We start from the raw sequence: 72,089 nt of genomic DNA, 5'->3' as shown, positions 1-72,089 counted from the left end.
TGTAAGATTGATAATGATAGTTCCACATATCTGTGGCACTGTCGCCTTGGTCACATTGGTTTCAAACACATGAAGAAGCTCCATACAGATGGACTTTTGGAGTCTCTTGATTTCGAATCATTTGACATGTGCGAACCATGCCTCATGGGTAAAATGACTAAGACTCCATTTTCCAGAACAATAGAGCAAGCAACCAACTTATTAGAAATTATACATACTTATGTGTGCGGTCCAATGAGCGTTGAGGCTTGCGGTGGCTAGCGTTATGTTCTCACTCTCACTGATGACTTAAGTGGATATGGGTATCTCTACTTGATGAAACACAAGTCTAAGACCTATGAAAGGCTCAAGGAATTTCAGAATGAGGTAGAGAATCAACGTGACCGAAAAATAAAGTTCTTACGATCAGATTGTGGGGGAGAATATTTAAGTCACGAGTTTGGTACGCACTTAAGGAAATGTGGAATTGTTTCACAACTCACGCCGCCTGGAACACCTCAGCGAAACGGTGTGTCCGAATGTCGTAATCACACTCTATTGGATATGGTGTGGTCTATGATGTCTCTTACCGATTTACCGCTATCATTTTGGGGATACGCTTTAGAGACAGCTACATTCACTTTAAATAGGGCACCGTCTAAATCCGTTGAGACGACACCAAATAAATTATGGTTTGGAAAGAAACCTAAGCTGTCGTTTCTAAAAGTTTGGGGATGGAATGCTTATGTCAAGAAACTTCAACCTCAAAAGCTCGAACCCGAGTCGGAAAAATGCTTCTTCATAGGATACCCTAAGGAAACCATTGGGTATACCTTCTACCTAAGATCCAAAGGCAAGATTTTCATTGCCAAGAATGGGTCCTTTCTGGAGAAAGAGTTTCTCTCGAAAGAAATAAGTGGGAGGAAAGTAGAACTCGATGAAGTACTGCCTCTTGAACCGGAAAGTAGCGCAGCTCAGGAAGATGTTCCTGTGGTGCCTGCACCGACTAGAGAGGAAGTTAATGATGATGATCAAGGTACTTCGGATCAAGTTGCTATTAAACTTCGTAGGTCCACAAGGACACGTTCCACACTAGAATGGTATGGCAACCCTGTCCTGGAAATCATGTTGTTAGACAACAGTTAACCTTCGAACTATGAAGAAGCGATGGCGGGCCCAGATTCCAACAAATGGCTGGAATCCATGCAATCCGATATAGGATCCATGTACGAAAACAAAGTATGGAGTTTGACAGACTTGCCCGATGATCGGCGAGCGATAGAAAATAAATGGATCTTTAAGAAGAAGACGGACGCGGATGGAAATGTTACCATCTATAAAGCTCGACTTGTCGCTAAGGGTTATCGGCAAGTTCAAGGAGTTGACTACGATGAGACTTTCTCTCCCGTAGCAAAGCTGAAGTTCGTCCGAATTATGTTAGCAATTGCCACATACTATGATTATGAGATATGGCAAATGGACGTCAAAACGGCATTCCTTAACGGCTATCTTAAGGAAGAATTGTATATGATGCAGCCGGAAGGTTTTGTCGATCCTAAGAATGCTAACAAGGTATGCAAGCTCCAGCGCTCCATCTATGGGCTGGTGCAAGCATCTCGGAGATGGAACATTCGCGTTGATGAAATGATCAAAGCGTTTGTGTTTATGCAGACTTATGGAGAAGCCTGTGTTTACAAGAAAGTGAGTGGGAGCTCTGTAGCATTTATCATATTGTATGTAGATGACATACTTTTGATGGGAAATGATATAGAACTTTTGGACAACATTAAGGCCTACTTGAATAAGTGTTTTTTAATGAAGGACCTTTGAGAAGTTGCTTACATATTAGGCATCAAGATCTATAGAGATAGATCAAGACGCCTCATAGGTCTTTCACGAAGCACATACCTTGATAAGATATTGGAGAAGTTCAATATGGATCAGTCCAAGAAGGGGTTCTTGCCTGTGTTGCAAGGTGTGAAATTGAGCTCGGCTCAATGCCCGACCACGGCAGAAGATAGAGAAAAGATGAGTGTCATCCCCTATGCCTCGGCTATATAGGGTCTATTATGTATGCCATGCTGTGTACCAGACCTGATGTAAACCTTGCCGTAAGTTTGGTAGGAAGGTACAAAGTAATCCCGACATGGAACACTGGACAGCGGTCAAGAATATCCTGAAGTACCTGAGAAGGACTAAGGATATGTTTCTCATTTATGGAGGTGACGAAGAGCTCGTCGTAAAGGGTTACCTTGACGCTAGCTTCGACACAGATCTGGATGACTCTAAGTCACAGACCGGATACGTGTATATTTTGAATGGTGGGGCAGTAAGCTGGTGCAGTTGCAAGCAAAGCATCGTGGCGGGATCTACATGCGAAGCAGAGTACATGGCAGCCTCGGAGGCAGCGCATGAAGCAATCTGGATGAAGGAGTTCATCACCAACCTAGGAGTCATACCCAATGCGTCGGGGCCGATCACTCTCTCATGTGACAACACTGGAGCTATTGCCCTTGCCAAGGAGCCCATGTTTCACAAGAAGACCAGGCACATAAAGCGTCACTTCAACTCCATTCGTGAAAATGTTCAAGATGGAGACATAGATATTTGCAAAGTGCATACGGATTTGAATGTCGCAAATCCGTTGACTAAATCTCTTCCGCGAGCAAATCATGATCAACACCAGAACTCTATGGGTGTTCGATTCATCACAATGTAACTAGATTATTGACTCTAGTGAAAGTGGGAGACTGTTGGAAATATGCCCTAGAGGCAATAATAAAATGATGATTATTATATTTTCTTGTTCATGATAATTGTCTATTATTCATGCTATAATTGTGTTATCCGAAAATCGTAATACATGTGTGAATACATAGACCACAACATGTCCCTAGTGAGCCTCTAGTTGACTAGCTCGTTGATCAACAGATAGTCATGGTTTCCTGACTATGGACATTGGATGTCATTGATAACGAGATCACATCATTAGGATAATGATGTGATGGACAAGACCCAATCCTAAGCATAGCACAAGATCATGTAGTTCGTTTGCTAGAGCTTTTCCAATGTCAAGTATCATTTCCTTAGACCATGAAATCGTGTAACTCCCGGATACCGCAGGAGTGCTTTGGGTGTACCAAACGTCACAAAGTAACTGGGTGACTATAAAGGTATACTACAGGTATCCCTGAAAGTGTCTGTTGGGTTGACACGGATCGAGACTGGGATTTGTCACTCCGTATGACGGAGAGGTATCTCTGGGCCCACTCGGTAATGCATCATCATAATGAGCTCAATGTGACCAAGTGGTTGGTCACGGGATCATGCATTATCTACGACTAAAGTGACTTGCCGGTAACGAGATTGAACAAGGTATTGGGATACTGACGATCGAATCTCGGGCAAGTAACGTACCGATTGACAAAGGAAATTGTATACGGGATTACTTGAATCCTCGACATCGTGGTTCATTGGATGAGATCATCGTGGAACATGTGGGAGCCTACATGGGTATCCAGATCCCGCTATTGGTTATTGGCCGGAGAGCTGTCTCGGTCATGTCTGCGTGATTCCCGAACCCATAGGGTCTACACACTTAAGGTTCGGTGACGCTAGGGTTGTAGAGATATTAGTATGCGGTAAGCCGAAAGTTGTTCGGAGTCCCGGATGAGATCCCGGATGTCACGAGGAGTTCCGGAATGGTCCGGAGGTGAAGATTTGTATATAGGAAGTCCAGTTTCGGCCATTGGGAAAGTTTCGAGGGTCACCGGTATTGTACCGGGACCACTCGAAGGGTCCCGGGGGTCCACCGGGTGGGGCCACGTATCCCGGAGGGCCCCATGGGCTGAAGTGGGAAGGGAACCAGCCCCTGGTGGGCTGGTGCGCCCCCCTTGGGCCTCCCCCTGCGCCTAGGGTTGGAAACCCTGGGGGTGGGGGGCGCCCCACCTGACTTGGGGGGCAAGTTTCCCCCTTTGGCCGCCCCCCTTGAGATTGGATCTCTAGGGGGCCGGCGCCCCCCCAGGGCACCTATATAAAGAGGGGGGGAGGGCTGCGCACCCCATCCCCTGGCGCCTCCCTCTCCCCCCGTAACACCTCTCCCTCTCGTTGAGCTTGGCGAAGCCCTGCCGAGATCCCCGCTACTTCCACCACCACGCCGTCGTGCTGCTGGATCTCCATCAACGTCTCCTTCCCCCTTGCTGGATCAAGAAGGAGGAGACGTCTCTGCCAACCGTACGTGTGTTGAACACGGAGGTGCCGTCCGTTCGGCGCTAGGATCATCGGTGATTTGGATCATGACGAGTACGACTCCATCAACCCCGTTCTCTTGAACGCTTCCGCTCGCGATCCTCAAGGGTATGTAGATGCACTCCTCTCTCTCGTTGCTAGATGACTCCATAGACTGATCTTGGTGAAGCGTAGAAATTTTTTATTTCCTACTACGTTCCCCAACACAACGGTGGGTGTTCGGGTTGGTTAGAAGGGTCCATTTGGAAGCGTGTTTTTGACATCTGTCAAATGACCCCAAAGTTTTTCCACCATCTTCTATGACCAATTCAAGGCATTATGCTAAGTTATTTGGATTTTTGACAAATTTTGCAACTTCTGAAGTTTTGTCGGTCAAAAGAGGCCAACGAATGGTTGGACGTGTCGCAACGTGCAAATGGTGTCGAAAGTCGTCTAAACCTAGCATGGATGCCTCATAACTGCTGCAATAAGTTAGAGTCATTTATCCATAGTCCAGAAAACCACTAGTTGAGAGGAGTGTGCTAGACTATGTTAGGCGGGTGCGTCCATGAGCATATGTACTTTCTTCTAACTTGAATGACTCTGTTATTTGCAACTTCTCTCATTATTAATCAACATGAATACTTTCTGTTGTCCTAACCATTTCTTTAAATTTGTCAGTAGTTTTAATTTTTTCAATTTGTGTACGAAAACTTTAGAAACTTGGAAACATTTTCCAAAATTGTTATCAAATTCCAAAAAATTGATGTTGAACACAAATTTCAAATCACTTACTTTTTATTGAAACATATACTTTTCGAAACACAAACATTTCTTAAATTCATGAACAAAAAGTTCAAAAGAAAAACAGAATTTTACTTTAAATATTATAAACAATATTAGTAGACAAGAACATGTTTTGGTATTCCAAAGAATATTTCAAAAATTTGAACAGATTTCAAAAAGAATAAAAAAGTTCATAAAGGAGACAAATGAATTAACAAAAAAAGGAAAAAATGAAAATAGAATAGAAAAAATGTTTTGGTCTTGGCTAACTAGGCAACAACATCGATCCCAGCGTGCGCCCGTTGAGCCGACCTAAGCATTGGTGGATTTAGAAAAAGTTCATCTCTTTTATCGTAGAAAATTTTACTTTTTTGCAGATTTTGTAAAAAAATAGTGGCGTTTTTATAGAATTTGTGAATCTTTCTGTAACCAAATTTCTACCTACAAAAATTTCACATATTTTCAGAAAAATTTCACTAAAAAGTTAACTTCTTCGTAAATTTAACACCAAATATGGTGGAAATCCCTATATGTTGCTCCCTACAACAAATTGACGTTCATTCGTCAAGAGGGGAGTGACCTAGCGAACAAGATGGGACGGCCAAATTATGAGATAACACATGTGCCATTGTATCATGTTTTTCTTGTACAGGTTTTCATATCTTTTCGGTTTTTATTCTCTGTATTTTTATCTTTTCCTTTTCTTACTATTTCCTTTTGTATGTTTCATTTATTTAATTTTTCCAATATTACTTTTTTCCTTTTTATTTTTGCATATATCTATTTTTTATATAAATATTCAGGATTCCATGCTTTTAATGCTTGGCACAAAGGAAAACGAAAGGGACATCTATAAGATGGCAAAGATCTGAGAGAGGAAGAGAGGGATATTGGCCAAGTCAAATGCATGAAGGGCGGAGCAGACCAACTCCCGGTGAAGGACGAAGAGATTAAACATAGATGATGGGAGTAGACCAACTCCCGATGAAGGACGAGGAGATTAAACATACACTACAGGAATCAGCTAATTTGTCGTCTGTGGTTGTCTTCGCCGTCAGTTTTTGGTCGGGCCTGACGGCAAAGACCAATTTTGCCGACAACTGCAGACGGCAAACAACTCACTTTTCCGTCTGCTAAAAATTTACTGATGGCAAAATATACTTTGCCGTCTGTAAAAAAATAGAGTCGGCAAATAGCTCACTTTTTCATCTACCAAAAATTTAGTTACGACAAAATAGACTTTGCCGTCTATAAAAAAATATAAATGGCAAAGAGCTCATTTTGCCGTCCGCCAAAAATTATACATAAGGCAATGTTTTGGCAGACGGCAAAGTGAGCCATTTGCCGTCTATATTTTATTTGACAGACGGCAAAGAAAAAACACACCATGCGGATCGATCACGGGGATCGCTGACGTGGCAAGATCTAAAACGCACATCCCACCCACCGCAATCGCCAGACACACGCACGGCCCCACCCACCCACGAACACTCCACGCACGCGCCCCCACGACCGGCCCTCACCCCCACGCGCATGTCTCCTCTCCTTCTCCCCCGAACTCCCTCATCTCTCTCCTTCTCCCGAGGAGAAGCACCCCGGCGGGCAGCACCCTCCTCTCTCCTGCTCCCTCCTTTCTCCTCCCCCGAGCAGCAGAACGCCGCCAGCCAGTGCCCGATCTGCCGTGCTCCGCTCGTCCGCCGGCCCATCCGGCACCCTCGAGCAGCCGCGTGCCGCTGGCCTGCCCTGCCAGTCCGGCGCCCCCGCGCAGCCGCACGCTGCTGGCCAAAGGCCGCCTGCCCGCTCGTCCTTCGCCCCTGAGCGGCCGGACTCAGCGCTCCTCGCCGTTCGTCCGGCGCCGCGCCGGCCCGTCCGCCCGTCCCCGAGCTGCCGGACTTCACCCCTGAGCAGCCGGACTCCGCGCTCCTCGCCGTTCGTCCGGCGCCGCGCCGGCCCGTCTGCCCGTCCCCGAGCTGCCCTTGCCCGCGTGCAGCTCTGCCGTCGTCGGCGCGTGAAGCTCCATCAAGTCGCCGCGCCGCGTGAAGCTACACCCCCACTCTCTTCGGTGGCTCCTCCCTCAGGCACAGCTGCCAAACAAACAGCAGGGAACGGCCGACTGTCGACGATGACTACGCGTGATGCGCCCCTCCGCGCGGGCGGCGAGCAGCTCTGCTCTGACGAGGTTGGCCTCGGTCCAATTTGGTCGACTACAGGTGTTGGGCGAGCTCTACTCGGAGTGGGGCAATTAGTTTTTTTGTTAGCTAATGCGTGCACAGTGTACCGTTCACAGATCTTGCAGTACGTGTTGTATGTTAAGCAATTTTATCCTTTCTTTATATAAAAAAATTCTTTGCCGTCTGTACATATTAGTCCGGTTGACGGCAAAGAGCACATTTTGGCTGACAGGAAAGACACGGTTTTTGCTGTCTATTACTCTTTTGGCTGACGGCAAAGTTGGAGTTTGGCTGACGGCAAAGACTTTTCCGTCTGCCCGATAAAAAGTTGACAGCAAAGTACTCTTTGCCGACTTTGCCTTTGCTGTCACACTTTGTCGTCAGCCAGGTGACGGCAAAATCTTTGCCGTTTGTATTTCAGCCTTTGCCGTCTATACTTGCCTGAAGGCAAACTGTCTGATTCCTGTAGTGATATAGATGACGGGAGTACTCCGACAAGCTGTTCAATGGGGAGAATGAGAGTTCTACCATTGAACTGGATGACTCCTTTGATGAGACCATCATGCATTTTTTGCGGCGAATTCAGGAGTCTGAGGTCAAGGAGGCTTTAAAGAGGATGAAAAGAGGCAAGGCAATGGGCCCTGATTGTACCCCCATTGAGGTGTGGAAAGGCCTCGGGGACATAGCGATAGTATGGCTAACCAAACTTTTCAACCTCATTTTTTGGGCAAACAAGATGGCATAAGAATGGAGATGGAGTGTATTAGTACCAATCTTCAAGAACAAGGGGGATATTCAGAGTTGTACTAATTACCATGGAATTATGCTGATGAGCCATACAATGAGGCTATGAGAGAGAGTCATTGAGCACCGCTTAAAAAGAACGACAAGCGTGACCAAAAATCAGTTTGGCTTCATGCCTGGCACGTCGACCATGGAAGCCATTTTCTTGGTACAACAACTTAAGGAGAGATACATGGAGCAAAAGATGGGCTTGCATATGGTGTTCATTGACTCGGAGAAGGCCTATGATAAGATACCGCGGAGTGGCAGGTGGTGGGCCTTGGAGAAACATAAAGTCCCAGCAAAATACATTACCCTCATCAAGGACATGTACGATAATGTTGTGACAAGTGTTCGAACAAGTGATGTCGACACTGATGACTTCTCGATTAAGATAGGACTGCATCAGGGGTCAGCTTTGAGCCCTTATCTTTTTGCCTTGGTGATGGATGAGGTGACAAGGGATATACAAGGAGATATCCCATGGTGTATGCTCTTTGCGGATGATGTGGTGCTAGTTGACGATAGTCGGACGGGGGTAAATAGGAAGTTAGAGTTATGGAGAAAAACCTTGGAATCGAAAGGGTTTAAGCTTACTAGAACTAAAACCGAGTACATGATGTGCGATTTCAGTACTATTAGGTGTTAGAAGGAGGAGGTTAGCCTTGATGGGCAGGTGGTGCCTCAGAAGGACACATTTCTATATTTGGGATCAATGTTGCAGGAGGATGGGGGTATTGATCAAGATGTGAACCATCAAAACAAAGCCGAATGGATGAAGTGGCGCCAAGCTTCTGGCATTCTTTGTGACAAGAGAGTGCCACAAAAGCTAAAAGGCAAGTTCTACAGGACCGCGGTTCGACCCACAATGTTGTATGGCGCTGACTGTTAGCCGACTAAAAGGCGACATGTTCAACAGTTAGGTATGGCGGAGATGCGTATGTTGAGATGGATGTGTGGTCACACGAGAAAGGATCGAGTCCGGAATGATGATATACGAGATAGAGTTGGGGTAGCACCTATTGAAGAGAAGCTTGTCCAACATCGTCTGAGATGGTTTGGGCATATTCAGCGCAGGCCTCTAGAAACTCCAGTGCATAGGGGTCGGCTAAAGTGTGCACAGAATGTCAAGAGAGGTCGGGGTAGACCGAATTTGACATGGGAGGAGTATGTTAAGAGAGACCTAAAGGATTGGAGTATGACCAAAGAACTAGCTATGGGATAGGGGTGCGTGAAAGCTTGCTATCAATGTGCCAGAGCCATGAGTTGGTTGCGAGATCTTGTGGGTTTCACCTCTAGCCTACCCCAACTTGTTTGGGACTAAAGACTTTGTTGTTGTTGTTGTTGAAAAAAAATGCTTGGAACTCTAAATTTATGTTCTTGTTCCAAAATATATGTTCATGTTTTGAAAATTGTTTGTGAATTTCTAAATTGTTCAGTTTTTCAAACAATGATAAAAAATCTTTAAAATGTTGCTACAGTACCTGGCAAATTTTTCCAATTTTTTCCCGTTTTTGAAAAAAAGTTCAAAGTTAAAAAATTATTCGTGTTTTGTATAAATGTCCGCTACAATACCACCTATTCTTGAAAATTTGTTAATCTTTCAAAAAACGTCCGCGTTTCAAAATGTTAGAAATTCAAAAAGAAATTATGACGAGTCCATTTTTTTCCGATCAGTCCTTCAGTCCAATCCAATTTTTAAACAATTCCTCAAACTACCACGAAAGTCTAAAAGACGACCCTGAACTACGAAACCGTCTATTTTATAACCTTGAACTTTCAAAACTGGACAAGAAACAACCATGGGGTGGTTTTTGACCGGTTTTAACCAGTCAATATGAAAGTCAGTAGCCACTCCACCACACTCCTGAATTTGAATTATGCTTGTATATTTTTAAGACGCCTAATATGTCTCTAACGTTTGGGGTTTGCCCATGGCAAATCAAACTTTTTTGTGGCAATTTATATACGCAAGGATGGAAAGTTTAGTTGGTAAGCTTGATAATTTCACCCTCAGTTTATTTGTTACCAAAAAAATGTCGTGCTTGTTCAACTAAACTTGCCATCCCGCGTCAACTAAAGTTGGAATGTTTGATTTGCCATGGGCAAATCCCGAACTTTCATGATCTATCATTTTCATATTTATCCACTGGGAAAAACTAGCTCAAACTTTCCCACATTGAATACAAAGGTAGTGTGGATGTATGACAATTTTCTTTTTAAAAAAACTTTTGTTTTTGGCAAAATTTGACCCAAATTAGCTCTGAATTTGATTTTTTTTTGGTCTATTTTTTGGTTGGCAAAACTGCTTGAAATTTTCCTATATTTAACATAAGGTTAGTGGCGGCCGCTCAGCGAGTCTCACTAATCCCACCACCAGTGCTCCTACTCTGGCCGTCCGTCTATGGTGTCAGCAGGACCTGTTTTTGCATTTGTTAGAATTTATTTCAGCTTTTGTTCTAGTCTGTATACTGATATCTATGACCCTCTTTGCTGTAACGGTAGTGCGTCTTGGCATGCTGACGAGCACAATTAGCCATTCATAGCAAATAAACTGTGTCACCTATGTAAATTGAATCACTTTCTTCCCCGCCTTCCTTCGACGACAAGCATTTAGTACCATGTTTGAAAGAAAATAATATAAACCAAGTGGACGCTTTGTAATTGAAGTTGCAGATTGTCTCATATGGCTGTTGGTGCCTCGGTGTATAGCAGTTTGATTAATATAAAACATGCATCGTTAATAACGACCATTTGGTTTCTCTGCGCACCGTGTATGGCTTGCTGATCTCGATCATCATGGCAATTGTTAACTGTTTCGACATTTGTTTGATTCGTCAACAGCCTAAAGTTCTACGTGTAATCCTAACAAGAACAGACGAGTCTGTAACTGGCTAAAAATGATTATATATCTGTTTTCCTGCCTACAAGGGGTCGCTTTGTGATTCACACGCACTATGTCTCATATGGCTGTCAGTGCCTCGGTTTAGCCATCTGATTAATCTATAACCTGCATCCTTAAAATTTATGTTAGCTTTTGTCCTAGTAATAGTATGTATGATTCGACATCTATGACCTTCTTGCTGTGATGGTAGTGCTCTTGTCTCACATGGCTGTCATTGCCGCGGTGTAGCCATTTGATTAATCTGAAACATGCCTCATTAATAACACCCACTTGGTTTGTTTGCGCACCGTGTATGGCTGGATGATCTCGGTTTGTTTCTACGTTTGTTTGATGTGTCAATAGATTAAAATTCGACGCATAAACCTTACAGCTTAGGAGTGCGAACTAAAAATAAACTTAGGCGCTTGTAGCTGATTAAACTAATTATATATTCTCCTGCCTGCAAGCGGGTGCTTTGTAATTGAAGTGCACATTGTCTCACAGGGATGCCAGTGCCTCGGTTTACCCATCAGATTCATTTAAATCTTGCATCGTTGATAACACCACTTCGTTTACACGTCTTGCTCGTACCATTCTCTTCTCCGTCCTGCACTACACTCGCTTGTGTTTCGACGTGTTATACGTGTGTTGCGGGGCACTGTGAGCATTCCAATGGTGGAGTTGGTAGCCACCATGGCGATCCGTCCACTGGTGTCCTTGCTGATGAACAAAGCGTCCAACTCCCTACTGGACCAGTACAAGGTGATGGAGGGAATGGAGGAGCAGCATAGGATTCTCAAAAGCAAGCTTCCGGCCATCCTTGACGTCATCACTGATGCTGAGGAGCAGGCAACGACACACAGAGAAGGTGCGAAAGCCTGGCTCCAGGAGCTCAAGACAGTAGCTTATAAGGCAAATGAAGTCTTCGACGAATTCAAGTATGAAGCACTCCGCCGTGAAGCCAAGAAGAATGGTTACTACACCAAGCTTGGCTTTGATGTTATAAAAATCTTCCCTACTAACAATCGTATTGTGTTCCGTTACAAAATGAGTCGCAAACTTTGTAGGATTCTGCAGGCCATTGAGGTACTCATAGTAGAGATGCAAGTCTTTGGGTTCAAGTACCAACAACAGCCACCGGTCTCCAAACAGTGGAGGCAAACGGATTATGTTATCATCGACCCACAAGAAATTGCGAGCATATCTAGAAGCAAAGATATGAAGAATATTGTCGATATACTACTTGGTCAATCTACCAATGCAGATCTCACTATTGTTCCCATTGTTGGAATGGGTGGCCTTGGCAAAACGACATTAGCACAACTCATATACAATGAACCTGAAATTCAGAAGCATTTCCAGTTGCAACTTTGGGTCTGTGTCTCTGATACATTTGACGCGAACTCCCTGGCTAAGAGTATAGTTGAAGCATCTCCCAAGAAAAATGATGATACAGATAAACCACCACTGGATAGACTTCAAAAATTGGTTAGTGGGCAGAGGTTTCTTCTTGTACTGGATGGTGTCTGGAACAGAGAGGTCTATAAGTGGGAAAGGCTGAAGGTATGTCTTCAACATGGTGGCAAGGGTAGTGTAGTGCTAACAACAACTCGTGATAAACCAGTAGCTGAAATTATGGGTGCAGGAAGAGCCTACAATCTCAATATGTTGGAGGATTGCTTCGTAAAGGAAATTATTGAGGCTAGAGCATTCAGTTCAAAGAAAGAAAAGCCTGTCGAGCTAAGCAAGATGGTTGATGAGATTGTAAGCAGATGTTCTGGCTCTCCTTTGGCTGCAACTGCACTAGGCTCTGTACTTCATACTAAGACCAGCGTGGAAGAATGGAAGGCTATATCATCTCGAAGCTGCATTTGCACAGAAGAAACTGGAATTTTGCCAATATTAAAGCTTAGCTACAACGACTTGCCATCACACATAAAGCAATGCTTTGCCTTTTGTGCAATATTTCCCAAGGATTACAAGATTGACGTGGACAAGCTGATCCGACTATGGATTGCAAATGGCTTTATCCCAGAACACAAGCAAGATAGTCTTGAAACCATTGGAAAACATATTTTCAATGAGCTTGCCTCAAGGTCATTCTTTCTGGACATAGAGCACTAGTGCAGAACCGGCCTTTAGTGTCGGTTCGTAACGGCCTTTAGTGCCGCTTCTACAACCGGCACTAAAGAGTAGGGACTAAAGGTCCCTCCTTTAGTACCGGTTCCTCACGAACTGGCGCTAAAGTGCGAACACGTGGCACGAGCCAGGCCCGGGTACGCGTAGGGCTTTAGTACCGGTTGGTAACACCAACCGGTACTAAATGTTTGGGTGTTTTTTTTTCATTACATTTTTTTGTTTGCTGGTATTTCAAGATACTACAAATTGTACACGTTATGCATATATATAAATAGATTTTCTCGCACGTATAGAACCACACATATATATATATATATATATATATATATATATATATATATATATATATATATATATATATATATATATATATATCATTGAATGTCTCACAACCAACACCATTATTCACACATACACATGTATGCATATACAATTTCTCCTACATATGTTGCCTTGGTGCCTCCGGAGCACGATGACAAGTGGTTCATGGGGACGGTAGCGGGTAATAGTATTCTCCTTCGGGATTTATGACCTGGTCGAGCAAAAATCCGGCTATTTCCTCTTGAGTATGCGGTCCGATGGTAGGAGCTTATCCCGCACCTCTCTAAACTGTTAAGAAGGAGATTAATATGCATGTGTGTTAGTTGTGTGACTAGATATCGATAATGGTGTGAATAGTATTCTGACAAATGTACCCAGTCCTGTCTATCAGATCTGCTCCTTTCGGACGTCATCATGCGAATGTTCTCGCAAACATAGAATGCACACAAATTATTCCTTGACGCCTGCTTCAGGGCCTTTACGAGAATGGAATTGAATCAGATAATGATTAATCAAGCATGATAATTAATTAATGATATTGAAACAAGAATTAAATAGATGGTAGCTAGCTAGTACTACTTAATTACTTACCTTTGGTCGATGCCAAAACAACTTTTGTTTCCATTCGCCTGGAGTCACCGCGATGAACTTTGCCCATGCCCTGCCCGCCAGCAAAGAAAATTAATAAAGGGGTTATTAAATGGTTCATATCAGAAAATGAAGAACTAATAATAGGCCGAGATATATATAGTTAATAATGATTGAAATTACCTGTTGACTATCCCCTTCACGATGGTGAAGTCACTTTCTTTTTTAGTTAGCGAGTCCAGTAATTCAACTTTTCCTTCCTCAACTTTAATGTCTATCAAGACCCAGTGCCAATTGCATGCGCACACGTTTGCATGTCTTAAATAAGCGGGCATGTGCATAAAATTAATCAACTACCGTAAACCGTATACACTTACTTATTAACATCTAGCTAGCTAGTAAGCAAAAACAGAATTTGTAGTACAAGACAGTCTGACTCACGGGAAGTTGTAAGGAAGTAGTATATCTTCATTGCTATTGAGGCGCTTCAAGAACTCTACCATGCTTTCCTCTACACCTGCTTGATAAAATGGATACTTCCATATGTCCTCATTAATGGTATTTGGGTCAATGAACCCAATGCCATAGCGTCCGGATTTTTTCATTTCATACATCTTCATCCTGCATATAATACCACAGAAAAGAATATAGTGAGGATAATTACATGTAATGATTGATCAAAATTATAACTACATAATTAGCTTGAGACTTAAATTACAGAAAGAAATCACTTATAGACAATAGCAACTAACGATAGACTTGTCGAGTGCGTCTTGATTGAATAACTGATATAGTTCTGAATACTCAATGGACAGAGCTTTCTCATGGTAATAATGATCCTTCTTGACATTCACCATGAGGGACACTCGATTGGAAATCTTGGTCATGTTCATGTACCATTGATGCAATTCATACATTCTCATTGGGAGGTCCTTGACCTTGTCTGGATGGACCAAAGGTTGGACCCAGGCATATTTCCATTTTATTTCTGATTCTTTAAACGGAGACATGGGCTCGATTTCGAGGAGTTGTCCAACAGAGATCTTGAGCATTTCAGCCTGCATTATATGCTCCTCCGTTATTACCACATCGCCCTGCTGGGGAATGCTAACGGTTTGCCCACAATAATATTTGGCGCGCGTACTCCTCTCATGTGTTGTTGGCACAACAAGCGGGGGGGATCTCTTGCGCCGCCTGTTCTCCCAGCTGGGGAACGATTTTCCCACATTTTTTGCCAGCTGCTTGTTGGCTCGAGCTCGAGCTCGCTTCCTTCCGTAGCCGTGCTCGATGTAGCTTCCTGATTTGACGCTTATAGTCTGAGTCAACAGGCTTGGGAGATGGTGCTCTATCCATATGAATGAAGTGGTCAATCGTTTTCTCAGGCACTTTCTCCTTTGGCGGCGGTGCCGGTTTCGGTCCAAAATGAGCGTCCACTTGGGCCTGCACTATGACTGCGTTTTGCTCCTCGGTCATGTTGTAAGGCCTCTGAGGAAGAGGAGCGAGGCTTGGACCATATTTATATCGCTTGTCTCCGCCTGTACTTCCTGAACTACCTCGACTCATACCGCTACGCACCAAAGCTGCAGCATGTCTCTTCTGCGATTGCTGAGACGGCTGACGTGGAGTTGGACCAGGAGAAGTGGCCTGACGATGTGCCGGACTTGAAGCAGGAGGTGTGGCCTGACACGGTGCCGGACTTGAAACCGGACAAGTGGCATGATGTTGTGCCAGACTTGAAACCGGAGGAGTCAGCTCACGCGTTCGAGGACTTGGAGGAGGTGGCGGACTTCGAGGAGGAGTCGTCTCACGCGTTCGTGGACTTGGAGGAGCGGGAGTCTGCTGACTCGGTGGCGGACTTCGAGGAGTCGGTAGACGACGCGGTGTCGGTGGACTTCGAAAGATGATACAATCCTTGCTTCATAGGATGATACGATGTATGGCCTGTCCCAGTGTGCGCTCGTCTTCACCTCCAGGAATGTTAAGCGTTAGCCCCAAATATGGGTCCACCACTTCATCAACCATGACATGAGCATAGCCCTCTGCAATCGGGATGCAATGGTAGGTTGCTTCGGGGGTCACTGGAAAAGCAACGCCATCCGCCACCTTCATGGATATGTTCTTCATTTTGGAGTGTAGCTCACAGTTAGTGTTCTCTATGATGTCATCCACAGGGTATGTATCTAGCAGTGTGTCGCCCGGGGCAGAACCAACGCTGCTTCTCGGCATGGATGGGACGGTGCTATCCAATGATGGACGATCATCCGCTTGATGTTGTCACTACTGAGACCCCCTTTCCTGGCTAAGTGAGTCGATCTACTGCTGCTGCTGCTAGAATTTGAGTGCCAGGTCCGCGTGCCTTGCTTCTTGGCCTTGAAGACGTTCTGCGTCCTGCTTCCTCTACTCCTCCTCCAGCTTCCTCTTCTTCTCCTCCTCCATCTTCTTTCTTGCACGGGACCTGTAGTCATCATTCCAGTCCGAAAAGCCCTCATACCAGGGAATAACACCCATGCCTCGTGTTCTTCCCGGGTGTTCAGGATTTCCTAGGGCGCGCGTAAGCTCGTCGTTCTCTCTATTGGGTGTGAACACCCCCGCTCGAGCTTCTTCTATTGCGTCAAGTATCTTTTGTTCGGCTCCTTTTAGACTTGCCTTCTTCGAAACCAGGCCTGTCTTCGGGTCCAACGCCCCCCATGCACATAGAACCAAGTTCTGCACCTAGGGGGGCAGCTCCTAGTAATCGGAGTGACCCCTGCACCCTCCATCTCTTGCTCAGACTTATCCCACTTACGCAATCCCACCGCGTAGCCACCTGGACCAAGCCTATGGAACTGCGTCTTTCTTGCGGCATTTGCCTTGTTTTTCATCGACCGTTCCTTAGATAATTCTGAATCCTTGAAGGTCACGAAATTGTCCCAGTGTTCTCTTTTCTTCTCCAGTGTTCCCTTGAAATCTGGAGTCTTCCTTTCATTAGCGAGGTAGTTGGCCCATACAGTTTTCTTGTGGGTGTTGAATGCAATTGCCATCTTCTTAAGAGCAGCGGCCTTGACTTTCTCCACATCTGCTTTAGTGAAATGATCTGGTAGGGTGAAATGTTCCATCAGAGATTTCACCAGGTCTTCTTTGGCTCTGGCATCGACCCAAGTAACACCTGGACGTTTAGGCTTTGGCTCTTTCCATTCTTGAATGGAGATCGGGAGTTTGTCCTTCACAAGAACTCCGCACTAATGAGTCCACTTATCCGCAACGTTCTTAGGCGTGAGGGGTTCGCCACTAAGTTTGGTGGATTCGATGTGGTACTTTACACCATCCTTTAACAATCTGCCCGGGCCTCGCTTTGTCTTGCTGTCTGTAGAAGCAGATTTGCTCGATCCGGAGGGCTGAAAGAAGAAAGATCGATTCGTTAATATATCTTCAATAAAAAAACATGTGATGATCACCAGGATGCATGCTTATATAAATATATACCTCGCCGGAAGTCTTTGTTATTTGAAGATCAGCATTGTCTGTGTCATCACTAACATTGTCTGTGTCATCATAATCATAGTTCATGACTTCATCAGCTCGGTCGTCGAGATGGAATATCTTTTCATCACCCTCTCCGGTATTGTTCAGATATTGGGAGCCGTCGTCATTCAGATCATCTAGCCTATGAGGGCTGCGTATGATGTCGAACAATTCCTCTTCTCTCTCTCTGCCGGTATTGTCCGCCATAGCTTTTACTTTACTAATTAATACAGAAGAAATATAAAACAATTTAGTATTCAAATTACAATGCATGGATGCAATTAATCAAGAAGGAAAAACTGAATCTCGAATACATCGTCTCGAATATATAATCTCGAATACATCATCGTCTTAATATATATAATCTCGAATACATCATCTCGAATATTATATATCGAATACATCACTAGCTAGGTACCTAATAAAGATCGAGTACTACAGAAGAATCTAGGGTGCCACTCGCGGTTCCTGGGGCGCGGGCGGTGCACACCCAAAGAGAAGGAACCATCACAAGATCATATCTCCGGTCATCTGCCCAAAGAACCCGCCAAGTAGTGGAGAACCTGACGTCGTCCATAGCAGCCATGTAGCGATGGACGGGCTCATCTTCCTCCCTGACACGGCGATGCACCACCTCCGGCGGGGCCGGCTGCCTCTGCACCGAATGTGGCCCACGCGAACGCCACCAAAGAAGATCAGGGTCGACGACAGGACCCAAGGTCGGGTTCCTCAGCAAGCGGCGCGCCCCTCCAGGTATCGGACATGGGTCCTCTGAAGCATGACGTCGTCGCGAACGGGTCGACGGCGAGGATGCGGGCCAGGCATATCGCCAGGAACAAATACTATATGCCCGCAAAAAGTAACATTTTTTAAATGATTGGATTGTGATAACTAAAATACTATATATATGCAAATTCTAACAATTTGACATTAATCTAATTCATCTAACTAAAACTAATTCTAAAATTTCCTGATTATATAACTAACATTTCTATAACAATTTTAATATTTATATAACTAAAAAACAGAAAAATTGCTAACATTTCTATAAATATTTCTATAACTAAAAAACAGAAAACATTTATAACATTTATATATAACTAACATTTCTAATAACTATATAACTAAAAAACAGAATAATTTCCTAACATTTCTATAACTAAAATACAGAAAAAAAATTAACAAACAAACTAATAATGTGTGTCTGTGTAGTGTGTGTGTGTAGTGTGTGTGTGTATAGTGTGTGTGTGTGTGTGTGGACATGGCGGCCGGGGCGAGCTCACCGGCGAGGCGACGACGGGGCGACGGGACGGGGCGGCGACGAGACGGGGCGGGGCGGCGACAACGGGGCGGGGCGGGGCGCGGCGACGGGGACGACGGGGACGGGGACGGTCGGGGCAGCGACATCGACGGGGGCGGCGACGAGGGGTGGGGACGGTCGGGGTCGGCGACGAGGGGCGGGGGCGGCGACGTCGACGGGGACGGCGTAGATCGGGGCAGGGCGGCGCGACGGAGGGAGGAAACAGAGGGAAACTGAATTTTTTTAAGTGTTGTATATATAGGATGGACCTTTAGTACCGGTCGGAGCCACCAACCGGTACTAAAGGTCTGTTTTGGCCAGGCCAAGCGGCGGGAAGCGCACCCCCTTTAGTACCAGGTGGTGGCTCCAACCGGTACTAAAGGGGGGTCTTTAGTACCGATTGGACCTACCTGTCCTAAGCAGGCCTACTGGGCCTACCTGTCCTCTTCTGCCCTGTGGGCCTACTGGGCCTTTGCGGGCCTGCATCCTGGCTCAACTAAAGGTTGTGTTCCTAGTCGTATGCAGGCCGCTTTGGCCCAATAGGCGGGCTTTTTTATTTTCTTAATTTTTCCCGCTTTATTTATTTTTGTTTTATTTATTTTTGAGTTTTTTTTGCTGTATTTAGAGTTTCTTTGTAAATGTTTTTGCTTTAGGTATAAAAAATTACAAATTTCTGTTAGTGCCGGTAGTTTTCAATTTTGAATAGTTTAAATTTTGAATTATTTGAAATTTGTGTGAATCACTAGTTTGTGAATAACTTAACTTTGAAAAAAGTTTTTTCAGTGATTCTTTTTTCTTATGTTTAATATTAGTGTGTTTTATCATTATATTCAATTTGGTAATGCTTAGGTTATTTAAAAAATGAAATGCCTTTGTAACATTTTAGTTTTCGTCGGAAACCCTGATACTTCGAAAAAGATTGTCCATTTTGTACACGAAGTGTATCCAGTTTTTGCCGTAACCCTCTCTACTTTTTTGCACATGCTATTTGTATGAAATTATGATACCATGCCAACTTTCAACCTTTTCTGAGTTCATTTCAAATGCTTTTCAATTTCAGGGTCATTTAGCTGGAAAAAAATCAGTAAATGCATGAAAAGAATTTGTTTGCACATAAAATTTCTTCGCGTTTCAAATGCCAAAACACATAATTAACTACCCTAACTATTACAGACATTCCCTCCTGGGTGTGAAACACAGAAGAAAATGATGATAGTGAAGCAGATCACATCCCAGATCTTTGGGTGTAAAACTTTTTCTTCTCGTGTGTCTCTTTGCGCCGTAGCCATGGAAAATCTTCATCATTTAATTGGATGCTCGAGTCAATATTCACTGTGAATAGAGCAATTTCATCAAACTTTTCATAATCTTCTGACATGTCTGTCTTATAATCCACTCCCACGATGTTTCTTTTTTCTGAAAGAACTATGTGGCGCTTTGGCTTGTCGTATGATCCATTCGCTTCCTTATCTTTTCTTTTTCTCGGCCTGGTAGACATGTCTTTTACATAAAAAAACCTGTGCCACATCATTGGCTAGGACGAATGGTTCGTCTGCATACGCAAGATTGTTGAGATCCACTGTTGTAATTCCATACTGCGGGTCTTCCGTTACCCCGCCTCGTGTCATATTAACCCATTTGCACCAAAACAAAGGGACCTTCAAATCACCTGATCCATAGTTAAGTTCCCATATGTCCTCTATGTAACCATAATATGTTTTCTTTCCCGTGTTGGTTGTTGCATCAAAGCGGACACCATTGTTTTGGTTGGTGCTCTTCTTATCTTGGGCGATTGTATAAAATGTATTCCCATTTATCTGGTACCCTTTGAAAGTCATTATATTCGAAGATGGTAACTGGGACAGCGAGTACATGTCATTTTGAATATCGCCATCATTCAGGGCACGTTTCTGCAACCAACCGATGAAAGTCCTCGTTTATTCGCGTGTAATCCAGTCGTCAGACTTCTCAGGGTGTTTGGACTGTAGAAAATTCTTGTGTTCCTCCATATACGGAGCCACCAAGGCGGAATTCTGTAGAACTGTGTAGTGTGCTTCAGTGAGAGAATGCCCGTCCATACATATTATTTGATGCCCTCCTAGCGTGCCTTTTCCTTCCAGTCTGCCCTTATGCCGCGATTCAGGAACACCAATCGGCTTAAGGTCAGGAATAAAGTCAATACAAAACTCAATGACCTCCTCATTTTCATGGCCCTTCGAGATGCTTCCTTCTGGCCTAGCACGGTTATGAACATATTTCTTCAAGACTCCCATGAACCTTTCAAAGAGGAACATATTGTGTAGAAATACAGGACCCAAAACGTTAATCTCTTCGCAAAGGTGAACTAGGACGTGCGTCATGATGTTGAAGAAGGATGGTGGGAATACCAACTCGGAACTGACAAGACATTGCACCAAACCATTCTGTAACCTTGGTATGATTTCTGGATCGATTACCTTCTGAGAGATTGCATTGAAGAATGCACATAGCTTCACAATGGCTAATCGAACGTTTTCCGATAGAACCCCCTCAATGCAACCGGAAGGAGTTGCGTCATAATCACGTGGCAGTCATGAGACTTTAGGTTCTGGAACTTTTTCTCTGCCATATTTATTATTCCCTTTATATTCGACGAGATGCCAGACGGTACCTTCATGCTGAGCAGGCATTGGAAGAAGATTTCCTTCTCTTCTTTGGTAAGAGCGTAGCTGGCCTGACCCTGATGTATGTCGTCTTTTCCGTGCATACGTTGCTGGTCTTCCCGTGCCTCTGGTGTATCTTTTGTCTTCCCATACACGCCCAAAAAGCCAAGCAGGGTCACGCAAAGATTCTTCGTCACGTGCATCACGTCGATTGCGGAGCGGACCTCTAGGTCTTTCCAATATGGCAGGTCCCAAAATATAGATTTCTTCTTCCACACGGGTGCGCGTCCGTCAGCGTCCTTCGGAACAGGTTGTCCATCAGGACCCTTTCCAAAGATTACCTTCAAATCCTTGACCATATCATGTACATCAGCACCAGTACGGTGGCGAGGCTTCGTCCGGTGATCCGCCTCACCTTTGAAATGCTTGCCTTTCTTTCTTACGGGATGCCTGCTCGGAAGAAATCGACGATGTCCTAGGTACACATTCTTCTTACAACTATTCAAATATATACTGTCGGTATCATCCAAATAGTGCATGCATCCGCGGTATCCCTTGTTTGTCTGTCCTGAAAGGTTACTGAGAGCAGGCCAATCATTGATGGTCACGAACAGCAACGCCTTTAGGTCAAATTCTTCCCCCATGTGCTCATCCCACGCACGTACACCTGTTCCATTCCACAGTTGTAAGAGTTCTTCATCTAATGGCCTTAGGTACACATCAATGTCGTTGCCGGGTTGCTTAGGGCCTTGGATGAGCACTGGCATCATAATGAACTCCCGCTTCATGCACAGCCAAGGAGGAAGGTGATACAAACATAGAGTCACAGGCCACGTGCTATGGTTGCTGCTCTGCTCCCCAAAAAGATTAATGCCATCTGCGCTTAGACCAAACCATACGTTCCTTGGGTCACCTGCAAACTCCTCCCAGTACTTTCTCTCGGATTTTCTCCATTGCGAACCGTCAGCGGGTACTCTCAACTTTCCGTCTTTCTTACGGTCTTCTGCGTGCCACCGCATCGCCTTCGCATGCTCTTTGTTTTGGAACAAACGTTTCAATCGTGGTATTATAGGAGCACACCACATCACCTTGGCAGGAATCTTCTTCCTGGGGCGCTCACCCTCGACATCACCAGGGTCATCGCGACTGATCTTATAACGCAATGCACCGCATACCGGGCAAGCATTCAAATCCTCGTACTCACCGCGGTAGAGGATGTAGTCATTAGGGCATGCATGTATCTTTTGCACCTCTAACCCTAGAGGGCAGACAGCCTTCTTTGCTTCATACGTACTCTCGGGCAATTCGTTGTCCTTTGGAAGCATATTCTTTATCATTACTAGCAACTTTTCAAATCCCTTGTCAGATACACCATTCTCTGCCTTCCATTGCAGCAATTCAAGTGCGGTGCCCAACTTTTTTTGTCAGCTTCGTCGGGTACAACAATTTCTTGTGATCCTCTAACATGCGCTGCAACTTCGTCCTCTCCAGATCACTTGCGCAGTTTCTCTTTGCATCGGCAATGGCCCGACCTAGATCATCAGCGGGCTCATCTGATGCCTCTTCTTCAGCTTCTTTCTGCATTGCCGGCTCAGCTTCTTCTCCCATTGTTGTATCATCGTATTCAGGGAACCCATGGCCAGGATAGCCGTCGTCGTCCTCTTCTTCTTCATTGTCTTCCATTATAACTCCTATTTCTCCATGCTTGGTCCAAACATTATAGTAGGTCATGAAACCGGACTCAAATAGGTGGACGTGAATGGTTCTTGACGTAGAGTAACTATGACCATTCTTACAGCCAGCACATGGACAAGGCATAAAACCATCCGCCCACTTGTTTGCCTCAGCAGCAAGCAGAAAAGTATGCACGCCATTAATGAACTCGGGAGAGCATCTGTCATCATACATCCATTGACGGCTCATCTTCATTACACAACACCGAATAGACCAAATTAATACAAGTTCATACATAAAGTTCATACATAAAGTTCATATACAATACTTAATTAAATGCAACATACAAATAACTCTCTAGCTAAAGAATTTAAATGCAACAACAAATGCGATGAAGATCGCAACCAAGGTAACAATTGATCCAACAGCATAATGATACCAAGCCACACTATCAATGGCATATTTTCTAATCTTTCTAATCTTCAACCTCATTTTCTCCATCTTGATCTTGTGATCATCGACGACATCGGCAACATGAAACTCCAATTCCATCTTCTCCCCCTCAATTCTTTTCAATTTTTCTTTCAAATACTCGTTTTCTCTTTCAACTAAATTTAACCTCTCGACAATAGGGTCGGTTGGAATTTCCGGTTCACATACCTCCTAGATAAAAATATCTATGTCAACTTGATGGGCATAATTTGTCATAAACACGAAATGCAACAACTAGTTTTAAGTGAGAATATACCACATCCGAATCATAACAAGAACGAGGGCCGACGGGGACGGATATCAAAACCATGGCACTATGTATAACAAACAACGTATGGATAAGATAATTATACGAGTAACTATATATCCAAATCACACAAACATCAATTTGGTAATGTAAAACATTCATGAACAAGAGGCTCACCACAAGGTGGTGCCGGCGACGGGACAGTGCGGGCGATCGACGGTGGTTACGACGGAGATTTAGAAGGCACTAAGTAAACCACACCTACATATGCAAACTAAGTGTTATTTTTGACCTCAAATTGCATATAAATCAAATACTAGCAAATATAATTCCTCCCAAATTAATCACTATACAAAGCATTGCAAGAGCTAATCTAGCAATGAGAGTTGAAAGGAAAAGTTGCTAACCTTTGTGATCATTTGAATGGATGGGGGCCTTCAAATCTTGACAAATTTTGGGCAAAATTTGTGAGGAGCTCGAGGAAGAGAGGGGAAGAACAGAGGAAGTGAGGGGAAAGGGGAAGAACAGAGTGGCTCGGGTGGACGAAGGGTTTATGTAGGTCGACCTTTAGTACCGGTTCGTGCCACAAACCGGTACTAAAGGTGCTGTAGGGGCCCCAGACTGACAACACCCTGCCACCACTCTCTTTAGTACCGGTTTGTGGCACGAACCGGTACTAAAGGTTCGCCACGAACCGGTACTAATGAGAACGGCCGGCTAGCCGTTGGAACCAGCACTATTGGACACATTAGTGCCGGCTCAAAATCAAACCGGCACTAATGTGTCTCATATTAGGTTCTTTTTCTACTAGTGGAGGCATGTAAAACATACTGTTATTCCATAACTACATGCAAAATCCATGATCTTATGCATGACATTGCAATGTCTGTTATGGAAACGGAATGTGTTATTGCAACTATGGAAAAAAGTCAAACTGAGTGGCTTCCGGATACTGCTCGGCATTTATTTTGTCATGTGGAGAAGGAGAAGTTATTTTAAATGATTCTGTGGAAAAAAGGTCCCCTGCTATCCAAACTATTGTATGCGATTATTTGGTGCAAATCTCAATGCAGCATCTATCAAAATACAACTCTTTGCATGCCTTGAAACTCTGTATATATACAGAAACATATATACTGAAACAAAAGTATCTACATCACCTGAGGTACCTTGATCTCTCAGAAAGTTATATCGAAGCACTTCCTGAAGATATAACTATTCTATATAACCTGCAAGTGTTGGACCTTTCCAACTTTAGATATCTTGATCAACTTCCAAGGAAAATGAAGTATATGACTTCCCTCCGTCACCTCTACACTCATGGATGTCCAGAGTTGAAGAGCATGCCTCCAGAACTAGGAAAACTCACTAAGCTGCAAACACTCATATGTTTTGTGGCAGCAGTTACTGGCCCTGATTGTAGTGATGTTGCAGAGCTGCGACATTTAAACCTCGGTGGTCAGCTAGAGCTACATTGGGTAGAGAATGTTGAAAAGGCAGAAGCAGAAGTGGCAAACCTCGGAAACAAGAAGGACCTAAGAGAACTGACGTTAAGATGGACTTGTGTTGGTGACAGCAAGGTGCTCGAAAATTTTGAACCTCATGATGCGCTGCAGGTTCTGAAGATATATTCGTATGGAGGGAAGTGCATTGGTATGTTACAAAACATGGTTGGGATACATCTTTTTCATTGCGAAAGATTGCAATTTTTGTTCAGATGCGGTACATCCTTCACTTTTCCAAAACTGAAGGAGCTTACGCTAGAAAATCTTTTGGATTTTGAGAGATGGTGGGAAATAAATGAAATGCAAGAAGAACAGATAATATTTCCAGTGCTTGAGAAGTTATTCATTATGAATTGTGGAAAGTTGGTAGCAATGCCGAAAGCACAACAATTGTTTATTTGGAAAGGTGGAAAGCTGATAGCATTACCTGAAGCACCATTGCTTCAAGAACCATGTAGTGGAGACTATAGATTGGTGCGCTCATCCTTTCCTGCCCTAAAGGTACTACTATTGAATAACTTGGAGAGCTTCCAGAGATGGGAAGAAGCCGAAGAGACTCATGGAGAACACATATTGTTCCCTCGGCTTCAGAGACTATCAGTTCAGAAATGCCCCAAACTAGTAGCATTGCCTGGAGCACCATTGCTTCAAGAAGCATGTAGTGGAGGTTATAGATCGGTACACTCAGCATTTCCTACCCTAACGGTACTCGAAATCAAATACTTGGAGAATTTTCAGAGATGGAATGCAGCTACCGAAGGAGAACGGATATTGTTTCCTCAACTTGAAGAATTATCAGTTTATGTATGCCCAAAGGTGATAGATCTACCCGAAGCACCAAAACTCAGTATGTTAGAAGTTGCAAATGGCAAGAAAGAGATATTGCATTCGGTTGACCGATGTATGTCTTCATTGACCAATCTAATACTGAACCTAGAGTACCCAGAGACATCATATGCTGGGCGCATTTCCATTGTACCGGTGGACATCAAGGAGAAAAGGAACCAGAAGTCCCCTCTTAGAGTCATGAAGCTAAGAATGCTGCAACTTATTCTTTGGGTCAGGTGCACTAGAGCCGTGGGACTATTTTGTACACCTTCAAGATTTGGAAATTTGATAGATGCGCTATGTTCGTCCACTGGCCGGAGGAAGTGTTCCAAAGCTTGGCATCCTTGCGGAGATTAGTGATTACACGCTGTTCACGTTTGACTGGATATGCACGAGCTCCTTCTAGGAGTCAACACCTTCCAGGTCTGGAGTCCCTTGAGTTAAAAGACTGCGAACGTTTGGTAGAGATGTTCAACGTCCCGACATCTCTCAAGTACATGACTATTGAACGCTGCTATTGGATTGACTCCATATTCGGCAAGCAGCACGACATGTCGGAGTTGTCATCCTCACCCATGCATCACTTTTATTCATGCCTAGAATATCTACGGTTAGTTGGATGTATTAGGTTAGCAGCTGTTCTAAATCTTCCACCGTCCTTAAAGACCATATCTATTGGTTACTGCAAAAGTATTCAAGTCCTATCATGTTAGCTGGATGAGCTCCAGAAACCAGAGGCCACTATTTCCATAAATGTACCAGAGGCATTAAGAGCAGCAGCAAGAGAGCACTCACTTCCTCCTTGTCTAGAAAGTCTACTAATTACTGAATGTGCTGACATCGGAGGGGTTCTCCATCTGCCCACGTCCCTCAAGACACTGGCCCTACGACGCAACAGTAGGTTGACATTACTGGAGTCTCTGTTGAGAGAGCACCCCCCATCGCTGGAAAGCCTTGTGCTTGATGATTGCAGTGCCCTAGCATCCCTGCCAAATCATCCGCAAGCATATGAATCTCTCAGACGGCTTCAAATTAATGGATGTTCAGCTATAATGAAGCTACCTAGATGCTTGCAGCAACAACTGGGCAGCATCGACTGCAAAGATTTAGATGCCCATTATGAAGGTATGCACTGACTTTTCACCTTTCACACGTTTAATCAACAGATGCAGGCATCCGTCCCATCACATGTACCACGTCAACACGTTTGTTAACCATTGTTTTGATGTCATATGGTATAAATTTCCATGTTACATTAGTTTGTATGAGTTTGTTCTGACAACATTTGTGTTATGTACAGAATTTAAACCATTTAAACTGAAGACATGGAAGGAAATATCAAGATCAGTCTGTAAGCAATGGCTGGCCGACAGTGACAGTGACAGCAGCAGCGATTGGTCAGAACAAACTCACGCTCGGTTTGGCCGTTGCTTGCCGAGTCGATTAACGAGACTGCTTTGAGCCTTCCAGCAAATTACTGCGCATCACCTGCGAGCTGGTGACGCAACACGGCATGCAACATCAGCGCCCGTAGCCATCCCACCGCAATCTACTGCTGCTGGGATCTTTGGAAAGAAGGAAATAAGCTAGTTTTGAAACAAAAATCTTTGCCAGAGGCTGAGTTATTTTCTCTGATCTAGCAGGATAGCATCTTCGCCACTTATTCTGCCTCCTGGTTGAACAACAGCGAGAATGAACCCCCGCCACAGCCTGATTTGTTTGTTTTTTTTTTACTTTATTTCCTTTGGTTTCTCAGGCACCCGAAGCCTGCTCTATGTAAACAACTTGTTAACTCTTCTCTGAAATGCGAAGGCAGTACAACTGCTGCTTCCTGAAAAAAAAACGGTAGGAAACAATTTCTTCGATATGTTTCAAGATGCAAATTCCGTGAAGGTTATAGTGTTGAGAAGTTTTCCCGAAAAGAAGTCATTGCCTGAGTAAGCAATGTACTCCCTCCGTTCCATAATATTATCGTGGTTTTAGTTCAACGGAGGGAGAGCAATTACTCATGTATACTTACAGTTGTACCAAGAATCTGTGACACTGTGGTTATGTCATGGTTGTAATAAATCGGCTTTGTTTTACTTTGACCATTATCTTCTTCGGATTCAGATACTTGTAATGTGAATTAAATTATTTATCTCCTTCAACATTCCCAAGATTTGGTACAAGTTGGTATATATGTTAGAATAAACCTTGCAAGTTTAGTTAGTGATAGCTGCACTTTCCTTCAGTTTCGTCAATCTTTAGATAGCGAGATTAGCTCGAGGTTTAAGCTACTTTGGCCGAGTCCTGCGGCCTACTGATTCGTTCATGGGATGGAACGAGCATTGTGGATCGTAGTGACGCATAGTCAGGAGGCCACGAGCCCTGTTTCCTTCATTGTAAGCCAATAAATGCAATGAGAAAGAAAGCAGAAAACTGCGGCAAGTTGCGCAGGCAAAACCTCGTCTTCCACCTTGGTTCTCTGTGAGTTCATCGTCTTTGATTCCGACAATATATACTCAAGTTGTTGATACATTTGTATTGTGAATTTATTATCTCCTTCAAAATTCCCCAGATTTATTAGAAGTTGTGATATTTGTAATGGATGTTTAGTACTCCCTCCGTCTTTTAATACAATGTTACTTTTTTTGTCAAACTTTAACTTATAATTTTGAACAACAAAATATGAGTTATATATCCCAGAATTATACCATTGTAAAGTTCTTTGAAATGTTCATCGAACGGCATACTTTATGTGGCATATAACTCCCATTTTGTTGGTAAAATTAATGGTCAAAGTTAGACCTAAAAATTTGAAATGACCTTGTATTTAATGATGGAGGGAAGTGGCCTTGTATTTCTCAGTAAACTTTATTCGGCCACTCGTACTCTTGCTGAATTTTTTTTCTTTCTGTAATTCTTCATTAAGGCGAGTTGTACCGCAGATTATTATATTCCCATACATTTCCAGGTATTCTGAGTTACTACTGTACTGTGATCGCCGTTGTAGATAGTACTCTCAAATATTATACCACACACACATGGTCATTCTCTGCTGTTTTCTTCTGTATAAGCTGAGAAAGCCCGTGGCTGAGATGTATGTACGGTGAGTAATGATTCGAAACTCGAACAGTTTGCTTATCTCATATTTGCATGTGACATGAGAGAGGTTACAGTGACGCGATACGTAGACTGCACGGGTTCTCCTTGTTTGCGCCTTTGTTTGTGACGCCGATGCTTGCCAATATTAAGGCTCTGTAATCAGTCGGCTTTAATTTGCTGAACTTTGACCTGTATGTTTTTAGATACTTGTAATGTGAATGACTTCATCTCCCTGAACATTTCCTCTGGAAGATGTTGGGATACTCTCGTTTGTGAAACAGAACAGTTATGGGGTCATATGATGTATGTGCCTTGATTGATTTCATGGGCAGGTGGTCACGAGCGCAGCAAGTGTTAATTTGTTTGTTCCTGCGGTTTGGCTCCTCCCCTGTCACAGTGGCTGGTTAACTTGTTCTCCTTCCTCTGCTGCTGTCATGTGGCTGTGGGCTTCCTCAGCTTATGCAAAAACCGTTCTTACCTCGGCTTATGTGACTTAGCTTTGGACCTCTTCATAAAATGTAAGCACTCATATGCACAAATAATGTTATCCGTTATTAACCTTTCAGGAAGAAAAGCAGATTGCTCATCGGAGATGATGTCAGGAAGAATTTGTTTCAGTCTATTTGCAACTACTTTGGAGGCAAGCTTGTAGGGTACGTTGCATAAACCGATGGGTCTAAACTCTAAAGTGAGCAAGGAGAACAGCATTGAGCACCTTCGGGATCAAGACTAGGACGGTATCATTAATGCTTTCCGCGCTCTCCTCCCCTCTGACATCCGGAGTACAGCTGTGGTAATCTCTTCTCGACACAAATCCCAGTAACACTGATAGAAATGGGCAGGAAATCTGTCTGGGGGCGGAGCCTTACGTACGTGGCTGGTGAAACGTTAGATCATGTACTATCGCCCCCCTGTTAGGCTGCTGTATGCTAAAAGGCCCATTAGCTATTAGTCCACTATTAGTCCAAATTAATTATAATCTAATAATCTAAATAGATAAAGCAGCCAGCCTAGGGCCTATCCAAATCGCGCAAGCAGAAACCGCTGCCCCCCCCCCCCCCCCCCCCCACACACACACACACACCGAACACTAACAGCGACCGCACCCGCCACCATGACCGCGATGACCACCTGCCCGTTTCTCTTTCCAGTCACTTTGGTTGTGAAAACAGAATGAGCTGCAGTTCAGCACTATCTTCCAGTTTATATGCTTTTCCATTTCATTAGTTTGGTACTTCGGCGTCGACCTGAATGTGTTCTTTTCCATGTCAGTCAGACAACATCTGAATATTTTGGGGATAAGAGGTTTCTCTTTAGACTTTGAGGTGGACTACGGCGAGCAACCACAATTAAACACAAAAGGATCTACTTAAACTATAGTTGAAGCACTGGTACATAATTAAGTTACTCGTACAGAATAGATATATTGAAACGAGTAATATAACTTCTGACTTTGGAAAAGCACAAAACCACTGTGGTCCACTTCAATTATACAAGTACTGGTGCATAATTTAGTGCAGACTAGACAAATAGAAAGGAGTACACTCGATCAGAGTTGAATCATTACATAATCATATGAAATATATAAAATACTACTGGATATTACTTCTTTAATTGGTAGGAGATTTGTCTTCCACAGGTTTAAGCGCAGGTACCTCCATACTTGGAGGACCAAGATTTCCCTTATAAATCCTCTCCTGTCCATGTTATTCAGATTGCCCAATATTACGGAGACGACTTTCTACTTGCGTCATATCTAGGCGTTCCTCAGGATTAAGTTTAAGACACTCCAGAGCGACTTTGCTAACCATTTCCAGGATCTCCATATCATTTTCGCTTGTAATATCATTATCAACAAAGTTCCTTACTCTTTGATCTTGACAAGCTAGAACAAAGTTTTTTGCATAACTCATATTGTCATCATATATTGCAACCCTCCTTGTGATAATCTCTATGAGAACAATTCCAAAGTTGTATACATCACTCTTCTGTGTAACTATCCCATGGACCATGTATGTTGGATCTATGTAAGCCTTGTCTCCAGTGACCCATTCAGTCTGCATGGAATTTCCTCTTGCAAGCAGCTTTGAGGTCCCAAAGTCTGAAATTTTTGGGGTGAAGCTTGCATCAAGAAGTATATTAGCAGATTTAACATCACCGTGACGAATGGTACTCTCCACTGCTGAATGCATGTATGCCAAGCCTTCGGCGGAACCAATGGCAATCCTGAGGCGTGTATCCACTAGAATGTTGTCTTTGCTTTTGAACAGAACATCATACAGACTCCCTTTCACTACATACTCATACATCAGCATTGGAACATCCATCTCTAAGCAACAACCTAAGAGCCTGGCAATGTTCTTGTGCCTCATTCCAGATTGGATTATAATCTCAGCAATGAAGTCCTTTTTGCTAGCTTCATTAACTTTGATGGTCTTCTTTATAGCCACATGTTGTGTGTCTTTTAGAGTCCCCATATAAACCTTACCAAAATGGCCCTCTCCAATAACAACCTTGTAGTTATTTGTCATCTTCTTAAGTTGTTTGCTTGTATAGATCCTTATATTCTTGACACCTTCTAGTATTGGACCACCATTTTGTTTATAGAATTTTCTGAGTTTGAGGAGTTGATGTGCCAGAACCATGAGGACAATTACAACAACTAAGGCAGCAAGGCCTACAAAATTCCAAAGTAAAGAAATAGTTTTATATAACTAGCTAACATAGCATCTTACTTACATAACTGAAGGATTAAATTCACATGCCATATCTTCGTTATCACTTAAACACCAAAATGGGTATGCAATCACTAAAATACCATAATTGAAGTGGTGTATATGTACCTACTGCAAAATTTCAATTGCATATTTGGAGTAGGGAAATTTTTGAGTGGCATATGGGCATGATTTGATTGATATATACGGAATAATGATGAAAATCCAAACCACATTAAACGTTAGAAATGCAGTATGTCTCTTAGACTCAAGTACATAATGAACTATCCATGTTTAGAAAAGGCTAGTGTAAAGGGCTAAATCCCACGGTGACGGGAAGCGGGGCAAACATCCCAAAATACTCTAGACGACGAGGACCAACGATGGTGAGAGGCCGAATAGGAAATCTCGTCTGGATCTGAACGACACCAATAGGTGGAACCGCCCCACTGGGAAACCCAATACTCACTTGTCACAACACAAGCAAGAGGGAACCAAGACCAGATAGAGTCTACGGCGTCCGAAAGTCGCATAGGCATCCGAAAGCTTGCTAGGGAGTAGCTAGGGAATCAATTGTTGCTTTCAGCAGGCAAGAGGTTTCGCAAAGGACGGATCGTAGCCAAAAAATAATATGCCCAGGGAAGAAAAGAAAAGGCAAATCTTCCTGGAGAAAGAAAAGAGTAAACCAGAAGAACCAATACTAAAAAATAAAACAACATAACTCGCCACACACATTCACCAATCACCAACATCACGGCTAACATGGCTGGCACATCGGAACCGGAAAGCAACCCCCCCCCCCTCCCCGGAGGTACCCGACATAACCTAACACAACATATGCCGATGGCGGAACAACACACATCGTAGCTATAAAGTAACGACCATCGCCATGCCCGGCAACACCTTGCGGGAGGTAGTCGGCATAACTTGACACATAGTACACCTAGAATGGACCTAGACAAAGTGGACCCAAAAAGTAGGAATTCTCCATCAATTGGGCAACACCTCGCCAGAGGTACTCGGAGTACGAAATGAATGACCACCGTCAAGGAAAATACAAACGTAGTATGAACGTACTCATTTGAAGAAAATTGAGAAAAATATGACAAATAATTCACTTAACTTTTGGGCTATAGTTTTAAATAGTTCACTAAACTTCTGGTCTATAGTAGGCTTATGCGCCAATAACGCAATTGGTCATCTAGTTTATATAAAGATAACGAGTAGACGTTATTGTTACATGATGTATAAATGACCATGAGCATGAACAAATCTTATGGAAGTGTCACCACAGTCCTTATGGCGGATATCATGTTGTAGAAAGAACTGCGCACAAGGTTTCACAATCAGGTTTCTATTGGCGTACTCTCTTTAAATAAGCTTCTAAGTTTATCCTATCTTGTGATGAATGTTAAAGAGTTGGTGATATTGGTTGATGTTAGGAAATTTCTATGGACTATTCATTTGTTATTGAACTTTTGATGTCTAGAGTTTTAATTATATAAGATTTTTCCTTCCTAAACAATAACACTTATCTTAGTTGTTACTCATTATTTCACGAAATGGGTAGAAACAATTCCAAATAAAAGTGTTGATCATAAGACTTATATTGAGATACTTAAACATGTTATCTTTACGAGGTTTGGAATTCCCTGATATCTTATGAATGATGGTGCTTTCAGAAAAGTTTTGGCTAAATATAATATAAACCACAGAGTAGCACCACCCATCCTCAGTCCAGCAGACAAGTAGAATTAAGTAGCAGAAATCAAATTAATCTTGCAAAAGACTATTAATAAATCCAGAAAAAATTGGTCTAAGAAATTGAAAGATGCACTGATATGAAAGTAAAAAGACCCCTTCGTCTCGCCCGCTCCCGCGAGCGGGGAGGCGAACCTAGCGCTGCCAACCCCTACTCCCCCCCCTTCCCTCCTCCCTCACCGCCGCCGGCACGCGCCGCCGGGCAAAGCCCGGCCGGCGTCGGTGGCGGCGAGGCCTCCTTCCCCTTCCTCGCGATGGGCTGGCGCGGGATAGCTGCATCGAGCGGAGGTGCGCGGCTCTGCAGGGCGGCAGGGCGCATCGGCGGCGGGGCGGCCGGTCGGGGGCGTCCTGGTGCGGCGGCGTGGGCGGCTGCACGGCCGGGTGTGGCAGGGCGCGCCCGTGCGGGCTGGCGGCAGTTGTCCCAGACCCAGATCTGGCTCGGGGTGACCTCCCTGGCCGGCGGCCAGTGGGCGGCGCTGGCTGAGGGCCTGGCTTGGCTTTGCTGGGCGTCGGGCGGCGGTGATGGCAGCGAGGTGACCGGCGCTTCCGCGGCTTGGTGGCGGTGGTGGCGGTGCATGCTGGCTTGATCTCGCGTTTTTTGGCGGGTTTGTCTTGGATATTGCGCTGGGATCCGGATAGGCGGCGTGGGTGGGGCAGCGGCCTGGCATGGCTGTTGCTTCGGCCGTGGGCAGCGGCGTGCGGAGGTCCGACTCGGTGGCCTCCCAAGGGCGCGGCGGCTACATGGTGGCTCGACGGCTCTGCCTGTGGCGACGGTCGGCTTTACTCTGGCGTCGGCTCGTCTGCGGTCGGACCGTGTCGACCTTCGCTCCATCTCCTCATCATCCCTGCAATTCTTCAGTCCAAGGGTTGGCCCTCTCCTAGCTGCGGTCCATCATTTGTCTCGCGCCCGATGCTGCAGGACCGAGCTCATCCCGCGCCCGGTGGCAGGACCGAGCTCGTCTCGCGCTCAGGACTGCAGGACGGGATGATGGAGGCCAGTTTTGGCCGGCCTATTGGGTCTCGACGTTGGGGGTCGTCCAGGGGTGCGAAAGGCGGGTCCTTTCCGCTCGTCTCTTGGGTTGGGGTAGTGGCGGGTCTCGGATCAGGTGGTGCCTAGGTCTTGGATACCGGGGCGGCGGCCCTGGTGGTGGTAGCGCGGTGCATTTGGGCAGAGCCCGTGGCTTGGTGCTGCCCGGTGGCCATGGCCGTGTGGGCGGCGTGGCAGCTGGGGTGTGGCGTTCGTTGGCGGTGAGTGTTGGTCGAGGTGAAAACATGTTCTTTTTTTGGACGGACCGGCGACGGCGAAGCTCGTTCCCTTCTTGAAGGCGTCGTCGCGGCTCTCATCGCCCATCGTGTTGCTCCAGGGGAAACTCTGATCCTCGGATCGGGCGGTGGCGGCACTCCGGTGTCGTTTCCTTCCTGAAGGCGCCACCTTGGAGTCCACGGATCGTCGTATGCAGCTTCATCTCTTCGTATAGGGGTGTTGTTGTTGCGCTCAGCGCCTGTGTATCATGCCTTGGGTGTGTGTGTGTTTGTTGTGGTGGCGTGCGTTTGTATCGGAATGTTTGATGATCATTGCTTTATATATAAAGCGGGGCGAAAGACTTTTTCGGTAAAGATGCACTTTGGGCATAAAGGACTACTTGTAGAAGTACCATCAGGACTACCTTTTGAGTTGGAGCATAAAGCTTGTTGGGTCATTAAAGAGCTTATCTTTTATTTTGAGCTTGGCGGAGAACAGAAGGTAGATATGAGTTTTTTAGATGAATGAAGAAGTGAAGCTTATGAGAATGCTATGTTCTTTAAAGGAAAAAGTTAAAATATGGTATGATAAATGAATTGAAAATCGAGAATTGAACATTGGCGATAAAGTACTTTTTACAAGTCCCGTTTCAGACATTTTGTATGCAAATTTCTCTCTAAGTGGGAACGACCGTATATCGTAGAAGATGTTTACCGATCCAGAGTTATGGATACAGACATTATAGAAGTAATTACACCAGAGGAGTACACCGAAAATGCAATGAGCAAGACTCCACAACCTTGGAAAAGAGTATCTCTGTTCTGGCGACAAGACGGCGGTTGGTGGATCCGTGTGCAGATTGGATCGGCCAAAGGCGGAGCCCCGGCGGCGGCCGTCGGATCCGTGGATGGCGTCGCGTGCAGCGGCGGGAGCGGAGCCTCGGCAGCGGCTGTTGGATCTGCGGATGACAGCGGTTGCGGCATGCTCTTGCTCGGTCAAAAGACCCGGTGACAACAGCCATAGCAGACGGATCCAACCTGGGCAGTTTGCATGTCCAAAACGTGCTCAGATGGATGGATCCAAGCCCGTGATGTTTGCATGTCCAAAACGTGCTCAGATGGATGCAATCCAGGTTACTGGTCACCGCTTCCTTGTGCTGTACGTGGACGTGATCCAGCAGCCTGCTCTCGGCTATTACATCTGCCGTCGCCTCGCACAAGGACGCACTGAGCCGCAGAGTCGAGCACCAGGACGCGCCAGCCCTTCGCTTGGATCCGGCCTGACCGTGTCGGCGTCGGCCGATCCGTCGTCGAACTGTGGATTTTGGTGACCATCATAGGTTCTTCGCAGGCCTGCGACGGTGATATGCCTTTCATGCTTCAGTTCAGGCCATGACACCCTGACGGGCATGGGCAGGGCTCTCTTCGGCTAGGTGGGACGGTGGTGGTGTCGATCATTGTGGTGACCACCCCGACATGCGGCGGCAGACTTGTTGTGAAGCGTGGTGATCACCGAAAGGTCTTTCTGAGGGTGGTCTCTCAAGATCCGGTGGTTTACTTCGGCGGGGAGATAAAAACTATGGACGGCGCCTTGACGCAAAGGGATGGTTGTGCAGCACCTGAGCACATCGCATGCAGCTGCTGGGATCGTGGAAAAGTGGTGGTGACAACACATATGATGTCGATGGTGGTGCTGCTTGAGCACCTGGTCTCGAGCTTCGGGGTGAAAGCCTAGGTCTGACCCGAGTTGGTTATACCTGGCAATGGCGATGCTTTTACATTGTTACCTTCTTGAAGGCATTGCTCGGATATGCTCGTTCAGGTTCTTCAGGGTGAAAACCTAGATTCTAACCTTGGATGGTTGGATCCGGTGATGGCGGCGCTTGAGCGCCAATCCCTTCCTGAAGGCGTTGCTGTTGAAGAATCTCGTCGGTCGTGTGATGTCATGGGATGGTTAGTGTGGATACGGTCATCGATTTAGTTTGTTGATCACCGATCTGATTGTTTTTGTGTTTTCTTATCGTCTGTGTATAGCTTTGGTCTTATTTGACTTTGCTATTTATCGGCGTGTTTTTGTGTGTGTGTGCGTTGATGTTGGCTGTGTGCATCTTAGTTATGTAGAGGCCGGATGTGTGCTCATTATGTTTGTATTCTCTTGATGCTTTATTCTGAGCTAATAAAATTCATCCTTTGTCGAAAATGTAATATGGTAAGGGAATCGACTGTAAAAAAATCCTATGGTGGGCCTGTCTGGTGGGCTCGAGCACTTTCCCAACTCCATCTTTTCACCCGGCGACTCCTTCCGCACGGCAGAGATTCATATAAAACCTAGGTAACACTCTTGACTGTCTTGGTGGCAAGATCAAAGGCTAGTGGTCCATGAAAAGGCTAATTGCAAGGATAAAGAAACAGAGTTAAATATGTAGATAATGTTAACTACATGCACTAGAGCTTAAGTTTTTTATTTTGCATTTTCACTTGGCTTTCTGGGGCTGAACATCATAAATTTTTCACTTCTCCTCTACTTGTTTCTGTACTACAAATACTTCTAGGTTTACGGATGAAGTACGAATGAAATGTTTACGACCAGCAATGATGAACTTATCTCCGGTCAACGGCTCCGAGGTTTTCTTTCTTTGTCCCACCCTATCGGAATGGGTAATGTTCTCCTAATTGACTCGATTCCATGCCTAGCTAATTTAATTACCATGCTGACTGCACGAAGATTCGCAAGGTTGAATAGGTTCCAGGCCGAAGTTATTTACCCCGTTATTTTATTGTTTTACTAAAAAAAAGGGCAAATTGCATATAGTGGATCCTAGTTTTTCTTACGCTTTGGCTAGCTAAGAGCAAAAATACTTATCACATGGCATATGAGGTAAGCTAAAAAAACACATGATCAATAATCAAAACAACAAAAATAATCAATTTTTAAAAAAAAAACTAACAGTGCTCTACAGTAGAGTAGTTACCTACGGTCGCCTTTGCTGCTGGACTGAATATATGTGTGCAGGTTCCTGCTTTGCCATCTCCTTTCAATCCGAATTTGCATGGACAGTCGTAGCCTCCCAGCCTGTTTCTACAGACTGCGCCACTTGAGCAGGGATACACTTGGGGTCGCTTGCATTCATCAATGTCTGAAGAATCAAAAGTTTCAGGAGTTAACGAGCAGGTAAGGACAATCTGTCGTGTGTAGGTAATCATATGAGCGTACCTTGGCAGCCGTCAGGGACGTAAGGGTTGCCAGCGTAATGGTCCCAGCACTTGCAGATATATCCAGGAGTAAAGGTTGCGTTGGCACAAGAACTGTTGCCGCTGACGCAGGCATAGTCCGGAGGCGGCGGCTGTCCTTTTGCCGGACACGCAGCCTCACCGGCGGCGAAATCAAGCGCGAGTGGGACGCCCATGGTGGTTCTGTTGAGTAGAGTGTAGTTGTACATGTCCGCCGTATAGTACTTGTACCATGACTTCTCCACCAACATGCCGTAGGCGCACGGGAGGATTGGCCACATCGCGTTAGCGGCATAACCAAAATCGACATCCAATTGCAATACCCTGGCGACCCGCGCAGGGGCGAACTCGCAGCAGCCCTCCGTGCAGGTCCCGTTCCCCCTATCTCCACTGAACACGATATTATACGCAAGGCAAGAGAATTGGAGCTCCGAAGGGTCAAAATAATAAAGTCTAGGCACGGCGCTCCAGCCGACGGCGATGAGAACGTTACGCGCCGACAAGGCGAACGGCGTGCCTCCTACCACAATAGAAACGTCCATGGAGGAGGACGCAGTATCATTTGTGCTGCAGCGGTGCGACACCGGGGCTAACGCTCGTGCCTTGCCTGTCTCCACTGATATACTCAGCAGCTCGAGCGGCGACGAATCATCATTGCCCTTGCGTATTATGTTGTTGGAAAAGAAGAGGCGGGGGGTACCGGAGGAGTGGTTGCACAAGACCTCAAAGCCATCCCGGAAGCAGCCGGTGCCGATGCCAAACGGGAAGTGGATGCTGATGTCGCCGCACTTGTCCGGGCAACCTGGACGCCGCCCTTCAGCCATGGCCGCAAGGATGACTAGTAGGATTAGCGGCAGCAGCAGCTGGAAATGTAATTGTGAGCTGGGCGTGGTGGTCATGGTGCACGTACGACTACCTCGATCCGGTATTGAATGGAATCATAGATAGAGATGAATGAATCCAAAAGATACCACATACTTGGGCTCCAGACCCTCCATTGTTATATACACGGGCATGGCCGGCCACATGCTCCTCGCCAATAGAATACTCTAAAGAGGAATGGGCAAAAATTCAAGGATGTAGACGCTTATGTAGTTTGTGTACTATAAATTTTTTAGGTTTAGTAAAGAAAAAATTGCATTCTATTTCGTGACATAAATCAGTAATGCATGTAGTAGTACCTACTGTTTGTGCAACAAGCCAACAAGCCAACTTAGAGCATCTCCAGCCGTTGGCCCCCCAAGGGGCACCTAAAATCGCCGCCTGGGGTGACCCGGCGCAAGAAATGAGCCTGAGGGCGAGTTGGCCCCCAGCCGCCGCCCCCAGGGCCGGCCCCAGACGCGAAAAAAAAACGTGCAGCAAATTTAGGCTAAGTTCGGCTAAAACACTCCAAATTTCGGTAAACTTGGGCTTATATTCGCCGATTTAAGTCGAGTAGTCGCCATTACATGTAAAAACTAATAAAAAAAACTTGCTGAAGGCCGAGAAGTCGCCGTCGTCGCCGCCATCGTCGGCCTTCTCCTCCTTGACTCAGGCGCCCCTGCTGGACCCCTCCCCGGCTGGTGGCGGCGGCGGCAGCGCGTCGTCGTCGTCGTCGCTGTCGTCGATGATGACGACTCCTCCTTCGTCGCGGCCTCGGCGGCGCTGCGCGAAGCGCCGCAGGGTGGCGCACTAGCGCTCCCTCGCCATCTTCAGGGAGTCCTGGCGTGCCCATTCGAGGGCCACGTCGTCGTCGAGCTCGACCTTGCCGTGCTCCACCTTCACCGGCGCCAGCCCCGGCTACGTCTTCACCGGCGCGAGACCGGGCTCCGTCTTCACCGGCGCGAGATCCGGCTCCATCTTCGGCTTGACGAAGCGCGGGGGAGGAGCCGACAAGGAGGCGCGCCGGCCGCCTTCGCTGATGACGATGCCGACACTGCGAGAGCGGCGCCCGAGCGGCGTCTCCGCCACGGGCTCGGCCTTGACGCCGACAACGTCGGAGTGCCGGAGGATTGAGACGAAGAGCGTGACAAGAAGAGGAGGAGGAACCGAACCTCCTTGGTGCCCATTGCCCGTCCCGTCGGCGGTGCGCCGGGGAGGCCGCCCTCGCCGGGGGGTACGCCAATGGAGGGTTGTTGCCGCCCTCGAGGTGCGTCAGCACGCCCTCAAGTGTGCGGCCGGGGACACCCCACCACAGGTGGCGCCCCTCGCTGTTCTTGGTACCGCCGACCACTGGCGCCCCGTTGGTGGACTCCAGCCGCTGCTGCTGGCGGCGCTCGGAGTACACCGCCCAAGCCGCGTGGTTGTCATCGGCGTACTGGGGCAGGGAGAGCTCGGCGTCGGTGAGGGAGGCGCGCGCGATCTTGACCTCGTCGGCGAAGTAGGACGGCTTGGCGACAGCGTCGGGCAACGGGGGAATGGACATTCCCCCATTGCTGAGCCTCCAGCCCGTCGGCCCGGCGCACTTGTCCGGCGGCGCCGGGATGTTCGCCTGGAACAGGAGCCAGGATTCCTGTTCGCGGAGCGAACGGCAGCCGAAGCCGTTGGCCGCCGCCTCGTCTCCGGGGAAACGCTCGGCCATCGGGGAGATGGGGTGGCTGGGGAGAAGAGATCGGCGGGAGAGAAGAGCTCGGCGGCGGCGCTCGGGGAGAGGTGGAGAGGTGGCACTCATCGCAGGCGAGCGAGGCCATATATAGCCGCGCCGCGCCCGTGTGTACGCGTCCGAGGGAGGGGAGGCGTCGGCGCCGCCCCGTGACGCGCCGCCCGTGAGGAATCAATGGCAAAGCTGACCGGCGGCAGCCTTGCCATTGATTCCCCGCGGGAAACCGAGGCGTCGGGAGAAGACGAGGCGGGCGGTGTCGCAGACGCGGCTGGCCCACGCCGCTTTCGCGCCAAAAACGATTCGCCCGGCGCCCCCGAGCGCCCCCCAGCGTGCCGGGTTCGGGTTGGGTCCATCGACGCCAATTTCGGCCCGAACCGACGAAAAATGGGCCCCTGAGGACGCGACTGGGCCAATTTTTTGGCGCCGGCGGCCGAAAAGTCGTCTGGGGGCCCTTGTTGGGGACGCGGCTGGAGATGCTCTTAGCAGACTCCTCATCGGTTGATCTATCATTGTTCAGTCACTTTCACAACCTACTCTTGCACAAGAGGGTTCTGCACCATTATTCCGGCCAAATTGCTCCCAGTGCTTCGCATTTTTGTCTCGGCCTCTTCATTTCCTATGTCTTCGTAATCTGTCTCTTCTTATTTCGATCGCCTCTCTATTTTATGATCCTTGGTCCGCAACAATCTCATCTCATCACCGTGACTTGTCCACCATGTATAATTAACCTTCCATCAAACCCCGTCACAGTAGGTGCCTGTGCATATAGTCCCATATATATTTCCTTTCAGTTTTATTCGTAAGCTATTATGTATTAATACTTTGTTTTGTCAAAAGGCCCAAGTTAGTTGCGCTTAATTGGGTCTATTAGTTGCATACTTGCACAGAAAACCTTTTTTTTTTGCGGAAAGCACAGAAAACCTTTTTGTATCTGTATAGAAAACCTTTTTGTATCTGGTCGCTGTCCTCGGACGAGCTAGTAGAGACGATGTGCGACAATCTGAACTTAAGCGCTAAAAGCTGGATATTCATGATGCATGAAACACTACCCCACGATGAGTTTAGGCGTATGGTGGTGACGCTATGGGCGATTTGGAGATCAAGAAGGAGAGCTGTTCATGAGGATATCTTTGATAGCCCGCTGCAGACCCATAACTTCATAACTGCCTATATGCGGGACATCCAGATCCTAGCAAAACCGAACGAAGTGACCAGCAGGAGTTCTATGGCCAGGCCTTCACATTGGTTACACCCGCCGTCGGACCATGTGAAAATTAATGCCGATGCAGCGGTTTTGAATGGGAGTATGGGTGCTGTTGCAGTGGTCTGTCGGGATTTTAATGGAGTTTTTCTAGGTGCTTCATCAATCACTTTTAACCACATACACAATTCTGTTACTCTGGAGGCTCTAGCGGTAAGAGAAGCAATGGCAATTTCGGAGGATTTATACCTTCAAAAAATTCAAATAGCATCGGACTGTAAAAGGGTGGTGGATGATATCAATCTGGGATCGGCGGCAGAGCACGCGTCTATTGTACATGAAATCATAGCCTGATCTGATGCTTTTTCTTCTTGTAACATTATCCACGAATTTAGGAGCTTGAATTTCGAGGCTCACAATCTCGTTAGGCATGCTCTTACACTTGGGTTCGGCCGCCGTGTCTGGTTAGCCCAACCTGGGGATCTCAATTTCATTTCTGTAAACATTGTTATATTTGAATAAAGCTTGGCGAGAATGTCTCAAAAAAAAAGGAGTAAAGAAAAGTGAGAATGCACTGTATTCGCAGATGGCAACATCCCACGAAATCAGGATCGTACTTTTTTATTTATACATAGTCCGTGATTCCCGAAATCTAGCCAATTGTTCAATTAAACAAATGCAGCTAATTACACTTGTGGGTTCTACATTATTTGCATCATTTCTTTTTGACCCAGAGCAATGGGCATGTTTCCTTGTGTTGGCCATTTCAGCTGCTTTGTAGTGTACTCAAATGAATCAAAATAATAAACTAATAATATTCTAGGAATAAAAGTTTCTAAACTTATTGCAATTTTATCACGGTAGCCCCAGATTTCTTTGATTGGCCTTCATGAAAGTTTCAAATAGCGCTGAGCCTAGCGGCGGACCTCTCTAAATGCTATAGTGGTATTATAGCATGCTATTTAAAGTTTCTTTGGGCTATATGGAACTGCAGGAACGATATGATTTTTAACAGACAACATATTTTAAACTTCTTGTTGGTCATCTTTAGAGCTACGTTATGGATCTGTACGTGGTTCTTACTCACCCCTACGAACTCCAGGGAGCCTTTGGTTACTGGGTGCACCCAGTGGGAGATGATAGCACGGGCTAGGAGTCCGAGCCAGTGGGACACGGTCCCTAGACTCCTATCAAGTTTGTTTGGGAGATGGTAGCCTTTGGATGGCGGTCTCATAACAGGATAGGATCTAGGGATCGTGTCCATTTATGCATACCATTGTGGTATTGAGTTTTTTATGTGTTGTTTGCTCTGCTTGCGAGCTGTAATGATTTTTGACTTTGTGCTACTTCGAGACTTTTAATAATATGGCTACATGCATCGCTTAGATGCAGAGGCCGGAGGCAAGCCTCCTTTTTCAAAAAAAAATTGTGTTTGGACAAAGACCATTAGCGCCGGGCCTATTCTAAACGCTATAGCGTGCTATAACGAGCGCGCTATTTAAAACCATGGCTAGTATTCGATGAAAACACTGTATATACAATGCCCTCCTTCTCAAGACGCAATTAATGGTAGCTCCCCATGGCATTGACTTAATGGAAGCTCCATAGCTCATCCATGCGTAGTTAAAACACAAGTAGCAGTATAGTATATATAAAACCTGGAGTGCATCACTTGATGCCAAGGCCGAGAGCGTTCCTCTCTTTTCTGAATAAAAGAGAGGCTTCTTGTGCAGCGACTCCTTCAGAGAATGTGATTGCTGCAGGCGGCCTAGTTTCATTAACAAAATAACAGAGAAGCGTGTCAAAAAAAAAAAACCCCGGAGAAGCGGCGTGTGCCTGGGAGCCATAGCTGTGGACCTCTCCCTAAGAAAACGAAACCACCTTTACCTACAGTCTCTCTCTCTCTTTGCGGCAGTTGGGTGTTGATCATTTCGATTGAAAAAGTGGAGGTTTAGAAAGAAGAGAATGGTGGGAGGTACCTCGAAATGGTGGATGACATAAACTTTAAAAAAAATTGGTGGGATATCTCAAGTGCTATCCCTATTTTATGCGTCAGACATGTTAGCGAACAGGGACAGTAAAAATTGGCGGGTATAAAATGTTTTGTTGTTCAAGTGGACAAGTAGCAACTAATATATACTCTATGTGGGAAGACTTTATTGGAATCTAAAGTCTTCCTTCACGGTTGAGTAAGTCGACGAAAAAATGCATACATTATTCTGGGAAAAAAAGGATATTGGTGAATGGTGGCGTCTTCGAACTTGCTTCGGTTATTGTTGCAATAATTTTATAGATCGTGCTGAGCAGTAGCGGTACGTGTAGACCTTGTCAAGTCTTCAAACTGTAAGAAATTAAAGAGATTGGCTGTCAAGATCTGTTACATTCCATAAACTAAGTACCTAAAATCTTTTTCCCACTATGTACTTTGGTCAACTATATTTCAGAAAGAGTTAAATACACTACAGGTGCCCTTACTTGCCCGGCGCGGTCAGTTTGGTGCCTAAACTTGAAAAATACACAAAAGTGGTGGCATAACTTGTCTAGGCGTTCAAATATGGTGCATCTCGACGTATGCCGCCGTATTAAGTGCCCGTGTGGCATGTCAGTGTGTCGCTAGGCCACATGTCAGTGGCCGCGGGCGCGTTGTGAGCTGTGCGTGTATTTTTTTTTTACAAAAATGCCCATGGACTTTACTTAAATATCGAAAAACATCGTTACTCATGCTAGACGCAAGCTGTTTCTTTACGGAAACACGTTTGTACTTTAAATATAAACACAAGCTGGCATGAAGGGAATTCAAACCACTGACATCCTAGTTGCCTAACAAACAAGTGGACCATGAGGCTACACTTTGGTTTACATTTAACTGCTAGCTAGCAACTTATGTGGACGATTCCGTGTATCGCTCTGCACATATTTTTCGTGTGAAGTTTCTGTTTAATTTTCATGATACATAAATTTTCCGATATGAAAAAATAAAATAATTATCAATACACAATTATTGTTTATTTTATATCTTTACTCTATTTTCATTATTGTGTACATTGAAGAGATAAACATTAATTTTTTCTAAAATTTATGTGGACATAAAAACTGAACGTATATTAAAAATTATTGTGTAAATATATGCACCTTCATTGAGGACCATAAGGACTTTAAAACATGTACAAAAACATTGAGGACTTTAAAACTTGTGCAAAAACATCGCAAATACGCAGCAAAAAAAAACATATGAGAAAATATAGTAGTAGCGCTCTTTAGTGCTGGATAGGAAAATGCTACTGCTAAAGCACTTAGCAGTAGCGCTGGTAAGGAAAGCGCTACTGGTAAGTAGGTATAGCAGTAGCGCATGTCAAGCCGCGCTACTGCTAAACATTAGATGTAGCATCGTATCAGTAGCATGGTTCCCCGCGCTACTGATAGCCATTAGACCTGCGCTACTGCTAGGCTTTTCCCTAGTAGTGTAGGTTTTTTCGCTATGATACGCTAATCAATAAAGGGACCCGAAAATTTAAATCGTATCAGTTTCCATTTCACACAATTCTTACATGATGCAATGGTTTTCGAGAACTATGTTTTTATTTGGCTGCCAAGTGATAGTAAGTATAACTGAAACTAGCGTAACATGCATAATAAGTTCATTGACTACATGAAGGTTGGTTACTTCGGATCACTCGGGTTAGCATGTTTGAAAAGGCTATTGTCGCTCCACCACTCACTCAATTATGGACATCTCTCATTCACTTGACGCGACTTCCCTCCAACCACACACGATATTTCCCTTCACTTCGTTTCCGGCAAGATATGGGAAACTAAACATGCAAGTAGAATGGTATGGTCGCACCATTCTGCAGTCCACTCACATGCTAAAAATGTCATGATGAACGGTTCTTGAATGATAAATCGCATGCTCATGGTATATCTGCTTCATAAGAAGTGCTGAATAGATTAGAGATGCATAAAAGTCCTATATATATACTACCCCAGGATGTTAAAGTGAGTGTGGTATGTGTTCAGATTTGTTTACGTCTTTAACTTCAGTCCATATTAAATATTGGAGGAAAACAAAAACGTAAGAGTCAAAGGGGTGGATGGAAAATGAGCTGCAAGTCACTGGCAATGTCGTGTCTTGCTTTGTCCACTTGAAGTTGGATTGCTATTCCACGGAGACTACAGTGATGGTACTCGAGTTCAGAGCTGCAGTGATCTTTGTAGCTCTTGGGATAACATCCCTACAAGGCGGCTGCTTAGTTACAATGAATTTTATGGTCATGTGCCAAGTCTGAATGAAGGTGGCAGTGACAACACTAGTCCTCGGCATCATCGACTCAACCGCGTTCTCCTCCACATGAATTTACATCCAAGTCCCTCATATAAGCTTTTCTCGTCACAGCTGGCTTCATAGTTTCCTGGTGTAGGGAGTAGTCGGTAGAGAGTGATACATGGAGAGAGAAACATTCCTTTTGCTCGAGGTTGAAAGCAGTTTTGTTTAAACCTTTGGTTTTCACTTTGTGGGCAGTCTGATGTTTGGTGCTTGTAGTTATGGTAGAATAGATATGCTTCAGTTGCTAAGAAAATAAAATAAAATCGTCATTCGTACTCATTTATTTGCAGGTAATGAAAAATGTCTCCACCTAATTATAAAATTATTAATCGCTCTTAGTATCCCGGAGTCCCTAGTACTGTGAAGATGATATTAAGACTAATGGTTGGACATGGATTTGTTCTCATCACACAAAGATAGCTCAAACACCCGCTCGCTTACTTGCTTGCATATTAAAAGATTGATAACCGCATCTGACCATTTTTCTCCCACTTCTCCACCTTGTTGGCGATATCCAGCTTCCGTACTTATAATAATTTTCACTCCAGCACTTTCGACTTCTTTTTGAAATGAAGGCTGCTTTTCCTGCTCATGCAGCTGTTGGCATAGGCCCGATCAGACGTTGCACGTCGGCTCCTTAACGAGTACTTTCCGTCGACCGAAAACGTATGTACGAAACACGCTTGATTGATTTTTCCTGAGGCAATGTGCACGTACAAAACTAGCTGATGGATGTTGAAGCTAGCTAGTTTAGTACGTAGCAACGGCTGGATACTTAATCGATCTTGACTAGCACAACTCGGCGAAACACAAGAGATTTGATGGCTAATAGGTGCGTGTCGCACCTATGTCTATTATTGCTTTTAATCTGATGATTACAGGGGGAACCACGTACAGGTATATATAGTACTACCTATCTACCTATACACAGCCGACTCGGCCTGGGCTAGGAGTCCGTGCCGGACTCAGGTGCCTAATTGTGATTATCTTTAACAATGACCCCCCTAAGCACGATGTCCTCACTTCACAGCTTGGACGCCGATCCTTCCCCGCATCTCCGTGAACTTCTACCGCTCCAAAGACTTGGTCAGGATATCTGCAAGCTGGTCGTCGGTGCAAACGTAGTTGACTTCAATCTTGCTTTCTTCCACGCACTCCCGTATGTAGTGATACCTTATGTCGATGTGCTTCGTCATGTCATGATGCACTGGATTCTTACATAGGGCAATCGCAGACTTGTTATCAACATTGAGCACCACTTTCTCTGGTTCCTTGTCTGTGAGGTCACCGAGTAGCCTTCCTAGCCACACACCTTGACCCGCCGCGGTCGCAGCTGCAATATACTCTGCTTCGCAGGATGATAATGCGACCACCTTTTGCTTTTGTGATAGCCAAGTCACTATGCTCCCGCCCAAGAAATATGCCACTCCCGAGGTACTTTTACGATCGTCCACATCTCCTGCCAGGTCGCTATCACTATAGCCAAGTAGCTCCACTATCTCCTTCTTCTTTCTCAAATAGACACAACCGAAGTTTGTTGTCCCTTTGATGTACCTGAGTATATGTTTGACAGCTGCCCAATGTTCAATCGTGGGTGCTTCCATGAAGTGACTCACTATGCCAACGGACTAGGCCAAGTCCGGTCGTGTATTCACAAGATACCTTAGGCTTCCGACCACACTTCTATAGTCCGTTGCATCAACCACAGGGGCTCCACTCCTTTTGCTAAGTTTCAGTCGAGGCTGTGTATAGGTAGATAGGTAGTACTATATATACCTGTATGTGGCTCCCCCTGTAATCATCAGATTGAAAGCAATAATAGACATAGGTGCGACACGCACCTATTAGCCATCAAATCTCTTGTGTTTCGCCGAGTTGTGCTAGTCAAGATCGATTAAGTATCCAGCCGTTGCTACGTACTAAACTAGCTAGCTTCAACATCCATCAGCTAGTTTTGTACGTGCACATTGCCTCAGGAAAAATCGATCAAGCGTGTTTCATACGTACGTGTTCGGTCGACGGAAAGTACTCGTCAAGGAGCCGACGTGCAACGTCTGATCGGGCCTGTGCCAACAGCAGCAACATATGGCTTCCTTCATTCTTTGTGGTCAATCAGTATTCTGTGTATTTTTCCAAAAAAGGGCAGTGGGAGGTATTCTGGTGATCTAATTGATGTTGTGTAGTGACGAGGATGAAACAGTGTAATTCTTTATGTACAAAATCATGGTTTCATGTGAAATGCAGCAAACATATTGTGAAATTTATGTGGTCCAAATGGGTCCTAAGTTTGCAAATGAGGAGCAGAAGGTGGTGTTCTTTCACAGTAAAGTGATACCGGGTCGTGCAATTTACGTGAATTGTAGATTCTTGTACAGAAGAGTTATACCGGGTCATGCAATTAATTTTGACATCGGCGATTAACTTGGTACCCCATCTGGTCCTTTTTACTCCGCGTATTAGATTGTGTCAAGTCGAACTTTGTAAAGTTTCACCAAATTTATATTAAACAATAACAACATCTATAATACCAAGTATATATACTATGAAACTACATTTCATAATGAATGTAACACTATGATATGGCATTGTGAATGTTAATGCATTTTTCTATAGTTTGGTCAAAGTAGAGATACTTTGATTTCAGACAAAACTTATATGTAGACTGAATAGGACTAGGCAGTATGAAATTAAAGGAAGGCGGGTTCTTGAAAAAAGATATTGTTACTGCGGTAGGATGAAAGTTACTGATATTTTAGTTGCGAGGACATGAGGTGGATACAATATGTTTGCAGAGCCAATACACCTTGAGGAATAAGGAGACACGATGAACTAGGAGGAGAAGATCGGTAAGAAGAAAGAAGGACAAACCCATTTTAGTTGACCCACGACCCAATTCCAAAGACCGATATTGATGCACTAGAAACATGAGGTGGATACAATATGTGGGAACGCCTAATCAGAACAAAATTGGAGCCCAGAGACCATCATGACTCCACGCACCATCGCCTTCACTGTCGAGCCATTGCTAATAAGAACACATAAAACTAAGAGAGAGAAGCTATTCTACAGCTATGCAAACTATGCAACGGTCCCGGGGTTCCTCGATCTCTTGGGGGCGAGAAGGGGAGATGCCGTTTCTCTTTGAGGGAAATGATAGATTTTTTTTTTGAGAGAGAGAACGAGGGGAATGATTTTTTTTTTGAGGCTATGAGGGGAACGATAGATATTTTTCTTTTGAGGCTATAAGGGGAACGACAGATGGCGCTGGTACTGGGGCCCACAGTTTTTTTAGGTGAGTGAGGCCCACAGCCTTTGTTTTAGGTGAGTGAGGCCCACAGCCTGGAGTGAGTGATTAGGCCCAGCATAACCGCAGTTTTTCTTTTCTTTTCTGAGACCACCAAATCCACAAGCCCAACCCACATTTCGCGGATCTTGCGTCGTCCTCTCCCTTGTTCGTCCTCCTCGCCGGCCAGACCGCCTCGGGCCGCGGCCGCTCGCCGACTCAGGCTCGCCTCCGTCCGGGCTTCCGCGCCCTCCAAGACCCCCTCCACCGCCGCCTCCGCTCAAGGCACTCACTCGTTCCCCTCCCCCCTCCTTCCCACCCCCAACCTCTAATGTTTCCTCTTCTGACCTCCCGTTTTACATCCCTCGCAGTCGCAGATGGTCTCCACGAGAAGGTCTCCGAGCTCCTCGTCTCGTCGGGTGCAATTCGATTCACGTGAATTTAAGGGGCGCGCCCATCTGCACCCAGCTCCTTGAAGCAGAATTCACTTGTCTAGCCTGACAGACCCTAATGTATAGGTTTGTGCTTTGCTAGCTGAATTACTCCGTGCTTTCTGTGGATGTTACTTCAAAGACTCATCAAATTTCCGCCTACGCCGCTCTATGTCTGAGAAGTTGAAGCAATTTTGCGTGGAAGTTTCGTTTCCCTTCGATGTCCGAGAAGAGAGCTCCTAGGAAGTTCGTCCGCTCGGTGGACTGGAGCAATATCCAGATCCAGTCACTGTCTCCGATCATCCTTATATCTCACTGCCTCTTCTGTTTTGTAGCAGTCACATCAGTTCATATGTGCATATCAGAGGAAATATGCTTTCACCAGGCGTGTTGGACCCAGCATACCAAGTTCCCAGGTTGCAAATATGATCCTAGCTAGCCATTAATATGATGGTTCCACATTTTCTTAGCATGAGGACTCTGCTAATCAGTGTAACAAATATGTTGTTGCGCTGCCTAATTTGTGCTAATTCTGAAAATATGTGCCCCTAATCTCTGATAATAGTATGCGCAGACCCAAAATGTCGGAGTTCTTAAGGACATGCAAGTACTTATTCTGTGCTTTTCCTGCTGAAATGCACTTTAGTATATCAAAATGACACTTCATGAGGTGTTCGAATTTTCTACTCACATTCAGATCGAGGGGTAGCGCACCAACCAACTGGTGCAAGCTGTACACTGATGGCATCCAGTCTGCCCTTCCAGTCAATTTATAAGTTACCAATCCTGTTCGTCTGTCTTTTCTGTGATCTGATTCACGACTTATGAGGCACACCCATCTATGTGCCAGATGTCTGAATCAGGAGGGTCAGGAAGCAGAATTCAGCTGTGTAACCTGACAATGATGTATGTCTGTGCTTTTCTAGCTGAATAACTCTGCTGTATGTGCACGTTACCTCAATTTTTAACTCCTACACATGCTATACAGTTGCAGGAGAAGCGATTGGTGTGGGCTTTCTGTTTCTAAGTTTGTCCGCTCGGTGGACTGGAGCGATATCCAAGTTAGTTGCAGCGTCCAATCATCCATATATGTCATCGTTCCGTCTGTTTTGTACCGTCATATTTCATATGTGCATTGGATAAAATGTGCTTTCTGTACGCATGTTTAGAGTGGACCGAGTCACAGATCTCATTTATATGGCCATAGGTAGTGATCAATAAAAGGGCACTGGAATTTATCTTCTAACGTCACTACTGTTTTAGTCTCTCTGCCTTTATTTTTGTTGCTTCCGTTGTATGGTTTAAAAGTTAGGCTTCATCTGATTTTAGTTGGTGATGCTGATATAGAGAATTCCATATGGCCATTTTTTCCGGTTTCATTGTCTCACAATAACGGAGCTTATTAAGCCCGCGAAACTGGATCGCTTGCTCATACATATCTTTCCCCGTGGAATAGCAGATTGTCAAGCTGTGTCTTATCATATCAGTATATTAAGTATATATCATTTGTCCATATGAGCAAGAGATAATTATCTAGCAGCTTATTATGCTCATCTCTGAGATCGATCATGCCCCTTCAATGTTAGTTAGAGGTATCATTAGAAAAGGGTCTTCTCTCTTCAGCAGGAAGCATGTGATGCATTCAAGATTCAATGAATTCACGAAAACCATATTGTGGTCCTCCCTGTGCGGCAGGTACTCGAGATGAATAGTTTTTTGTAAGTGCACTGTATGGCTGCTGTCACCCGGCAGGGGAGGTAATTGTTCAATTTGCATTCCTGCAACTTCTTATATCTGGAAAGAAAATTCTTACTATTTTGCTGAGTTCACAGCCAATGCATCTTCTGAAAAACTGCATTGGATGTACTGACATAAATATATAGTATAATGATGATCTAATAGCAAATTATATGGCGATAGGCAGTGATGATCAATAAATGGGCACTGGAAATTATCTTCTAACGTCTACATCACTATCGTTTTAGCTCCTCTACCTCTATTTTTGTTGCTTCCGCTGTATGGTTATGCAGTTAGACTTCATCTGTTTTTTGTTAGTTAAGCCGATCTCGTTAAGCTGATAAAAAGTTTTGCATACGGCCCTTTACTCCTGTTTTCACATACTGTATCTTTCATCGTCGAATAACTGGAGATTGTCAAGTTGTGTCTTATCATATCAGTATATTAAGTATGCCATTTGTCGATATGAAGAGATAATCATCTACCAGATGATTATGCTCATTTTTGAGATCCGATCCTGTACTTATTGTTAACTAGAGGTGTCACTAAAAAAGGACAAGAAAATAACCACTTGCCTCCGGTTCTTCTCTCTTCAGCATGAAGCATGTGATGCATTCAAGTTTCAGTGAATTTACAAAAACCAATATTGGTGGTCATCGAGATGAATTGTTTTTTTGTAGGTGCACTGTATGTGTGCTGTCACCTGTCAGTGGAGGCAATTGTTTAATTTGCACTCCTGTGACTTCTTGTATTTGGAAAGAAAATTCTTACTATTTTGCTGAGCTCACAGCCAATGCATTGTCACTTTTGAAAAACTGCTTTCGATGTACTGACATAAATACATAATATGATGATCTACTTGCAATATTAAGAACGAGAAATCTTCGTTCTGACTTCGAATAAAGGGGGTTCTCTAGCTGTGCCCTATTAGGAAATGAAGATACCCTCAGCTGTTAATGTGGTATGCTAGTTGTCGTTATTATATAAAGGACAAACCCAGTGCATAGAAGCTCCCACACAAGGTGGGGTCTGGGGAGGGATTATAGGAACCTAGTCTTACCCCTGCAAAGTGCAATGCAGAGAGGCTGGTTCGAACCCAGGACCTCTTGGCACAAGTGGGGAGGACTTCACCACTGCGCCAGGCCTGCCCTCAAGTTGTCCTTATTATATGTCGGCTCAAAAAGAATACCCAGTGCTGAGCTGTTGCAACATTGGATAGTTGCGATTGGTTACCGAAAATCAAACTCATCCACTTGGTTCACAGAAAGTCGACACTCCTGCTGGCTTCCATTTTCCCTACAAGCAAGCAAGTCTCTTCTCTATTCAGCACTGCACTTGTGCTCAGAACATCTCTTCTCCATTCAGCACTGCACTTGTGCTCAGAACATCTCTTCTCCATTCTGTACTGCCCTTGTGCTCCACTGTGTTGTGCCATGTGTGTTGCCAGAGTTTCGTCTGAGTGTTGCAATGGCAGAGCTGGTGGTCTCCATGGCGATCGGGCCACTGGTGTCCATACTGAAGGACAAGGCATCCAGCTACCTCCTGGACCAGTACAAGGTAATGGAGGGAATGGAGGAGCAGCACAAGATTCTCAAACGCCAGCTTCCAGCCATCCTCGACGTCATCACCGATGCTGAGGAGCAGGCGACGGCCCACAGAGAAGGGGCGAAAGCCTTGCTACAGGAGCTCAAGACATTCGCCTATGAAGGCAAATGAAGTCTTCGATGAATTCAAGTACGAAGCACTTCGCTGTGAAGCCAAGAAGAATGGGCATTATACCAAGCTTGGCTTTGATGTAATCAAACTTTTCCCTACCCACAACTGTGTTGTGTTCCATCAAAGAATGGGTAGCGGGCTTTGCCAACCTGTGCAGGCCATTGATGTCCTCATTGCGGAGATGCGGGTCTTTGGGTTCAAGTACCAACCACAGCCACCAGTCTCCAAGCAGTGGAGGCAGACAGATTATGTTATCATGGACCCACAAGAAATTGCTAGCAGATCCAGAGACAAAGATAAGAAGAAGATTGTTGATGTATTACTTGGTCAAGCTACCAATGCAGATCTTGCAGTTGTTCCCATCGTTGGAATGGGGGGTCTTGGCAAGACCACATTGGCACAACTCATCTACAATGAACCTAGAATTCAGAGGCATTTCGAGTTGCTGGTCTGGGTCTGTGTATCTGATACCTTTGATGTGAACTCCCTAGCTAAGAGTATAGTTGAAGCATCTCCCAATAAGAATCATGATACAGATAAACCAGCACTAGATAGACTTCAACGGTTGGTCAACGGGCAGAGGTATCTGCTTGTATTGGATGATATCTGGAATAACAAAGAGTTTCATAGGTGGGAAATGCTGAAGGTCTGTCTTCGGCATGGTGGCATGGGTAGTGCAGTGTTGACAACAACTCGTGATAAACGAGTTGCTGAAATTATGGGTGCAACAGACTACAATCTCAATGTTTTGGAGGATTGCTTCATAAAGAAAATTATTGAAGCTAGAGCATTCAGTTCGGACAAAGGAAAGCCTGCTGAACTCGTCGAGATGGTTGATGAGATTGTGAAGAGATGTTTTGGCTGTCCATTAGCTGCAACAGCACTTGGCTCTGTACTTGGTACCAAGACCAACGTGAATGAATGGAGAGTTGTATCAACTAGAAGCAGCATTTGTGCCGAGGAAACATGAATTTTGCCAATACTAAAGCTCAGCTACAATGACTTGCCACCACATATGAAGCAGTGCTTTGCTTTTTGTGCCATATTTCCCAAGGATTACAAGATTGATGTGGAGAAGCTGGTTCGACTATGGATTGCAAATGGCTTTATCCCAGAACACAAGGAATATAGTCTTGAAACCACTGGAAAACATATTTTCAGTGGGCTGGCCTCAAGGTCATTCTTTCTGGACATAGAGGAAAGTAAGCAATCAAGGGGGTATTATTCAACTACATGCAAAATCTATGATCTTATGCATGATATTGCGATGTCTGTTATGGAAAAGGAATGTGTTGTTGCAACTATGGAACCAACTCAAACCGATTGGCTTCCTGATTCTGCTCGACATTTGTTTTTGTCATATCAAGGAACAGAAGTTATTTTGAATGGTTCTGTGGAGAAAAGATCCCCTGCTATCCAAACCTTGCTATGCGATAGTTCTGTGCGAAGCTCATTGCAACATCTATCAAAATACAAATCTTTGCATGCATTGAAGCTATGTATTGGGACATAATCATTTCTACTGAAACCAAAGTATCTGCATCACCTGAGGTACATTGATCTCTCCAACAGTTATATCGAAGCACTTTCTGAAGATATCAGTATTCTATATAACCTGCAAACATTGGACCTTTCCAACTGTCGCTATCTTGATCGACTTCCAAGGCAAATGAAATATATGACATCTCTCTGTCACCTCTATACTCACGGATGTCCGAAGTTGAAGAGCATGCCTCCAGAGCTAGGAGAACTCACTGGCCTGCAGACACTTACATGTTTCGTAGCAGCAGTTACGAACACCAATTGCAGCGATGTTGCAGAACTTCAGGGTTTAAACCTTGGTGGTTAGCTAGAGCTACGTCAGGTAGAGAATGTTGAAAAAGCAGAAGCAAAAGTGGCAAATCTCGGGAAAAAGAAGGATCTTAGAGAACTGACATTAAGATGGACTTCTGTTTCTGATAGCAAGGTGCTTGACAATTTTGAGCCTCATGATGGGCTTCAGATTATGAAGATATATTTCTATGGAGGGAAGTGCCTGGGTATGTTACAAAACATGGTTGAGATCCATCTTTCTCATTGTGAAAGATTGCAATTTTTTGTTCAGATGTGGTACATCCTTCACTTTTACTAAACTGAAGGTGCTTACACTAGAGCATCTGTTGGATTTTGAGAGATGGTGGGAAATAAATGAGAGGCAAGAAGAACAGATAATATTTCCTCTGCTTGAGAAGTTGTTTATTCGGCATTGTGGAAAGTTGGTAGCATTACCTGAAGCACCATTGCTTGAAGAACCATGTCGTGGAGGTAATAGATTGGTATGTACACCATTTTCTCTGCTTGAAAACTTGTTTATTTGGTATTGTGGAAACCTGGTAGCACTGCGTGAATCACAGTTTGTTCAAGAACCATCTAGTGGAAGTTATAGATCAGTACACTCTGCTTTTCCTGCTCTAAAGGTACTTCATTTGAAAGACATGGAGAGTTTTCAGAGATGGGGTGTTGCTGTCGAAGGGGAATCAATATTGTTTCCTCAGCTCGAGAAACTATCAGTTCAGAAATGTAAAAAGCTAGTAGATTTACGTGAAGCACCAAAAGTCAGTGTATTAGAAATTAATGATGGCAAGCAAGAGATATTCCATTGGGTAGACAGATATTTGTCTTCATTGACCAATCTGTTATTGAAGTTAGAATACACAGAAGTAACATCATAGACTGAGTGCACTTCAATTGTACCAGTGGGCACAAAGGAGAAAAGGAACTAGAAATCTCCTATTACAGTTATGGAGTTAGGATGTTGCAACTTGTTCTTTGGATCAGGTTCACTAGAGCCATGGGACTATTTTTTCCACCTTCAAAAGTTGGAAATTGATAGATGCGATATGCTCGTCCACTGGCCAGAGAAAGTGTTCCAAAGCTTGGTATCCTTGAGAAGATTAGTGATTAAAAACTGCAAAAATTTGACTGGATACACACAAGCTCCTCTTGAGCCATCAGAAACCGAAAGGATTCAACACCTGCCAGGTCTGGAGTCTCTTCTGTTAGAAGATTGTGCAAGTTTGGTAGAGATGTTCAATGTCCCGGCATCTCTCAAGGAAATGAATATTTATTTGTGTCGTAAGCTTGAGTCCTTGTTCGGCAAGCAGCAGGGACTATCGGAGTTAGTTGAAGGGTCTTCTTGCAGTGAGGCAATTGTGCCCACAGCTATATCAGGGTTGCCATCCTCGCCAATGAATCACTTCTATCCATGCCTTGAATCTCTGTGGATACTTTATTGTGAAAGTTTATCAGCAGTTCTACGTCTTCCTCCATCCTTAAAAACCATATATATGGCTCACAGTAGTATTCTAGTCCTATCATGTCAGCTGGATGGGTTCCAGAAACAACAAGAAGCTACTTCGATAAATGTACCAGAGTCATCATCATCATCATCATCATCATCAGAGCATTCACTTACTCCTTGTCTCGAGTCTCTAGTAATATTGTCCTGTGCTGGCATGTTGGCGGGCATTCTCCGTCTACCCATGTCCCTCAAGAGACTGGACATTCGGAGGACCAATGGGTTGATGTCGCTGGAGTCTCTGCACCCCGCATCGCTGGAAGACCTTCAGCTTGTTAGCTGCAGTACCCTGGCATCCCTACCGAATGAACTACAAGCATACAAATTTCTCCAAGAGCTTGCAATTAAAGGCTGTCCTGCTGTAAAGAAGCTCCCCAGATGCCTTGAGCGGCAACTGGGCAGCATCAAACGCAAACGACTAGATGCCCATTATGAAGGTATACATGTCTTTCTTTGTTTGCCACATTTAACCAACAAATGCAGTTATCCATCCCATCTCATGTACCACGTCAACACTGTATGTACAAAGTTTGTTCTCCATCATTTTAATGTCATATGGAATTAAATTTCATGTTAAACTAGTTTGTACAAGTTTGCTCTGACATCATTTCTGATATGTGTAGTAATGGCATTTAAACGGAAGACATGGAAGGAAATACCAAGAATAGTCAGTGAGTGGAGGATGGCCGCTCTAGAAACGAAGGAAAGCCAGCCATTCATGTTGATGTAAACAGGTCAGAAACCATGCAGGACGGGCTTGGATTTTGTTTGCTTCAAATAATTTTATGTCGTGATTGTAATCAATCAGTTTGGTTCAACTTGTACCCTTGTCTTCTCCTGATATTTGTAACGTGAACTAATTTATCTCCTTCAACATCTCCCAGATTTTATATAAGTTGGCCTACGTGTCTAGTATTGGTTTTTGTATTAGCATTGGTTATTTGGTTATTCAGATGGTTCCTTTAGTGGACCGATTGCTCAATCTGGAAAGTATTGATTCTCACCTTACTCCATATTGAGCTCTTGTAACTGGACAAGATGAAGGGATGCTTGAACATATTCCTTCTAGTTTGTTTGCTCTTGTAATGGGCATAAAAAATTAAAAAAAATCAAAAAATTGGAAAACCGTTGCATTGAATCATTATATGTGGCCCAGTTTCTAGGAAAAACAATAAACTTGTAATACAGAAATTATTTTAAAAAAGTGTTCTCAGAAACGAGCTATCATGCGTGAAGATTCATGGCTTTCAAGCCAAATGATCAATCTTATGACCACATTCATGGCATAGTTTGTTCAAATGATCTCATACTGTGCACAAGGGTGCACCTTGGAATTCCAAACAATGTTGCCTAAGGGAGTTTTCATTTTATTTTCACGGAAAATACATTTTCCATTTTTCGAGTGCCCGAAATGAGTTTTTTTTGTGAAGGACCTACTATATATTTGTTGCAAAATTAGATCAAATCAATTTTCTAAAATACTAGGACATATTTAATGCACAATTGACCAAATGGTTGGGTGTAAAAAGTTTTGATCCACCTCTCGCGAAAAAGACAAGTTCCCGCTGATTCAATTGGAAGCGGGTCAAATTTGAACTGCAGCTGCCTCGTAGTTTGCTCTTTATTTTTTTCAAAAATCATTTCTAGGTACATAAGTATCTATTTAATCAGAAATACATGGTTTAATGGCGAGACATCGAGGTTTGGACGGTGGCCGAGGGCCCCAACTCTAGAGCGCATAAGCTCGCATGCCCGCCGCATGGTCACCGTGTGATCGTGGCGTTGCTGTGCGTTCTGGGCGGCCTAGGCATGTCTAGTGGGTTGGGCACTCCCCAGGTAGGTGCTAGGAAGAAAATTATAACATAAGATTCTCATGAGGAGAGCGAACTATGCTCAAATATGAATTAGCAGCCAAGTGTTTGATTAGCGGTACGGGAAATGCACATGGCCAATGGACGTGAGTTTTGGCTGATTCTTACTATTTTGCTGAGTTCACAGCCAATGCATCTTCTGAAAAACTGCATTGGATGTACTGACATAAATATATAGTATAATGATGATCTAATAGCAAATTATATGGCGATAGGCAGTGATGATCAATAAATGGGCACTGGAAATTATCTTCTAACGTCTACATCACTATCGTTTTAGCTCCTCTACCTCTATTTTTGTTGCTTCCGCTGTATGGTTATGCAGTTAGACTTCATCTGTTTTTTGTTAGTTAAGCCGATCTCGTTAAGCTGATAAAAAGTTTTGCATACGGCCCTTTACTCCTGTTTTCACATACTGTATCTTTCATCGTCGAATAACTGGAGATTGTCAAGTTGTGTCTTATCATATCAGTATATTAAGTATGCCATTTGTCGATATGAAGAGATAATCATCTACCAGATGATTATGCTCATTTTTGAGATCCGATCCTGTACTTATTGTTAACTAGAGGTGTCACTAAAAAAGGACAAGAAAATAACCACTTGCCTCCGGTTCTTCTCTCTTCAGCATGAAGCATGTGATGCATTCAAGTTTCAGTGAATTTACAAAAACCAATATTGGTGGTCATCGAGATGAATTGTTTTTTTGTAGGTGCACTGTATGTGTGCTGTCACCTGTCAGTGGAGGCAATTGTTTAATTTGCACTCCTGTGACTTCTTGTATTTGGAAAGAAAATTCTTACTATTTTGCTGAGCTCACAGCCAATGCATTGTCACTTTTGAAAAACTGCTTTCGATGTACTGACATAAATACATAATATGATGATCTACTTGCAATATTAAGAACGAGAAATCTTCGTTCTGACTTCGAATAAAGGGGGTTCTCTAGCTGTGCCCTATTAGGAAATGAAGATACCCTCAGCTGTTAATGTGGTATGCTAGTTGTCGTTATTATATAAAGGACAAACCCAGTGCATAGAAGCTCCCACACAAGGTGGGGTCTGGGGAGGGATTATAGGAACCTAGTCTTACCCCTGCAAAGTGCAATGCAGAGAGGCTGGTTCGAACCCAGGACCTCTTGGCACAAGTGGGGAGGACTTCACCACTGCGCCAGGCCTGCCCTCAAGTTGTCCTTATTATATGTCGGCTCAAAAAGAATACCCAGTGCTGAGCTGTTGCAACATTGGATAGTTGCGATTGGTTACCGAAAATCAAGCTCATCCACTTGGTTCACAGAAAGTCGACACTCCTGCTGGCTTCCATTTTCCCTACAAGCAAGCAAGTCTCTTCTCTATTCAGCACTGCACTTGTGCTCAGAACATCTCTTCTCCATTCAGCACTGCACTTGTGCTCAGAACATCTCTTCTCCATTCTGTACTGCCCTTGTGCTCCACTGTGTTGTGCCATGTGTGTTGCCAGAGTTTCGTCTGAGTGTTGCAATGGCAGAGCTGGTGGTCTCCATGGCGATCGGGCCACTGGTGTCCATACTGAAGGACAAGGCATCCAGCTACCTCCTGGACCAGTACAAGGTAATGGAGGGAATGGAGGAGCAGCACAAGATTCTCAAACGCCAGCTTCCAGCCATCCTCGACGTCATCACCGATGCTGAGGAGCAGGCGACGGCCCACAGAGAAGGGGCGAAAGCCTTGCTACAGGAGCTCAAGACATTCGCCTATGAAGGCAAATGAAGTCTTCGATGAATTCAAGTACGAAGCACTTCGCTGTGAAGCCAAGAAGAATGGGCATTATACCAAGCTTGGCTTTGATGTAATCAAACTTTTCCCTACCCACAACTGTGTTGTGTTCCATCAAAGAATGGGTAGCGGGCTTTGCCAACCTGTGCAGGCCATTGATGTCCTCATTGCGGAGATGCGGGTCTTTGGGTTCAAGTACCAACCACAGCCACCAGTCTCCAAGCAGTGGAGGCAGACAGATTATGTTATCATGGACCCACAAGAAATTGCTAGCAGATCCAGAGACAAAGATAAGAAGAAGATTGTTGATGTATTACTTGGTCAAGCTACCAATGCAGATCTTGCAGTTGTTCCCATCGTTGGAATGGGGGGTCTTGGCAAGACCACATTGGCACAACTCATCTACAATGAACCTAGAATTCAGAGGCATTTCGAGTTGCTGGTCTGGGTCTGTGTATCTGATACCTTTGATGTGAACTCCCTAGCTAAGAGTATAGTTGAAGCATCTCCCAATAAGAATCATGATACAGATAAACCAGCACTAGATAGACTTCAACGGTTGGTCAACGGGCAGAGGTATCTGCTTGTATTGGATGATATCTGGAATAACAAAGAGTTTCATAGGTGGGAAATGCTGAAGGTCTGTCTTCGGCATGGTGGCATGGGTAGTGCAGTGTTGACAACAACTCGTGATAAACGAGTTGCTGAAATTATGGGTGCAACAGACTACAATCTCAATGTTTTGGAGGATTGCTTCATAAAGAAAATTATTGAAGCTAGAGCATTCAGTTCGGACAAAGGAAAGCCTGCTGAACTCGTCGAGATGGTTGATGAGATTGTGAAGAGATGTTTTGGCTGTCCATTAGCTGCAACAGCACTTGGCTCTGTACTTGGTACCAAGACCAACGTGAATGAATGGAGAGTTGTATCAACTAGAAGCAGCATTTGTGCCGAGGAAACATGAATTTTGCCAATACTAAAGCTCAGCTACAATGACTTGCCACCACATATGAAGCAGTGCTTTGCTTTTTGTGCCATATTTCCCAAGGATTACAAGATTGATGTGGAGAAGCTGGTTCGACTATGGATTGCAAATGGCTTTATCCCAGAACACAAGGAATATAGTCTTGAAACCACTGGAAAACATATTTTCAGTGGGCTGGCCTCAAGGTCATTCTTTCTGGACATAGAGGAAAGTAAGCAATCAAGGGGGTATTATTCAACTACATGCAAAATCTATGATCTTATGCATGATATTGCGATGTCTGTTATGGAAAAGGAATGTGTTGTTGCAACTATGGAACCAACTCAAACCGATTGGCTTCCTGATTCTGCTCGACATTTGTTTTTGTCATATCAAGGAACAGAAGTTATTTTGAATGGTTCTGTGGAGAAAAGATCCCCTGCTATCCAAACCTTGCTATGCGATAGTTCTGTGCGAAGCTCATTGCAACATCTATCAAAATACAAATCTTTGCATGCATTGAAGCTATGTATTGGGACATAATCATTTCTACTGAAACCAAAGTATCTGCATCACCTGAGGTACATTGATCTCTCCAACAGTTATATCGAAGCACTTTCTGAAGATATCAGTATTCTATATAACCTGCAAACATTGGACCTTTCCAACTGTCGCTATCTTGATCGACTTCCAAGGCAAATGAAATATATGACATCTCTCTGTCACCTCTATACTCACGGATGTCCGAAGTTGAAGAGCATGCCTCCAGAGCTAGGAGAACTCACTGGCCTGCAGACACTTACATGTTTCGTAGCAGCAGTTACGAACACCAATTGCAGCGATGTTGCAGAACTTCAGGGTTTAAACCTTGGTGGTTAGCTAGAGCTACGTCAGGTAGAGAATGTTGAAAAAGCAGAAGCAAAAGTGGCAAATCTCGGGAAAAAGAAGGATCTTAGAGAACTGACATTAAGATGGACTTCTGTTTCTGATAGCAAGGTGCTTGACAATTTTGAGCCTCATGATGGGCTTCAGATTATGAAGATATATTTCTATGGAGGGAAGTGCCTGGGTATGTTACAAAACATGGTTGAGATCCATCTTTCTCATTGTGAAAGATTGCAATTTTTTGTTCAGATGTGGTACATCCTTCACTTTTACTAAACTGAAGGTGCTTACACTAGAGCATCTGTTGGATTTTGAGAGATGGTGGGAAATAAATGAGAGGCAAGAAGAACAGATAATATTTCCTCTGCTTGAGAAGTTGTTTATTCGGCATTGTGGAAAGTTGGTAGCATTACCTGAAGCACCATTGCTTGAAGAACCATGTCGTGGAGGTAATAGATTGGTATGTACACCATTTTCTCTGCTTGAAAACTTGTTTATTTGGTATTGTGGAAACCTGGTAGCACTGCGTGAATCACAGTTTGTTCAAGAACCATCTAGTGGAAGTTATAGATCAGTACACTCTGCTTTTCCTGCTCTAAAGGTACTTCATTTGAAAGACATGGAGAGTTTTCAGAGATGGGGTGTTGCTGTCGAAGGGGAATCAATATTGTTTCCTCAGCTCGAGAAACTATCAGTTCAAAAATGTAAAAAGCTAGTAGATTTACGTGAAGCACCAAAAGTCAGTGTATTAGAAATTAATGATGGCAAGCAAGAGATATTCCATTGGGTAGACAGATATTTGTCTTCATTGACCAATCTGTTATTGAAGTTAGAATACACAGAAGTAACATCATAGACTGAGTGCACTTCAATTGTACCAGTGGGCACAAAGGAGAAAAGGAACTAGAAATCTCCTATTACAGTTATGGAGTTAGGATGTTGCAACTTGTTCTTTGGATCAGGTTCACTAGAGCCATGGGACTATTTTTTCCACCTTCAAAAGTTGGAAATTGATAGATGCGATATGCTCGTCCACTGGCCAGAGAAAGTGTTCCAAAGCTTGGTATCCTTGAGAAGATTAGTGATTAAAAACTGCAAAAATTTGACTGGATACACACAAGCTCCTCTTGAGCCATCAGAAACCGAAAGGATTCAACACCTGCCAGGTCTGGAGTCTCTTCTGTTAGAAGATTGTGCAAGTTTGGTAGAGATGTTCAATGTCCCGGCATCTCTCAAGGAAATGAATATTTATTTGTGTCGTAAGCTTGAGTCCTTGTTCGGCAAGCAGCAGGGACTATCGGAGTTAGTTGAAGGGTCTTCTTGCAGTGAGGCAATTGTGCCCACAGCTATATCAGGGTTGCCATCCTCGCCAATGAATCACTTCTATCCATGCCTTGAATCTCTGTGGATACTTTATTGTGAAAGTTTATCAGCAGTTCTACGTCTTCCTCCATCCTTAAAAACCATATATATGGCTCACAGTAGTATTCTAGTCCTATCATGTCAGCTGGATGGGTTCCAGAAACAACAAGAAGCTACTTCGATAAATGTACCAGAGTCATCATCATCATCATCATCATCATCAGAGCATTCACTTACTCCTTGTCTCGAGTCTCTAGTAATATTGTCCTGTGCTGGCATGTTGGCGGGCATTCTCCGTCTACCCATGTCCCTCAAGAGACTGGACATTCGGAGGACCAATGGGTTGATGTCGCTGGAGTCTCTGCACCCCGCATCGCTGGAAGACCTTCAGCTTGTTAGCTGCAGTACCCTGGCATCCCTACCGAATGAACTACAAGCATACAAATTTCTCCAAGAGCTTGCAATTAAAGGCTGTCCTGCTGTAAAGAAGCTCCCCAGATGCCTTGAGCGGCAACTGGGCAGCATCAAACGCAAACGACTAGATGCCCATTATGAAGGTATACATGTCTTTCTTTGTTTGCCACATTTAACCAACAAATGCAGTTATCCATCCCATCTCATGTACCACGTCAACACTGTATGTACAAAGTTTGTTCTCCATCATTTTAATGTCATATGGAATTAAATTTCATGTTAAACTAGTTTGTACAAGTTTGCTCTGACATCATTTCTGATATGTGTAGTAATGGCATTTAAACGGAAGACATGGAAGGAAATACCAAGAATAGTCAGTGAGTGGAGGATGGCCGCTCTAGAAACGAAGGAAAGCCAGCCATTCATGTTGATGTAAACAGGTCAGAAACCATGCAGGACGGGCTTGGATTTTGTTTGCTTCAAATAATTTTATGTCGTGATTGTAATCAATCAGTTTGGTTCAACTTGTACCCTTGTCTTCTCCTGATATTTGTAACGTGAACTAATTTATCTCCTTCAACATCTCCCAGATTTTATATAAGTTGGCCTACGTGTCTAGTATTGGTTTTTGTATTAGCATTGGTTATTTGGTTATTCAGATGGTTCCTTTAGTGGACCGATTGCTCAATCTGGAAAGTATTGATTCTCACCTTACTCCATATTGAGCTCTTGTAACTGGACAAGATGAAGGGATGCTTGAACATATTCCTTCTAGTTTGTTTGCTCTTGTAATGGGCATAAAAAATTAAAAAAAAATCAAAAAATTGGAAAATCGTTGCATTGAATCATTATATGTGGCCCAGTTTCTAGGAAAAACAATAAACTTGTAATACAGAAATTATTTTAAAAAAGTGTTCTCAGAAACGAGCTATCATGCGTGAAGATTCATGGCTTTCAAGCCAAATGATCAATCTTATGACCACATTCATGGCATAGTTTGTTCAAATGATCTCATACTGTGCACAAGGGTGCACCTTGGAATTCCAAACAATGTTGCCTAAGGGAGTTTTCATTTTATTTTCACGGAAAATACATTTTCCATTTTTCGAGTGCCCGAAATGAGTTTTTTTTGTGAAGGACCTACTATATATTTGTTGCAAAATTAGATCAAATCAATTTTCTAAAATACTAGGACATATTTAATGCACAATTGACCAAATGGTTGGGTGTAAAAAGTTTTGATCCACCTCTCGCGAAAAAGACAAGTTCCCGCTGATTCAATTGGAAGCGGGTCAAATTTGAACTGCAGCTGCCTCGTAGTTTGCTCTTTATTTTTTTCAAAAATCATTTCTAGGTACATAAGTATCTATTTAATCAGAAATACATGGTTTAATGGCGAGACATCGAGGTTTGGACGGTGGCCGAGGGCCCCAACTCTAGAGCGCATAAGCTCGCATGCCCGCCGCATGGTCACCGTGTGACCGTGGCGTTGCTGTGCGTTCTGGGCGGCCTAGGCATGTCTAGTGGGTTGGGCACTCCCCAGGTAGGTGCTAGGAAGAAAATTATAACATAAGATTCTCATGAGGAGAGCGAACTATGCTCAAATATGAATTAGCAGCCAAGTGTTTGATTAGCGGTACGGGAAATGCACATGGCCAATGGACGTGAGTTTTGGCTGAGGATGATCATATACTAAGAAGAATGTCTTCACAAATTTTTAGGGAAATCAAGAATATATAAATAACACTTCCTTCACAAAGTGTTGCTTTGAACAGAATAGGAAAATGAATATTATTGAGTTATTTTTGAGCTACGCAAGGAAGGTTTTTGACATATTTGATGAAGATATGATCCAAACAATTTATGAGAATTTTTTGGGAATTTTTGAAATAGCAGAAATATAGGTTGCTTCACAACCGCTTCACAACCTAGGGCAAAAATTGACACATGGACATGACACATAGGCAAAACTGATGAGATGACGCCTAGTCATCACAACCCACCAGAATCTACAAGGCTATGACCATCTATATTGGTCGTTAACAACTAGAAATAAGGCAGCGGACCAGCACTGTTTGCTTTATGACCATTTCGTGTAAGGAAATTACGATCTTTCTGACCAAAATGGTCGCAATGGTTTAGGGTTTGGAGCCCCCGAACAGCTTTTGACCGATTGGTCTCAAATGGTCATAGATCTATGACCAATTCTTTCAGGGTCACTGACAGAAGGTCACTAGTTGACATATTTCTTGTAGTGGATCATGGACGCATGTAGCTAGTGCTGGCTTTCCAAAGGACTCCTTCCCGTTTGTTTCTGACCAATATTCTTATTTGTTAACACCTTCTCTATGATGTTGTTTGTAAGCATGTTAGGGCTCTTGTTATGAGAAAATCATCTCTTCATCTTTGCATCATAGTGCAAATATGGTTGTTGGTTGCCATCTAGCAGGCATTCTATATCATTTGAAAGTTGTATTGAGCATGTTGTTAACAAATACACCACCGTAATTAATATCTTCTGGGTGGAAGCTTGCCATTTTATGTTCAATCCTCCGTTTAGTTGACCCAGTTTTGTTCATTGTGCAACTAACTAATGCTTTCATACATATGAACTGCTATTTGTGTGTGCGCAAAAGCTGGTCTTGATGAATCTTTTGAATCCAATGCATTTTCTCTCATAACATTTATCTTCTGGCTGCTTCTGAATGTGTTGGTAGGTGGAGACATCTGCTGGCCTTTTTCACCTGGCAGATGAACACCATGAAGTCCATTAAATTACATGTGCTTTCTGTTTAGCTAACTAGCATGACATGAGTTGATTGGTTCGATCGTGGTTATCTGTTCCTAGTAAACAGTAGCTAGTTGCATGCTACTCTAGTTAGTTCTTTAATCGTGTTGCTAAATGCTAGTGTATCTTTGAAATGCCTCAGTAGGTGGGTACTATGCATGTGCTAGGACTTACGGGAGGCTAGTCCCAATCCTATGTTAGAAGCTAGGACTTGTCTCTGTACATTGCATGCTTGTGTGGAATTGATATTTATTCATTTCTGAAGTACAAGTTTGGTTATTATCCATTCTTCTTTTATCCAGAATAATTTAGGTCTTGCTATATGTTGTGCCATGTACGCCTAGTACTACTATTTCAGCATGCTCATATGCTTGTGCATTACCTCGCTTAGTCAAGGATTTTCTAGTGTTTATTATCTCTGCAGCCTCCTGTAGCCGGTCATGTGCTCTGCTTCTGTAGTACTGTTTGTAATGCTCCAAAAATTCCCTGTCGCCGTCGCCATGGGTAGCTGCCGGCGGTGACCATGGCCACCTCAAAGCCCTGTTTCTCTGTCGTGACTAAACATGCATGTAGAAAGGTCACATCATTCTGCAGTTTACTCACACGCTAAACATGTCATGGTAAACAATTCCTGAATGGCCCTGTCAACACATTTCACATGATTACAGCAGGTTTGTTTCATAAGAACAGTTAACAAAGACTAGAGATGTATAGACGTCTTATACCCATACCTCAGGATCAGTGTCAAAGTGATCGAGATATGAATCCAGATTTTCTTCTGTGTTTATCTTTAGTCCATCTGAAATATTAGAGGAAAACAAAAAGGGAAACGTTTAAAGCCGGCGCACCGGCTAAAAATTCAGCCGGTCTCCCGTCACACTCGCTCTCTCGCATACAGCAGCCACGTGTAAAGCTGGGGCCACCAAGAGTCCACGTCTTCTTTTTATCCTTATCTCTTCACAGCTTCATACAACCACTCATTTGCATCTCGTCTTCCACCGCACACAACGAGCGAGATCTCATCTATTCTTCCCTTTTCTGCTCGCCGGCTACGGAAGCCATGCCACTACTGTGCCACCGTGTCTTGTTCAACGCCGGCGAGGTAGTCATCGTCACGCTCCTATCCAGCCGCACCGCGGACCACTCGGAGCAGCCGGAGGTGCTGGGGACCCCGTGCGCCGTGCTGCGACGAGCAGCGGGAGGTGTTGGACCTCGAGCGGACGAGCTGCGACGGGCTTCTCCGGCGTTGTTTGGCAGCTTCGACCCAAGCAGCAACCTTCTGCATCCGGTGCTGGAACCAGCGAGTCCCGGTGCTACCACCGGCTGCAGCGATGCTGGAACCAGCTCGAGGGCAAGCTGCAACCCGGCTGCGTCGAGTGCTGGAACCAGCGATCTCCGATGCTACTACCGGCTATGTCGGGTGCTGGAACCAGCTTTATTTTTTGCTGGAACTTGCTAATTTTTTTGCTACATGTCTTCTTTTTTGATTTTTGCTTCCTGTGATTTTTGCTGGAACTGGACGTGCCTCAACGTCGTTTTTTTGCTGGAACCAGCTTTTTGTTTTGCTGGAACTTGCTACATTTTTTGCTACATCGACTTCTTCATTTTGGTGGTGATGGGTGGTGTTTTTGCTACAAACCGCGACTACAAAAGTTACAACCGGTGAGCTTTTGTGCTACGATGGTGACCGGGTGGCGGCACCGGCGAGCTATTTTTGCTGGAACCACACACTCTTTTTGCTACGACCGGCTATTTATTTTGCTGCTGCTGCGAGTTAGTACTTTTTTCTGTGAGCTCGTTGCCGGCGTGTTACGACCGGCGACCATGACCGGCGACCGACGCCACCGGAGCTGCGTCCGTCTCCATGGGGACCTGCAATAGTTGGCGCACGCTGCTGCATGGACGAGGCGAGAAACGCAGGAGGCGGCAGCAGCGACGCCGACCTGCTAGGACGACGACGACCGGCGGCGAGGGCAGCGACCGGCGGCGGGGGAGGCGACAGGTGAGACGCGCCGGGTGGTGCTTCGAGGCCCCGGGCGCGTCGCTAGTCCATGGCGGCGCGGTGGAAGCTTTTTTTTTTCTGAAAAGGAGATGACATCCGAATGGAGGGAGGGGAGAGAATCGTGTGGCTACATGACGTTTGATCGGACGATGCTGGTGCGACCGGCCCAAATTTCGGCCGGCGCACCGGCGCCTATCACTCGCCAAACAAAAATGTGAGAGCCAAGGAGGTGAAGTTAAAAGGAGTGAAAAAACACTGGCAATGTAGTGTCTTGCTTAGTGCACTGAAGGTCATTACCGCTTTACAGGATATGCGTATGCTGCAAAAGTTGAGAGCCATGGTGACCTTTGTCATTCTCTAGAGAATACTCATACAATGCAATCAACATTAGACGGCGCTAGGAACATCTTAAACTGATCGGCAGCTGTGAACAGGGTATTGTCTAGATGATGCTTATAAAATTATTGTAGTCTGATTTGGTATGCTGGTAAGATGGAATGCTGTCCTATGATATTCATGTATGGTTTCGATGTTCTATGTCTGAGATTATTTGTCTCGGTTGAATGCCACTAGGGCCGTGCTTTGTGTGTTTGATGTGGCATTGCTTGCTAATTAATGTATCGATCTACACGTTATTTTTTATGGTCCCATCACTGTTGTTATATTATTTTTTTCGAAGAAGTGTTTCTATTTATTCAAAACCCATCCGGTCTCAGCAGCTCTGTTTCTAGTGTTTGAGGTTGAAACAGCGAATCGATATAAGCTACTATAAAAGCATAATTTCAATTTATTGAAACTCATCAAGTGTCCAGTGTTCTGCTTTCAGTTTTTGAATATGAGTGTGCATAGTCAACAGGGAAAGGAGTATGAATGTCAAGGCAGTGACGGCAGAGATGATAGGCAGCATGGGGACATAGGGAAGGTTGTGCCTGTAAAGCAGCGACCGATGACAGACATCTAAAAGAAGTGTGTGATTTTCCAGTTCGGCAGGAGTATCATCACTTTAGAATCAGCTAGGCGAGAGCCCTGTTGTCCTACTAAAATGGATTCTAATAAATTCACAAGCAGAAATCGTGCTTCAGGATCCATTACGTCTCCCAGGCCTTTTTTGTTCTTCTTCGCATCCGTTATTTTGGCACAAGTTTTTTTGATGATGATCTTTCCTTCTTCATTTCGGTCTGTAGTGGGCAGCTGGAGCACTGACCCTCATGATGCATTGATTTCTGGCATGGCATCCATTTGAGCTATACATATCTCTGTCTGGCAGGGCATGGCTATGAAACAATGGAACTTTTTCTGTACCAATGGAATCAAGTTGGTGTGCTTGCACACTAAAGTGGTACTGGGTCATGCATACTATGTGAGCTGTAAACTCTATAGAGAAGATATGGCTTTATTGGATAAACATAGATCGTTTTTTATTAAGAACTAAAGGTTGTGGATTTGTACAGCCCAAGCTCATGCGCTCTTTTTATTTACAAAAAATGGTGTAACAAATGGAGTAAATGCCTTTTTTTCTGATGCCATGATGTTGCTAAGACTATTAGCTCCTTGCAAGGGCAAATCTAATAGGAGAACATACCGAAAATTTGATTTCTATCTTGTTCAGATTCAGACATATGTAATGTGAATTAAGTCATCTCTCCTTCAGCATCTGCCAGGTATCTGTTTCAATACTGATGGTACGCTTGCATGCAGTGCTTTTCGCAAGAGGAAGTAAAGCTTTACCTTGTGCAGAAACTTTCTGTTATTCTGTAGTTTCGAGCCCTCCGGAAGGATGTTGTGGGTTTTCTTGGATAACAGACTTCCCTAATGGTCGGCTTTGCTCTGCCAGTGGACGGAGGGAGTACAACTGAAGTAACCGTCACTCTCGATCTTGAACCGGATATCGCTGAATCACGTCGCAGGCTGAGACAGACGATCTGATCTGGATCTGGTTTTCTGTTGGTCCTCTAGGTGGGTGTGTACAACATGGGTCAGCAGCAGTTTAATCTTTCCTCTAGTGTCATGTTGGTTGTAGCCCAGTGTTGTACTATCTGAATAGCTTTGCGTCATATTTTACACTTTTGTCCACCAAAGAACTGGGGACTGCACTGTGCAAGTGAAATTAGAGCTTTCTACGTGTTGAGAAACTATCTGCACTCTGCAGTTTGGAACCTGCGAGTTTCTTGGACAATAGGCCTGATCCCTGATGGCTGCTCTGCTCTGCTATAGTGCTAGGGGAATGAGTACTGGCCTGTAATTGCTTGTACAGCTGAACTGAACTGTTCTGCAGTTGCTCTCCACCGAGAATGTTTACGGCGACTGCTCGGTGCCGAGGCGAGCGTCTCTGAATCACGATACGGTCTGCTCTGGATTTGGTTTGATGCTGGTCCATTCCTCTGGCTCTGGGTGTGTGTACAACAGGGGCGGCAGCAGTTTAGTCTTCAGTTTTGTTCGTCATGTTCAGTCATGCTCGCTGTAGCCATTCAGTGTTGGCTAGCTTAGCCTAGTACATGCTGTTTACTAAAGCTGTTGCATAAGCACAACAAGACTAGATTAATAATACCTTTGCCAATCTCGAAACGGATAATGTCATTAGTTAATTTTCTTGTGAATGTCCAAAATATACTACTGAATCTAGATTAATAATCCAACACATTGACATTGTTTGGGTGTGTGGAATGCTGTCCTCATTGATGCAGGAGGTAGCTAGAGAGCTAGCAGTGACCGGCTTACAGACTATTCGAACTTGTAGAAGACTACATGATGCAACTCAATTGTATTCCATCGGAGTCGGTTACAATATATACACAGGTGGTGTCTTGCGTTTAAAGTCAACTAACCCTACAATATCTCTAGAGATCAATCTATACAAGGCTAGAGATAATAGGAGAATCAGTCGGAAATAAATACAAAGATATCACGTTTCAATACCCCCCGCAGTCGAAGCGTCGGCATCGGCGATGCAAAGACTGGAACGGAACTCCTGGAATGCAGCGGTAGGCAATCCCTTGGTCATGATGTCGGCAAACTGTTGGGTGGTCGGTATATGAAGAACATGAAGCTGGCCCAACTGAACCTTCTCGCGCACAAAGTGAACATCGAGCTCAATGTGTTTGGTGCGCTTGTGCTGCATCGGATTAGCCGCGAGATAGGTGGCCGACACGTTGTCACAGAAGACCACAGTAGCCTACGGAAGAGAAATCCGAAGCTCACCGAGAAGATGACGAAGCCAACAAGTCTCCGCAACGACGTTGGCGACAACTCGATACTCGGCCTCAGCACTCGAACAGGAGATAGTAGGCCGCCGTTTAGAGGACCAGGAGACCAGAGAGTCACCGAAGAAGACACAATA

The 72,089-nt window shown here is 44.5% G+C and overlaps 4 protein-coding genes, 1 long non-coding RNA gene and 2 pseudogenes across 5 annotated transcripts; 6 read left to right on the top strand and 1 right to left on the bottom strand.

The window, feature by feature from the left end:
• The first annotated feature begins 11,523 nt into the window (after positions 1 to 11,523).
• Positions 11,524 to 27,902, top strand: LOC123076396 (putative disease resistance protein RGA3; annotated as a pseudogene).
• Positions 27,903 to 30,764: 2,862 nt separating this feature from the next.
• Positions 30,765 to 40,506, bottom strand: LOC123076386 (wall-associated receptor kinase 3-like; annotated as a pseudogene).
• A 9,317-nt stretch (positions 40,507 to 49,823) lies between these two features.
• LOC123085695 (uncharacterized) lies at positions 49,824 to 52,446 on the top strand. The gene is made up of 2 exons (XR_006439853.1): positions 49,824 to 50,828; positions 50,911 to 52,446. It is a non-coding gene; the product is annotated as an uncharacterized lncRNA (long non-coding RNA).
• An 843-nt stretch (positions 52,447 to 53,289) lies between these two features.
• Positions 53,290 to 54,345, top strand: LOC123085687 (putative disease resistance protein RGA3). Its single transcript, XM_044507371.1, has one exon. The coding sequence runs from the start codon at positions 53,290 to 53,292 to the stop codon at positions 54,343 to 54,345; it is 1,056 nt and encodes a 351-aa protein (XP_044363306.1).
• Positions 54,346 to 56,155: 1,810 nt separating this feature from the next.
• Positions 56,156 to 57,277, top strand: LOC123085679 (uncharacterized). Its single transcript, XM_044507359.1, has one exon. The coding sequence runs from the start codon at positions 56,156 to 56,158 to the stop codon at positions 57,275 to 57,277; it is 1,122 nt and encodes a 373-aa protein (XP_044363294.1).
• A 2,673-nt stretch (positions 57,278 to 59,950) lies between these two features.
• Positions 59,951 to 62,809, top strand: LOC123085671 (putative disease resistance protein RGA3). The gene has a single exon (XM_044507348.1). The coding sequence runs from the start codon at positions 60,246 to 60,248 to the stop codon at positions 61,299 to 61,301; it is 1,056 nt and encodes a 351-aa protein (XP_044363283.1). The 5' UTR covers positions 59,951 to 60,245; the 3' UTR covers positions 61,302 to 62,809.
• A 160-nt stretch (positions 62,810 to 62,969) lies between these two features.
• On the top strand, positions 62,970 to 64,543 carry LOC123085661 (uncharacterized). The gene has a single exon (XM_044507336.1). It carries the CDS (start codon positions 63,112 to 63,114, stop codon positions 64,231 to 64,233), a length of 1,122 nt encoding a protein of 373 aa, XP_044363271.1. The 5' UTR covers positions 62,970 to 63,111; the 3' UTR covers positions 64,234 to 64,543.
• Positions 64,544 to 72,089: the final 7,546 nt, after the last annotated feature.

Source organism: Triticum aestivum, chromosome 1B (genome assembly GCF_018294505.1).
Source record: "Triticum aestivum cultivar Chinese Spring chromosome 1B, IWGSC CS RefSeq v2.1, whole genome shotgun sequence".
Classification (NCBI taxonomy): Eukaryota; Viridiplantae; Streptophyta; class Magnoliopsida; order Poales; family Poaceae; genus Triticum; species Triticum aestivum.
This window is presented reverse-complemented; position numbering and strand designations above follow the sequence as displayed.

Coding starts and splice junctions, on each gene's coding strand:
- LOC123085671 (XM_044507348.1), top strand. CDS start 60,246: ATGCTGAGGAGCAGGCGACGGCCCACAGAGAAGGGGCGAAAGCCTTGC.
- LOC123085661 (XM_044507336.1), top strand. CDS start 63,112: ATGGAGTTAGGATGTTGCAACTTGTTCTTTGGATCAGGTTCACTAGAG.
- LOC123085687 (XM_044507371.1), top strand. CDS start 53,290: ATGCTGAGGAGCAGGCGACGGCCCACAGAGAAGGGGCGAAAGCCTTGC.
- LOC123085679 (XM_044507359.1), top strand. CDS start 56,156: ATGGAGTTAGGATGTTGCAACTTGTTCTTTGGATCAGGTTCACTAGAG.